Source organism: Delphinus delphis, chromosome 8, assembly GCF_949987515.2.
Source record: "Delphinus delphis chromosome 8, mDelDel1.2, whole genome shotgun sequence".
Lineage (NCBI taxonomy): Eukaryota > Metazoa > Chordata > Mammalia > Artiodactyla > Delphinidae > Delphinus > Delphinus delphis.
The window spans coordinates 100,301,171-100,371,013 of NC_082690.1; the positions used below are offsets into that span (position 1 = coordinate 100,301,171).

Consider the following 69,843-nt stretch of genomic DNA (forward strand, 5'->3'; position numbering starts at 1 on the left):
CTCCTCTGGCCACCGGGCCATCCCGGGTCTTTGGGAACCACCCCACGGATTCATCCATTCATTCAACAAACACTGAGGACCTACTAGGCACCAGTCACATTTCACCGCATCCTTCATCTCCTCCCGCTGCCCCTCCCTCCCTCCCAACCCTCAGCTCCTCCCCCTTCTCCACGTGTCCCCTGTGGCCCCTTTGCCCTGGCAGAGAGGGCAAATCCTGTGGGCGCTGGGGAGTCAGGGAGCCCAGAGGGGCCGAGGCAGCGCTGGACGACTGAGCGGCAGACACACGCAACCCCCGTGGTTACCTGGTGTGGGCCCGGGCAGCGCAGGCAGGCGCCTCTCCCGCGGAGGCCGACGAGGTACTGACACGGCCCTGGGTGGGGTGCTAACCCCCTCCCCACCCCCACCCTTGGCCTCCACCCCGGCCAGGCGGCCTGGAAAACCCAACCCCGGCTCAGCCGACTTCCTCTTGTGTCATGGAAAGTACAGGCGCTGGGGACAGGAAACTCCCGCCAGGGATCTGGGGTCTGAGTGGGAACAGTGGGCCTGGAGGCCTGGGAGGGGTGGAAGGAAGGCTCACCGGTGGTGGTGGTGGGGGCGGCAGGGGGCGGGGCTTGAGGAGGCAGAGGGGGGCGCCAACAGGACAGCGGCTGGGGAGGGAATGGACGCTTTAGGAGTGTCGGGATCCCTTCCACCCGAGGTCCTGAGCTGCTTTCAATTTTCCAAAAACTAACAGAAAAGAGTAAAAACCATACCCTTGTCTGTAACAAAGACTCTGAGATCAAATAAAAAGCCAAATTTTTTGTTTGCTTTCTTTGCTTTTAGTAAGTGAGGTTGGAGGGTAGTGGCAAGGGTTATGGAGTGAGAGACATGTGGGTTCAAATCTTAGTTTTAACCTCCTGAGGCCAAGTACCTTACTTTCTGAGCCTCAGTTTCCTCCTCTGTGAAATGGAAAACTCCACCCACTTCCCATGGTGGTTGGGAAGAGGCCACGCCCCCCAGCTTGGGTAGGTGCTCAATAAAAACCCCTTCTCCTTTCCCGGCTGCAGTTATGCAAACTGAGTGTGGTAACAGGGTCACGAAGGGCCACTTAATACACACCACTGGTGTGACCAATAAAAGCTTCCTAAACACAGGGTCTTTTTCTTTTGGCTATGCCACGCGGTGTGCGGGATCTTAGTTCCCTGACCAGGGATCGAACAGTGAAAGCACAGAGTCCTAACCACTGGACGGCCAGGGAATTCCCAACACCGAGTCTTTAAGAGAAAAATTATCCAGAGGGTCCTCGGAGTGTAAGCAGAGTGGGGACCACGTGTCTCCATCTCTGCATCTCTGGTGCTTAGCATGGGGCAAAGATTTACTGGATGAACAATTGAAGGAAGGAATGAAAAGTCTGGGATTTCCAGTCACAGGATGGGAAGGATGGATGTGAGAGTGGGTGGGTTGGGAGGGTAAGGGGAGTGGGGGGAGTGGGAAGGCGCGGGGCCAGGAAGGGCTGGCTGAAGCCTCCATGTCACCTCTGGGGAGGGGAGGAAGCACCTCCGAATCCTGTATGAGGTGGTGGGTGTGCCTCCCCGATCACACCTATGACAGGGCTTGACCCCAGGCCTTGATCCTTTCCTTAGGGAATGGATTCAAGCACCCCAACACCCTCCCGGCCCCGTATTAGAGGAGACTGGGGAGTGTTGGATGCTGGGAGCTGAGTGGATGCTATTGTGTAGCTGCTGAGACAACTTCACAGGCCCAGGGAGGGAGACCCCCACCCCCCAGCCCTAGAGGGCCTCCAGCTGCTGGCGGAGGGGATGTGGAGATGGGGGGCGTGCAGCTGGGAGGCCTGGCTCGGACCCTTACCCTCCAACTCTTCATATTCGGCCACGGTCACGTCCCTGAGCCACTTCACCCCTGGCATGGCCCGGATTGCGAGAAGCCCCAAGGAGCCTGGGTCTGGGCTCCGTCTACCCTGGAGTGAGGGACCTGAGCCCAGGCCCCAGAGAGGTTGAACCTTTCCCTGGTCAGTCGCTGGCCTACCCCATCCGCTTTGCAAAATGCCCAGCACCCCTCCTCTTCCTCAGCAGCCCGGGGTTTATTTCAGCAACATCGACACAGAGATCACGCCATCCACACTGAGCTCTCACATACACACCCTGATGCAAGCCCAGGGTCCATGGAGGAGCCCTTTCCTGTGTTTGCTCGTAAAATGCCACCTGCGGGGATTCACCTCCAACTCCTACCTCATCCCGGTAGCAGAGATGGAGGGTTTGGTTTGGTTTTTCATCACTGAGTCTCTGCTGCAAGGACGGGGGCGGTGCCCACCACCTCCCACCTCTCACTCATCACCCCAGCACAGCTCAGAGACGTGTCCCCCGTCTCTCCCAACCCCCTCCCCCAGGCCTCCCTCCCCTCGGCCCGGCTCAGGGCTCCCCCAGGCCGCAGCCCTGTCCCAGCATGGCGGGGTCAGGGCACTGGCCCAGGCCTAGGCACCCCGGGCAGGAAGCTGGCAGAGATCAGGGCCGCCATTCGAACTGGGGCAGATGGTTTTACCCAGGAGGAAGTTGACAGTTTCAACTTCAAACACGATGACACAGGCCCCACACTGCCTGCTCCCCTGTCCCACCCCTGCATGAGCCTGCCCGCCCCTCCCCCTTCTCCCGGAGAGGCAGACACAGGGCCAGACACCCTCACCTACAGGGGCCGAGCTTGCTGAGGTGGAGGCAGAGGAGGCCGCGCCCATGGGGTCTCGACATCCGCCGCTGGCCGCCCTGTACCTGCTAGGGTTGCTGGGTGAGTACCCCTTCTGGGGTGTCTTCTGGGGTACCTGGGCTCAGGGTACAGAGGAGAAGATGCCGGAGTCAGATCCCCTCAGTCTGACTCAGGCCCGCATGTCTGGAGCAGCACGGAGGGCTGGGGCCACCAGGATCCCTGTCTTCTCCCCCAGCCCCAGCTCGGCTCTTGGCCCTGCCTGTCCCACCCCCAGGGCCCCACCTCTGCTTCTCTCTTGCACTGTTGGGGACCTTACTGTCCCCTTCGGGGTGGAATCCATGCCAAGATCAGACCCTCAGCCTAGAAATCAAGTTGTCCAGCCCTCATTCAATGCCGGCTTCCCTCTGCTGCTACCCCCCCACCCCATGAGTGTCCAGCCGTTACTTGGATGCCTCCAGGGACAGGAAACTGCCGTCTCCCGGGCAGTTCTGATGATGCTCTGGGCAGAGCGGGCCAGGGCAGGGTGGGGACCGGATCACCGTCGAGCAGATGTCAAAGACGTACACCTTAGTCCCTAGTTACTGGTTTCATCCCAGAGGGGGTCTCAGCCAGGCCTGCCAGCCAGGTGTGGGCCTACTGTCACTCCAGACCCGGAGGAGGGGCTTCTGAACACTTCCCCGGAGGCCACTGTAGAATTGACTTGGGGCCTCTGGAGAAGCTGTCTGGGGATAAGGTTGGGGTGGGTGAGTCTGGGGCCTACTGTTTGCCGGAGGGGAGACGGTGGAAAGGGCAGTCCTCCATCCCTGAGGCCTTGGGACGCTAGTTCAGGACCGGAGCCCTGCTGCTGGGGTGTCACCGACACTGGCCAGTGGGGAGGGTCCTGAGCAAGCGGGAGGGGCGGGGAGGGGAGGGTACTTCGTGACCTGAGCCCTGGGATCCAAGCCTGGCCGGGTATGACCTCAGATAGGTCCGAGCCTCTCGGGGCCTCCATCTCCTTATTTATAAAATGCAGGGGGGGTGAACTGGGTAAGATCTGACCACTTCTCAAGGGTTTGGAAGGTGTGGCAGGGTGAGAGAGGTGACTGACTCGGGACGGGAACAGGTGAGAACAGGCGGCAGCTTGCAGTTTCCCAGTTTGGAGGGAAAGGACTTGGGGACATTGCCTGCCTGGTGGGGGGCCTCAGTCCCTCCTAGAAAACGGGTGTGTAGGTGTGAGTATGTGTGTGTGTGTGTGTGTGTGTGTACGCGTGTGTGTTTTCATGGGTAAAGCATGGCCTCCAATGTAGACTTGCCTTCTCCCAGGCATTTGGCAATGGCACACGTGCACGCGTGTCCTCACGGCGACTCTTCCATGGAGCTGCAGGAGGTACAAAGTACCTTCTGTCCCCAGGGGAGAGGCTGACGGATGGACCCCGCTGCTTACGGGACCCTCCTAGGCCCTGGAGACTCCAAGGACCAGGCCCCTAAGCTCCCCACCGACCCCTCACCTGTGGCCTCTGACCCCAGCAGGGCAGGAGTCTAGCCAAGCCCCCTGGGAGTCGGGGTGGAGTCCTGCTCTGCTGGCCTCCCCCTGAACCCCATCAGGGGCGAGGCTCCTGGTAGGACTAGGCCTAATGGAGCCCAGAGTCAGGAAGCCTTGGAGGCAGTGCCTTCACCAGAGTGTGGGAACCATCTGGAAGCCCAGGAGCACAGGATTCCCAGTGTGTGTGTGTGTGTGTGTGTGTGTGTGTGTGTGTGTGTGTGTGTGTGTGTAACTGGTGGATAAAAAACATTCCCATTGTTCAGCGGGTCACAGCTTAAGAAATACTTTTTTTTTTGCGGTACGCGGGCCTCTCACCGTTGGGGCCTCTCACCGTTGTGGCCTCTCCCATTGCGGAGCACAGGCTCCGGACGCGCAGGCTCAGCGGCCATGGCTCACGGGCCCAGCCGCTCCGCGGCATGTGGGATCCTCCCAGACCAGGGCATGAACCCGTGTCCCCTGCATCGGCAGGCGGACTCTCAACCACTGCGCCACCAGGGAAGCCCAAGAAATACTTTTAAAGCCATTTTCTTCTGAAAGCTTCACAACAGCCTAGGAAGCAGGTGGGCCCATTGTCCCCATTTTACAGTGCGGAAAACTGAGGTCCAGGGGGAGCAGCTAGTGAGCTGCAGAGCCCACCCCAGTGCAGTGCTTCTGCTCTCGTGGGGGCTCCTCTGTACCCCTAGCCAAGAGCAAAGGCACACCAAAGCCACTCCCACGAGTAGGAAAATGGCTGCAGGACACAACCGCCACCAGCAGACAGGCAGCCACCGAGGGCTGGGGACACCGAGGGTCAGGGCTGTGGCTGGGGCAAACAGCACAGGCGCCCTTCAAGACATTCCAAGTAGAGATGCTTCACCGCCAGAGCCCTGGGAACACTGCGGCCTCTTGGCTGGCCATCAAGTTTGTGCCCGTGGCTGGGGGACCTTTGGTACATGAAGATGCTCACAGCCTGCTTCCCTCTGCAGCTGCCCTGAGCTCCAACCTGCCCAGGGCTCACCTGCTGAAGGTGGGGCATGGAGGCAGCCCTGATCACTGCCCGGAGGCTCAGGCCCGGCCACCGGGACTCCGGAAGCTGGCACTAAGGCTTGGGAAAGTCACGGACTTGGTAGTTTGAATTCTGGTCCCCCCTTGCCAGCTGGGTGACCATGGACCCGTTCTGTAAGCTTCAGTTTCCTCTTCTGCAAAATTGGAATAATAATAGGACCTGCCTCATAGCGATTTATAAGGATTAAGTGAATCAATGAATACAGAGCTTTAATAGGAATGTCGGTTTGTGTAAGTGCTCAGTAAGCATTAATAATAATAATAAATTCATTTATTATATAAATTTATTTATTATATAAATTTATTATTATTATTATCAGAGTCAGCAAGAAACAAGGTGTCAGGACCTGGTGGGGAGGCCTCGAGCCTAGCCATCAGTCTTTCTCTCCCCCAGTCCTCCTGCACAGGCTAGTTATTCATTCATTTATTCATCCACATACATTTATTGAGCATCTACTAGGTGTCCAGCTCTGTGTAAAACTCTGGGGATACGGCCGTGATCCACACAGGGGTCCACCCTCATGGAGGGCGCACCCGAAATATTTACAAATTTCTAAATATCGTGATCAGTGCAGCGAAGGAAACCGCAATGTTTGAGACTCATTAACCAAGTTCACGTTCGAAGGGGCTCCCAGTCTGAGGGGCTCCTCTCTGAGGAGGTGATGTCTCGTCTGAGACCCAAATGATGGAAGGAACCGGCCAGGCAGAGAAAAGTGGGAGGAGTGTCCCAGGCAGAGAGGACATCAAGGGTGAAGGCAACGGGCAGGACAGGCCGAGGGGGGCTGGGCATCTACAGTAGAGGAGAGGAGAGGGGACGCCCAGTGTGAGCCCGCCATCCGGCCCGCGGTCCCAGCTGCAGAGCTGAGGCCCTTGCTGGCTCTGGGTGCAAAGAATCAGGCCCCCAGCAACCCCGAGCTCCCCACCCCCAGCGGGTAGCAGAGGGACCTGGGGGCTCAGGGACTGGCACTGTCCCCTCTGGTCACTCTGACCAGCGCCTGCCTACAGTTCAGAGGGGTTTCCCTGCAGTGACCAGGGGACCAGGGAGGGACTTCAACTCCACCCAACAAAATTGATTGAACACCTGTTCTGTGTGCATGCATGTGGGTGCCTATGGGTGCCTGGTGAGCATGTGTGTGTGTGTGCTGTGTGTGTACCTGCTATATGTGTGCCTGTGTTGCGTGCAGACATGTGTGAAGGCCTGTGGGGCTTTGGAGCAACGCAGATCCGGGTTCGATTTCTGCTTGGCCACTCACAAATGACAAGAACACCCCTCTGAGACTCAGCCTTCTCATCTATAAAATGGGGATAACCACTGTGCCCATCTCAAAGGATAACTGCTATCGTTAAATCTGGTTCATTCATTCAGACAGCAAGTATTTACTGAGCACCTACTATGTGCCAGGTACTGTTCTAAGTGCTGGGGACACAGCAATGAACAATCAAAATTCCTGTCCAGGTGCAGCCGACATCGTAGTTGGGGTGTGATGGGGAGACAGACAGACAGAAGCTAAATCAATGATCATACGGATGTTAGGAGGTCACGAAGTGACGTGAGGTTGGGGATTGGGAGCTGGGGGGCCATGCTGTATCCCAGGAAGTTGCAGTGGGTCTCACGAGAAGATAATATTTGAGTAAATACATGTAGGAAATGAGCGATTGCACCATGCTATGTGGACCCGGGGACGACGGCTGCAGGCAGACGTGCCGTCACACACAGGCTGGTGGCGAGGCAGCTGTGGAAGCCTCCATGAGCACAGAGCGTTTTCTCCAATGAACTCAAGGCACCCAGGGGCCAAGCAGAGGAGAAAGGGGGCAGAGTGCCCTGGAGAGAAACTGGAACTCTCGCCTCTCCAGGTCCACAAGCCGTTACCTGGAGCCTCCAGCCAGATGCACTTGGGAACCCAGAATTTTCCAGACTGGGCAACATGCCATAATGAAACACATTCCCACTTCTGCAGTGAAAGCGAATCCGCCACTGAAGGCACAGACGCCTTCCTGCCAAATGCATCAGAAAAGACTCTTGGTTTTAGACTTTGAATTGCAGACAGTGAATCGTGGCCCTGTATCACTTCCTCTATAACTACTACTGTCACCACCCCTGCCCTCATCATTGGTATGTACCCCTGGGGGGGCTTGACCCATACGGCTCCCACAGGGACCCTGCTACTCCCTTGTCCCTGGGGCACAGCTGGGAGAGACGTGGTGGAAACAGGATAGGAGATTGGTGGCAACTGGCAGAGGCAACACGGGTCCCCTGTACTGCCACAGACTCCCTTCCGGAGTGAGCCCCTCCCTCTCCCCGGCCTCAGTTTCCCCTTTCTGTACCATGGGCGAGCGGGCTCTGGGGTCTCCCAGTGGTAGAGTCCCATGGGGCCCTGTCAAGAGATGGTGGCAGCGTTTCTTCACCGACCCTACCAACAGCGAGCTGTGTGACCTTGGGCAAGTCACTGAGCCTCTCTGAACCTCGGTTTCTTGATCTGAAAATAGGGGTGAGCTCGGTCCCTTCTTCACAGGGCTGTGCATGGAAAGGACGAGCCCCTGTGCGGGCTTTGGGATATGTGAAGCTCTGAACAGAAAGGAGGCCTTGTCCTTGTGACAGTGGAGTCACATACGGTGGCGTGAAACTCATGCAGATTCAATCAAACACACGAGGCCACCAGGGAGAGCGTGGAATTGCAATTCAGATACGAAGGCCACCGTGCCCACAAGCTGCGCACCGTTGCTCATCGGCGCAGACCCTGGGTGAGCGAGATTAGAGACCTGAATCCACTGTTCCTTCTGCAGGCTCCAGCCCCCAGGCTCCTCTGGCATAAGCCCAGTGTGATTTTCTACAAGTTTTGCACATAAAAAGGCTCCTGATCAAAAACCAACCACTTCTTCTGGTGCTCAACCCGACAAACAGAATTTCGGCCCTTTGAGATCTTTGTTTCCCTGAAGCCCTGATACAGACTCAGGTTAACACAGCCCCACTGATGAGAGTCGTTTCAGAAAAGCGGAGTTCCTGGCCTTCCGAGTCAGCCTCTCAGCAGAGGAGGAGGGAAGGAAAATCCGGAATGCCCCCAAAAGGCAGTTGACAAATTGTGTTTGCTGTAAATTGATGAGAATGTTATGGACTATTAAAGGGAATCACTGTTAATGGAAGAAATGGAACATCAGACTTCCAAACCGCACTAAATCAGTCTGTCAGTTTCCTTATCCGGAAAACAGAGTGATGACAGCCCCCCCTGATTGAGGCAGTCAGGAAGAAATGGGGTCTCCCGTGAAAAACCCTTGGGGTCTGCACGGGGTCAGAGGTCGCTATGACTATTATTATCATCCGTAAAGTCCCAGCTCCTCCCTGGGATCCCGGGGCCCCCGGGACCCTCGGCAGGCCACACTCTTGTCTCCAGTTCTCAGTGTGTAGGGCTGCAAGCATAGGTGCTCACGGGTCCAGGCAGGCCCATGAGTGGGTCAGAGGTGGCATCAAGTGTACAAGCTCTGAAGCCAGCAGCCTGGGCCAAGTTCTGGCTCTGCTGTAAAGTGGGACTGATAATACAGGTCCACCAACGTTCATTTGCAATTCCAACCCCACCCCAAATTTGCAAATTTCTGGCAAACGTTTACAGTGCAAATCCTGACCTGAATGAATAGGAGACTACTTATAATCTTGACACATCCCACTTACTGTGAAAATTCATATGTTTTGCTGCAGAAGCCATCATGTGTTTGAAGCTGAGGCTCTCCAGATGCAGGGTGACAGTAGGGTGCCCCGAGGGTGCTGGCAAACCAGGACAGAACAGGCTGCCCTGGGGGCTCATGGGGATGCAGCCCCACGTGGCCAAAGCATGTTGCTTTTCAAAAATATCTGGACCTTGGGATTTTTTTTACAAAAAAGAAAAGTAAGGGACTTCCCTGGAGGTCCCGTGGTTAAGACTCTGCGCTTCTACTGCAGGGGGGCTCAGGTTTGATCCCTGGTCGGGGAACTAAGATCCCGCATGCGGCACGGTACTGCCCGAAAAAGAAAAAGAGAAAGAAACCTTTCAAAACAATGGGCTCCAGAAAAAAAATTATAACACTGTGCTGAGCAAATAAAACTCATCTGTGGCCTGACGTGGCCCAGAGTATTGCTGTACAGGGAACCAAAGAGAGAACCATCCAGAATGGGGGGGATGCAAGAGGAGAGGGGAGGAAGGGGGTGAGCTCGTAAATGTCTCAGAGCCTCTTTCAGGAATTCATTTACTCCTCACTGAGACCTCATCAGGGCAGGCAGAGTCAAAATGGTTAAATCTCTGCAAAGGCAGACATGGGAGCGGGGAGGGGAGAGTGAAAAAGCCTTCCTACTGTCTCTCTGGATTTTTGGCCCTGATCGTTCCCTGGCTTGGCCAGTCTAAGCCCTAAATAGTGGGGCCTCCAAGGAAAGGTTGGCAGGGGAGGGAAGGGGCCTGGCCCCAGCTGCTCGGGGTGTGGTGTTGGATGAGAACCTGGGGAATGGCAGGATGCTTCTGTGCCTCCTGTTCCTCTTGGTATCATGGGTCCCCAGGCTTCTGTTTGCAGGTTCTGCAGCAGCAAAGCCTTGGGCCTCGGGCTGCACGCAGGGGCTGGGCTAAGCTGTAGCCAGGGAGGGGGTCAAAGGGACCCCGAGCACAGTCAGCAGGGTTCGATGGAAGGAGGATGTTGGTCTGATCCCTGTGAGAAGCAGCTGAAAGAATGAAAATAAGTTGTGGACAATCAAAACCTGAACGGATCCCTGGACAGACAGGAAGAAGCAGCACCCAGGAAGGCTCCCAGTCAGTCACACATCTCACCTGCCCACGCCTGCCTGCCTGCCTGCCGCTGAGCTACATCAGGAACTGAAGATTATAGATCATGGAAGTTTGAATGGAAAGGAAGGTGAGGGAGGGTGGACTCTAACTTCCTGACTTTACAGACGAGGAGACCAAGCCCAGAGAGGTTGAGTGACTTGCCAAGATCACACAGCAAGTTCATGGAAAGTCTTCCCACAGTATGTTTCACTGACTGAAGGGAATCACAAGTTCACTGTCTTTCATCAGGTTTGCACGCCGGGGACATGCAGGAATTGGTGAAACACAGAGCAGGCCGTGGCAGCCTTCCCTCTGAAGGGAAGGGAGGCAGCTAGGCCCAGCGGTCAAAAGCACAGACTGTGTGCCAGATGGCCTGGCTTGGAGTCCTGGGCCCGCTCTTCATCAGTTGCTTAGCAAGTTAGTTAATCTCTCTGTCCCCTCATCTGTAAAATGGAGATCAAAATAATAGTGCCAACTCCACAGAGCTGTGGTGAGGTCTGAGAGAGTTAATGTATAAAAGTGTCTAGGAGAAAGTACAGCTATAAAAGTGTTGAGGGCTTCCCTGGTGGCGCAGTGGTTGGGAGTCCGCCTGCCGATGCAGGGGACACGGGTTCATGCCCCAGTCCGGGAGGATCCCACATGCCGCGGAACGGCTGGGCCCGTGAGCCATGGCCGCTGAGCCTGTGCATCCGGAGCCTGTGCTCCGCAACGGGAGAGGCCACAACAGTGAGAAGCCCGCATACCGCAAAAAAAAAAAAAAGCGTTGAGGATGGTTGTGGTGATGGTGGTGATGGTGACAGTGATGGTGACAGTACCAGTGTTGGTGATGGTGTTGATGGTGACGGTGAGTGTGTTGATGATGGTGGTGGTGACAGTGACTGTGTTGATGGTGATGATGTGACAGTGATGGTGATGGTGATGATGGTGGTAGTGGTGATGGTGACAGTGACTGTGTTGATGGTTGTGATGGTGATGGTGGTGATGGCGATGGTGGTGGTGACAGTGACGGTGATGGAGGGACAAGACAAGAAATGCTGCTCACCTGAGGCCAGTCAGCCTCCCAGAGGGAGGCGAAGCCCTGGAATGCATAGATGCCTTTTCTCCACAGAGCATTTTCTTTTTTAGAATTTTTCTTGGTTCTCAGGTTGTTCAGTCTTTCCTGAGAATGTTCTCTGGCTGTTCTGTGTGAGATCCGCAGGGATGGTCAGGCCCAGTCCCTGTCCCCAGGGTCTTCAGGGTCTGGGGACTCCAGCACCAGGGTCAGGGTCAAGGTCATGTTCATTTCTGCTCATTTGTTCATTCTCTGAACTTGACACTTTGGAGGCCCAGCTGGATGGCAGAAGGCAGAGAGATGGGTTTGGAAGGCATGCTCGTGGTTCAAATCCAGGTCCTGCCAGTTGCTGGCGGTGTTACCCGGGACAGGGCACTTGCCTCTCCCGACAGCTATATTGTGAACATATTCAACTCAAATCGTGGGACCGTGTGGAAGATGAACGATACCCGTAAGGACCCCTCGCCCAGGGCTGAGTATACAGTAGGTGTTCAATAATTGGTAGCTGCTGTTAACGGACGTTGACTGTGGTGACTTTGGGACTGCGGAGGTCCCAGGTGGGAAAGGGAGGTGGCGAGCCCTGTGAGCTGGCTCTCCAAGCGTCCAGACAAGGACCCCTGCCCCCGGGAAAACTCCCCAGCAGGCCTGCAGTCCCGCCCACCCCTGCCCCGGGCCCAGCCAGCTCCACAACCAGCAACACCAACTCTGGTGTTGAACTGAATGCCAGCCAGGAAGGCATGGGCTGTCTTTTGCATAGATTATTTCATCTCATCCTCACAACATTGCTATGAAGCTGGTCCCTTTCTTGCTCCCATACTGAGCCTCAGACCATGAAACTGAGGCTCACAGGGGCTAAGGAAGTGGCAGAGCTGGTATTCAGACCCAGAGAAAGGCATCAGTGCCAGAAAACCTATCCTGCAACATTCAGCACCAAAGAATGGATCTTTGGGTCCCCTATCCCCATAAGTGCCCTCAGGGTTTAGCCAAAGAAATGAATCCCTAAAGGTGTACAGCCCCATTCATGGTGGGAACTGGGACGGAGGGAGGTAGGAGTGGAAGGTCAGGGGTGAGAGGCGAGGGCTGGACAAAGACCCCCTGCCTCCTCTCTCACCAAGCTAGCCGGGCATCTCCACCATGTCCTCCTGAGGCTGCCCTGCCCATTGCAATAGATCAGATGATGGACAGCTGGCCAGCCCCCTCTCAACCCAAGCCAGAGCTCTGGCCTCTGCTCCGGACCCGACATGCCCTCTGTGTGAGAAATACCTTCCCCTTCCAAGGCCCAGGACTCCCGGGGCAACCATGGCGGGCTCTTGCCAAGATGGAAGAAACTTACCATAGGCCACAACTTAATTACAAGGAGTCTTGGTTGGAGGGAGAGGGCAGGCTGGTGGGGTATGACTCCCCTTAAAATTCTACCACCAGCTTCAGAACACTCAGGCAAAAACGGGACTTTTTACACCCAGCAACAATTTCTCAGAAGAAACTTAAACACAGCCCTTTACTATATAAAGTACTCACCCTGACCGATGCTGTGCCCAGCTCCCAAGTGAGAAGCAAGCCCGGGGCAGATGGAAACCAAACACTTGCTCCACGACTGATAAAGCCGGGCAGCCAACGTGGAGGGTGGGCTCTGAGGCCATACAGGCATGCCACCCGACCCGTCCCCACCCAGATCAAACCTCCGCCCCAGCCACACGCGAGCCGGACACGTGGCCACGGACAACGAGCCACTTTGACACCCCTGCTCCACAGTCAGACGAGGCTCGAGGAGGAGGGACTGCCCAATGGCCCACATTCCTATTGAAGGGGCCCAGGCAGGAGCCAGGACAGAGGGGAGGCCAGTTCCCCCCAGACCCAAGTCCACTGGGCTCCTTCACCAACTGACCATGTGATCTTGGGCAAGCCCCTTTGCCTCTCTGAGCTCTGATTTCCTCCTCTAGAACTGGGAGCTGTTAAAGAGAAATTGCTATCATTCTTATCCTGCCTTGGGAATTCTAGAAAGTAACACATGTTCTGGGTTCCCGTTCCGGCTCAGTTCTCAGCTCTCTAGAACTATGACATTCAAACATTTTTTGACTGAAAGCAACACTCAGGACGTTTTTATATTGCCACCCAACACACACAAAGTGAGCCGTAGCCTCACAAAACACGACGCACTCTGACATTTCTATTCTAGTCCGTTTCAGTTTTTTAAAAATCGATGGTTGTGTTACTACATGATTTTTTAAAAATTGATGGTTGCAATGCTGCATATTACTACAGAGAGACAGCATGAGGAAATTTTGGGGGGTGATGGGACTGTTGTATGGCCTTGATGGTTACGGTTGTATGGCCTTGATGGTTACGGTTGTATGGCCTTGATGGTTACGGTGATTATGCAGATCTGTGTACGTGTTCATATTCATAGAATTGTGCACTAAAAGAAAATGGAACTTACTGCATGTTCTTTTAAAAAGTAAAGTTTTGGGCTTCCCTGGTGGTGCAGTGGTTGAGAGTCCGCCTGCCGATGCAGGGGACAGGGGTTCGTGCCCCGGTCCGGGAAGATCCCATATGCCGCAGAGCAGCTGGGCCCGTGAGCCATGGCTGCTGAGCCTGCGCGTCCGGAGCCTGTGCTCCGCAACGGGAGAGGCCACAACAGTGAGAGGCCCGCGTACCACAAAAAAAATTTTTTTAATTAAAAAATAATAATAAAAAGTAAAGTTTTAAAACAAGAAGGAAAATTGATGGTTGCAACCCGCTAAACTGGTTCCATGACCCACCTAAGGGTTGCCATCTGTAGTATGAGAATCCCTGCCCCTGAAGCCCACGACAGTGGCTGGAGGCAAAAATGCCATTGATCAGGCTGTGACTAGAGGTGAGGCGAAGCAGGAGAGAGACGTCCCTTCCTGACCCTCTTCTCTCCTTTCTGCAGTCACTTCCTGCCTCAGAGGCCTCAGAGGGCTCAACTTAGAGGACCAAGGTAAGGAAGAGCCACGTGGAGAGGGGGGCGGGGAACGATCCCACCAGGCTGTAGGGGGACCTGCCATCCCTCCATCGGAGCGAATCGCACCTTACAGAGAGAGAGAGAGAGAGAGAGAGTGCAGCCCACACCCCCTACACACGCACACATGCGTGCACGCACACGTGAGGCCCATTTGCAGATAGATGCCCTGGATGGCTGTAACGCACCCCACAAATGCTGGGTGTCGTGCTAATTATTATTATGACCCACTCACCAGGCACAGAAAAGATACTGGCCATAACTGCACCTTGCAAAGTCCTTTTCCTGCCCAGTCCTGCCGGATGCTCCCTGGCCAGAGACATTCGCCGCTGGGGCTGCAGAGAGAGGCTGCACCGGATTGTAAACTGTGTGAAATGTCTTGCCTTAGAGGTTGGACTTTAATCCTAGAGGCTAGTGTTTCCCAAACAGGGTTCCACGGAACTCGTTGGACGAAGGGTAGGCAACACTACATCACCCACTGCAGACTCCTGACAGGGGACACTGGCCTAGTAAAGGCTCCGAGAAGTCCTGCAATGAGGAACTCAGTTAAGCATTTTCAGATTCAGCAGTTCCCAGACTCACTTCACCACAGACCTCTCTTTTTCACATTTCCTGAGATAACATCATGCTGAATGTATTTGGTGACAAATGTGGCGAGAGGATCTCATGAAGCTACCTGGCAACCAAAAGGGGCCACAGAGGGCTTGGTAGGCGCTGGGCCGGGACCTGGAAGCCTGCAATGGCATCCTAGCTCCAAACTCGAGCAAGATGGTTCCTGCTGTACAGTCCCACTTATATAACGTTTGAGAACAGGCAGAGCTCATCTCTAGTGACAGAAAGCAGATCACTGGCTGCCTGAGGCTGGATTCAGGGAAATCGACTGTGAAGAGGCATGAGGCAGCTTCCAGGTGATGGGCGTGTTCTCTTCTAGAGCACGGCGGGGGCTATAGGTGTGCATAGATTTGTCAAATTCCATTGAACAAGCGTCCTTAAAATGAGTGCATGTCCCTGTATGTAAATTGTACCTCGATAAAACTGGTTTTAAAAGTTAGAGACAAGGGGCAAAGGGGGAGGGAGAGGGATGGACTGGGAGTTTAGGGTTGGTAGATGCAAACTGTTACATTTAGAATGGATAAAGAACAAGGTCCTACTGTAGAGCACAGGGAACTGTATCCAGTCTCCTGGGATAAGCCATATGGAAAAGAATATTAAATATTAAATAAAGAATGTGTGTGTATAGCTGAGTCACTTTGCTGTACAGCTGAGATTGGCACAGCAATGGTAAGTCAACTAGACTTCAATTAAAAAAATGAACAGAAAAAAAATAGAATAAAAGTTAGAGAGAGAGAAAAAGATCAGGCTCCGGGCCCTATCTGGGGTCTATTGAAACAGAATTTCCAGGAAGGGGCGATTCTGCAGGACGGTGGGCGCTGAGAGCCCCTCGTTCACTGCCCCGAGTTCCCTGGGCTCTGAGGTCTCAAGCCCCGTCCTCCTGGCCTGGTTTCAAGGGGCTGCCCAGATCAGAGGCAGCATCAGCCTGAGTTTCTGGAAAGTCCCTGCAAGGTCCCAGAGGACGACGCTCACAGGAGGAGCAAAGCAGGCAGCCCGTGGGCAACGGGAGCCTTGCTAGGGGTGGGGTCCAGATGGGGAAGGTGCAGGGAGGGGCCCCCATGGAGGGCCCTTTCCAGCCCGACTGCCCCCTCCACCTCTTTGACCCCTAGGGTTCACAGTGAGACTAAGCGGCTCCGGCTCGCGGTGCCAGGGCCATCTGGAGGTCAACTACAAGGACGAGTGGTACACGGTGCACAGCCAGAGCTGGGGCCTGCGCCCGTTCCACCGGGAGGACCCCGGTCAGGCCTGGAAGCTCTGCCAGGAGCTGCGATGCAGGGAGCCCTTGCTCCTCTCCCACTTCCGTCACTTCAAAGGGAAGCGACCCCAGAGCCAGATCACCTGCCACGGACAACTGGGGTCCTTCTCCAACTGCAGCGACAGCAAGGCAAATCAGGGGGACCCTCTGGCCCTGATCTGCTTAGGTGGGTAACTAGCTGGCCCCGTGGGTTCCCTGGGCCTGGGCACCAGCCCCGAGGAGGCTGCCCACGCCTGTGATCTGGGGCTTGAGCAGGCAGGTGGAAGGGGTCCCCGATTTACAACTACCCTCTCAGAAACATACACTGCTGGGGAACTGGAGGAGGAGTACTGAGGGCGTGCTGGCACCTGTCTGGGGAAGGAAAAGGTCGAGAGCTGGTTCTGCCAACAGTTAACTTCATTGTCTCCTCTTAACCTCTGTTTTCCCAACTGTAAAACGGGCCGGTACTGCCTGCCTCGCAGGAGGCCTAGACACAACGTGTGGGTCAAGTGGACTTAATGGGGCCCGTGGTACTTACATCATGAGTTCCAGGTCTTTCTCAACATGGCCGGTTGTTGACCCCAACTCTCCCCACACCCCCTACTCTTCCCTCCTCCCTCCCAGGGTCCCGGCCCCCTCCCTAACCAGAGCATCTCTTTTCAGAGCCACTGAGGACAACACCTCTTCCCACGAGCCCCCCGCCCATAACCACTCCGGAGCCCACAGGTAAAAGGATTCTGAGGGCCCTGGGGGTCGGGTGTCGGATTTAGCAAACAAGAACACAGGATAGTCAGCTACATTTAAATTTCAGATAAGCATGAAAAGTTGTAGCGCATGTTCCATGCAATATTTGGGACCTCACCACCTCCCGGGGCCGTCGGCCAGTCATTCACCCGTCTGTGTGTTAGAACCACAGAGCAAGAGAGGCCCTGCTGCTGGTCGTCAGCACTCAGGTCCCTCCCCACCTCCCAGCTCCTCCCAGGCTGCAGCTGGTGGCGCGACCCGGGGGCCTGCGGTGTGCAGGCCTGGTGGAGTTCTACAGCGGCAGCCTGGGTGGCACCGTCGGCATCGAGTCCCAGGACGGGATCCAGGACCTGGGGAACCTCATCTGTGCAGCCCTCCAGTGTGGCTCTTTCCTGAGGCCTCTGCCAGAGACCGAGGCAGCCAGGAAACTAGAGCCAGGAGAGAGCGGTCCCTTGCCAATCCGGTGGAGGATCCAGAACAGGAGATGTGCCACCCTGGAGCAGTGCTTCAGAAAAGTTCAGCCCCAGGCGGGAGGCCAAGCTCTTGGCCTCATCTGTTCTGGTGAGTGGGACCGGGCCAAGACTCACGGGCGCCCCCATGTGGTCAGTCACCACACGTTCCTGAAAGCCCTCCGTGCAGCACAGGGCACTAGCGCTACGGAGAACACAAGGGACATGGAGGGCTGATCGTTGGCCTCTAAGAGGTAGGGCGGCCGTGGGGTGGGGAGGCCACACTCACACCCAACGCCCCGGGCATCTCTGCAAAGTAACGCAGAACAAGCCCAAATGTACCGCTGGCTCGGCTGCCACACGGGGAAGTGGCAGGACTTACAGGAGGAGGCACGGTCCGCTGGTGAGTTTGGTGGACTGTGGCTTGTGTCAAGGGCCCAAGCAGGATGGAGCGCTTGGAGGGGACCAGGCTTGCAGGAGGGGAGTTTATAAATCCCGGGAACAGATGATGTTGGAGCGATGGTGAGACCTAGGAGGTCCCTGAGGCACAGTAGGTAGAGAAAAACCAGAGCAGGGCCCCAGGGGACTTCCTGCAGAGGCTCCCGAGTCACAGGCCACCAACCAGAAGAGACTGGCGATGCCGGTGTGGTCGAGGCCAGGAGCCCAGAGGCCGGTCTGGGGGATCCCAAAACGAGGATCAATGGGGAAACTGCGGGGAAAGGGACCACAGGTCAAAATAAGGATAATCACAGCATGCCTCGGGACGTAGTGGGCTCCTATCACCAGATGGTCTAGTGAAGCCCAGACTTTAAGAAGTCATACTTCCTGAGTGCTTACATCACGTTGGGGACTAGTCAGGGCATTCCTTCATTTTCACAACAAGCTTAGAAGGCGGGTGCTATTATTATCCCCACCTTGCAGATGAGGAAGCTGAGGCTCAGAGGGGTTAAATTTCTTCCTCAGTATCATGGAGCACTAGCTGGGGTTTCCCCTCAAGCAGCATCACTCCAGAGCCTGTTGTGTAAGCCTTGGCTACTCCAGGTGTGGTCCCAGACCAGCAGCATTGGCTTCACCTGGCTGGTTAGAACTACAGGGTCCCAGGCCCCACCCTCCACCTACCAATCAGGATCTGCCTTTCAGCAAAGTCTCAGGGACCCATGTGCACCCATCTGGGAAGCATCTGCTCTGGACCACTGGGCTATCCTGCAGGCAGGGATGCCCCCAAACCACTGGACACATGGTGTGAATTAGTAAGATGCTGCCCCCTCCAGGCAGAAGCAGCCCCCAAGGATCTCTTGGCCTGATGCAAAAACCTGGCTGGCTCTCAGGCCCACCCACCCCTCTGCTAGGAGCCCTCCTGTAGGCTACAACTTGCAAAACCATACCCAGAAGGCTTGCCTTTGGATTTTTTTTTTCTAAATAGAAGATTTACTAGAGCTTTGAAGATGGATGTTGCTATAGAAACTGGCCAAAGCTGCTGCGATCACAACTCGCTCTAACTCGAGCACATGTGGGCCTCCAGGCCCAACCCTGATAAGCAGAAATGAATCCGTTTCTGCTGGACCAGGCCCTGTTATGAAAGCTGGTCCCTCCAGGCTTGAGGCCTGGGCAGCAGGATTCCTGGATTCCATCCCACCTGCGAATCTCCAGTTCTCAGAGTAGGAGGTATTTCCCATCCCTGGGCCTCAGTTTCCCCTCTCTGAAAAGCCCTCCCAGCTCTCAAGGAGCAGCAAGAGAATGAGAGGACGTTTCAAAGAGGGAAGCGGACCCAGGTGGGGCCTATTTCCCCACTTCTCTTACTGCCACCTGGGTGGGGGACGACTCCCCGCTGGTGGCTGCTGACGGGCACTGCCAGCCTCTTCACCGAACGTGCCTGAGCTGTTGCAGCTGCCCAGAGGCGCCAGGGACAGGGCTTGACGGGGAAAATGCCAGAGAGGATGCCAGAAGAAGGGAAAGGCAGAAAGGAAGGCAGTCCCACGTGGTACCCAGACCCCCAAGCACCGGGCCCTGCCAGGGCCCCCACTCTGCCAGTGTCACGGGGTCCCAGTGACCAGGCATGCAAGCTCGGGGCCCAGGGAGCTCCCGCCGAGCCCGCCACCTCACCTCCCGTTGCTCTTCCCCCAGATTTCCAGCCCAAGGTGCAGAGCCGCCTGGTGGGGGGCAGCGGCACGTGTGAAGGCTCCGTGGAGGTGCGCCAGGGCAAGCAGTGGGACGCCCTGTGCGACAGTTCCTCGGCCAAGGGCATGGCGAGGTGGGAGGACGTGTGCCGGGAGCAGCAGTGCGGCAACGTCAGCTCCTACCAGCTGCTGGACACCGGCGAGAAGACCTCCGGGGGGTTCTTCTGTCCCCCGGGGAAGCTGTCCCAGTGCCACCAGCTTCTGCAGAAAAAATCCCACTGCAAGAGAGTGTTTGTCACCTGTGAGTTGGGCCCAGCCCGTGGTGGGTGGAGGGTAGTTCTGGATTTTCCTTCTAAGACTCAGTCGATGAGCACATTTCTGAAGAACAGGCCCCAGGAACTAAAGAGAGAGCCCTGGGGAAGGATGGAGGGATGACAAACGAGGGGAGAGGGGACAAGAGTGCTCAGGCAGCAGTGAGCACGAACCGTCAATAGGAGACTGGCCGCCATTGTCAGGCAGCTAATGAATGATAGAACTCTCCTTCCGTCTTCTGCTCTTCCAGATGGAAAGCAGAAAAGCAAGGGAGGGGGGTACATATTTGCTGCACTAATGGTAATTGACTCACACAGAAAAGAGAGCGATGAATGGCTGGCTGGCTATTTGTATGTGATGGCAAGGTGATCACTCATAGTAACTGGAAAAGGGTGGAAACTTAAAGAGTTGATCACAGGAGGGGCAAATGATAGCCGATGATCAACTGTTACATAGTAAATGGTGGATAAATGAACGGGTAGCAGAGAATTTCAGAGACGGGTGGAGAGACAGCAGATAGAAAACTGCCTTCCGCACATGCTGGTGAGTTACTGGGGGAAGCCAGCCAGCCAGGAGCTTCCCTCTGAACGGACAGTTTTGATGCCTCCCAGGCTGGGGCTGACCTAACTCTGCCTCCTGCAGGCCAGAACACACGCCCAGCGGGCCTGGGTGCAGGCACAGTGGCAAGCGTCATCCTGGCCCTCGTGCTTGTGGTAATGCTGCTGGTGGTGTGTGGCCCTCTCGCCTACAAGAAGCTGGTGAAGAAATGTAGGTGTAGGTGCCCCGAACCTCCTCCCTTTCAAGCCCCTGCGTGGGGAGACTGGACGGGTTGCCCACGAGCCCCACAGAGGAGGGTTCCCGCCTCCAGAAAGCCGGCCGGGAGCACCTCCGCTTCACCACCCAGCCCTGCCCCTCTCCTGCCCACCGGCCTTTCTCCGCACCAAGTAACAAACAGAAAGTCAGGAAAATCACTGATTCGCCCACATCCAGGGGCCCAGCTGGGACCCACTCCAGCCCAAAGGGAGGGTATGGGCGTTCTTTAGACTGTGGTGGGTCCAGATGGTCTGACCCCAGAAGACACGTGCCCCAGGCCGGCTCCACCACTTAGCAGCTAATCGAACCACTTCCTCCCTGAGCTCTGGTTTCCTCATACCACAAATGGGCGACCCCAGACCTTGTGAAGGTAGGGGGTATCATCCTGGCCTTGCAGAACTCAGGAGGAAATCATTCGGAGACAAGGGTGTGAGATTAGAGAGGCTGCCCACTGCCAGAGGTGGGCAGTGATGGCTGGGTCCCTGCTGCCCTCCCAGGTCTTAATTCTGGTTCTAAGCACCCCGCGGTGGTTTCTCCTGGAGAACCGGCCCCTCAGCATGCACCTGCCACCTCCTCCCTCCTTCCCTGACTCCCGCCCCCCTTGCCCACGCCTGTCTCAACCCCCCTCCCCCCCACCATGTGCCTTTCCTGTCTGTCACTCAGTCCGCCAGAAGAAGCAGCGTCAGTGGATTGGCCCGACGGGATTGAACCAGAACAGTAAGTAGCCCCGGAGGCAGGATCCTCCCTTGGCCCAGGTCAGTAGCCACGAGACTCAGGAAGGAGGCCGTGAAGCAGGGTCACGGGTCACTGCCGACCGTGGACAGAGTCAGTGGCTCCTTGAGGCCTCTGAGCTCCCCTGTGCTCATCTAAGGTGTGACTGTAGCCACAGGTGTTAATGGGTGGTACTCAGAGAAGAGGGCCCCGTGATCAAAGAGACTCGGAAATCAGTGAGTTAAGCAAAGCCAGACACGGTTCTTTACTTCAGGACTTGTCAGAACCTTCGTGGGCATTTTTGCGTGGTTCATCTCCAAAGTGGACGTATGTTAAGAAGGGTTGTCCAAGCTAGATTCATCATGGAACGTCTTTATCGTGGAACAATTTACAAGGCCAGTTTTAAGACATTTGGATGCAGCCGGCCCTGTCCCCACCCCTGGTCTCCATCCTCTCTCCTTCTGGCCACAGCCAGAGCCCCCTTTGTGGGTAGAACCAGAGCCCTCCTCCTGCCTCTACTCTACCTTCTCCCCCACTTTGTGTGTCAAGGGCCAATTCCTTCAAGAAGGCGCTGTGTTGTCAAGTCTTTCTTACAATATAAAGCCCCCCCCCGTTCCAGGAGGGCAGGGACCATATCTGCCCTATCACTCGTGTTCCAGTTCCAGGCTTGATAAATGTTTGATGACTGACTGACTGTCTGACTGATGGCCTGCCCGCCCGTCAGCTTGCCAGCCGACCCAAAGCTGCTCTAAAAGCCTGAGCGCTGCTACAATGAGCCTCCCGGGGAAGAAAGGGAAAAAGGGTTGCACTGAAGGAGCTCAGGGGGCCCTTGCACCACCACCCCCACGTTACACAGTGGGAACAGGAAATTCGAGTTGGGCCCCTGTTGGGGAGGAGGACAGAGCATCATGTCTAATGTTACTATCTCCCACATCCGCTCAGTGTCTTTCCATCGCAACCACACGGTGACTGTCCGGTCCCAGGCTGAGAACCCCACGGCCTCCCACCTGGAGAACGAATACAGTCAGCCTCCCAGGAACTCCCAAATCTCAGCTTTTCCAGGTAAGCACCAGCTGGCGCTCCTAGGAATGACGGCAGGGCCGAGCAGAGGGTCACATGATCGCCTGGAGAAAGAAGGGAGGCCGAGCAGGGGGCAGAAGGATCAAACGGCCCCCCTCTGACAGCCGGTCACGGCAGGGTATGGAAGGGATACAGCTAGAGAGAATGTGCCGGGATGTCATTAACCCCAGCACCGCTGTGACCTGAAGGACCTGTTTCTCAATAAATGAGGCCCCTCGGATCCCTTGGAGGCAGAACAGAGCATCCGTCAGTGGCCCGCAGAGCCCTGTATCGAGTGCTCCCTGACTGGCACTGACAATTAAGCCACGGGGAGCCTGGCGTTCAGCATCGTTAGAGGACACTAGCTGATTTGATCACAACAAGTTTCAGGGCCGTTGAGCCAGCAGCTCAGAAAGTCTCTGTGATCTTCCAGCCCCCGCAGGGCTCTTGGCTCTGAAGGGCTCTCTCTGTGTAGCCTGGAGGGATAACCCTGCTCAAATGGCCTCCTTTCTGTCCACAGCTCTGGAAGGGGCCCTGCGTCGTGTCTCCACCCAGCCCGATAACTCCTCTGACAGTGACTATGATCTGCACGGGGCTCAGAGGCTGTAAAAGGTGAGCCCGGCCCCCGCAGAGCCCTGGGGATAAATAAGAACCAGCCACCTGGTTCCTCACCTCTGCTCGCCCTGCCCGGCCACGACCTGGGTGGGGGGCTGGGGGACGAGCACCTGGACTCCTATAAAGGAAAAGAGTAAGCGTCAGCAATTTCGGTGACGGGAGCCGCTCTGGCCATTTGAGCAGAGGGGTCATGGACCTTAAACTCCATCTCAGGGCTTCCCTGGTGGCGCCGTGGTTGAGAGTCCGCCTGCCGATGCGGGGGACGCGGGTTCGTGCCCTGGTCCGGGAGGATCCCACATGCCGCGGAGCGGCTGGGCCCGTGAGCCATGGCCGCTGGGCCTGCACGTCCGGAGCCCATGCTCCGCAACGGGAGGGGCCACAGCGGTGAGAGGCCCGCGTACCGCAAAAAAAAAACAAAAAAAAAACCCTCCATCTCAGAAGACTACATAAAAGAGCCCCTAAGGGTAGGGGAAGTTTAAGAGGTACAAACTACTATGTATAAAAGAAATAAGCTAGGAGGATGTATTGTACAGCACAGGGAAGATAGCCAGTATTTTATAATAACTATAAATGGAGTATAATCTATAAACATTTTGAATCACTATGTTGTACACCTGAAACTAACATAATATTGTAAATCAACTATACCTCGACTTTTTTTAAGAAACCACCCCTGAGAGTATCCTGATGGACTTACACCAGCAGGAAAGAGAAGCTGCTATCCCTGACGTTGGGCTGGGGGCTTTGGGCCTGTCCCCCACCTCCCTGAACCATCTCCAGAGTATGAGGCTTCCTCCGCCGACACACTTCCTTCTCACCACACAGAACCGGGACCCAGGAACAAACATCAAGAGAAAGACCTTCTGTCCTGAGAATACTCTGCAGTCACTGCTTGGAAAACAGTGTCCAGGACCTTGCCCGGCAGGACCATGGACGTGACTTTCCAACATGTCCTACTGCCCAGCAGAGGCAGGCCAGCTCAGACATCTCTCCACATCTTCACCAGCCCAGGCAAAGACCCCAACGCAGCTCAGCTGGCCCCCCTCCAGGTGTGGCAGCTGCGAAAGGGCAGAGCCTGGAAGCAGGCATCCCTCCCAAGCAGAGACACACGGGGTCCAGACCCGGGCAGCTCCCTCTCCCGTCTGGGGGACTCAGTTCTCTTCTCCAGCTCTGACCCATGAGGCTCCACAGGGATGCTCACACCTTGCGGGTGGTGGGAGGCAAGGGCTGATTTCTCTCGTGCATTTTTAATACGTTCTTTGTAAATAATGATTTTTCTGCTTCCTGAGAACCAGAGTGCCCGGCCTCCTCAATCCAGAGTCCACCCCTGTGGATCCCTCTGGGGGTGCCAGTGGGAAGGGGCACCTACCAGGGGGCGAGGGCTCTGCAGCCTCATGGTCAGAGGGTGCAACACTGACACAGGACCTAACACAGCACAGCAGCCACCAGCCAGCACATGTGGCTGCCTGACCCAGAGCCTCATCACCGGCCCTCGACCTGTGCCCCCTCCCCTCGCAGCCCCTCACTTGACCGAGAGCAGGGACCACTGGCTGTAAAGTCCAAAGGGCACCAGTGCCACCTCAGGGCCCTGCACAAAGTGGGTACCTAGTAAATCCTAGCCGATTTGGGATTTGGGTTCACACAGCTGTTGAAAGTCCGAAGTTCAAGTCATTTCAGCCAATCAGTTAACCTTCTAACCTGAGAGTGAGAGACCAGGACTGAACATTCCTGTGGGTTAAGTAATTCCCTTAACTGAAATAGTCCCCTCGACTCCCGAGCAAGCCTAGACACATACCTAGTCCTGCAGTGCCTGGGTTTCCTGAACGACGAGCCAGAGGAGGGCATCTGACTCGGAACTTAAGGGTCTAGTGAAGGGAGAGGACTGGCCGGGCCTCGCTGGGCCCTGAGAAGACATCTCGGGGCTGGGGCCTTGCTCCACTCGATTTGGCCCCATATCCACCAGGAGATATCAATGGTCCAAGCCACAGAAGCAACTCTGGAAGAGCAAAAGGAAGTTCCTAGAAGGATATGGTGGGGATGAGGGGGGCTGCTCACAGAATCGGGGAGCTGGAGTGGCACAAGCATGCCAGAAGAGCCTGGCCAGCCCTCTGGCCCCACTGACACCCTCCAACCGAACTCTCACCCACCCTCCGCTCAGGACTCTGTCCCGAGAGAGCCCAGGGTGTGGCTCTGCCCCTGACCACGCAGGGAATCCGGAAACAGGGACACCTAGTCACCTGGGTGCCAGGAGTCACCTGGCAGAGATTCCTATACTGAAGGGGCTCCTCAAAAGGGAACTGGGAGGCGGCTCTCAGGGAGGCGCAAAGGGCCCGAGGCACCAAATGTCTCTCACCAGCCCCTTTCCGGATGAAAGCTCTTTAATCTCTAGTCGGGCCACCATTCAGTGGCCTCACAGCCACCATGACCTACTTAAAAACACACCACCCCAAAAAAAGAGCTGCGTTGAGCAGAAATTCTCTCTACAAAACTGTTTTGTAAGTGGTGGTGGGCTTGGGTGATGCATTTCCAAAAAGATGTTTGGTTAAGCAACTGAATAGGAACTACCTCAGCCTCGGAAGCACCTTTGCCAAGTTCCAGCCTCGGTGGGCAGACACAGCCCACAGGCCACTGGTCGGCGCCGCTCCTCTGATGAGCAACTGCCCGGTCTCGCTCAGCCGCAGAGGATGCCCTACTGTGGCCTGGGCTCACCCGGGGGGCCACGTGCCAGCCTGCGGCCCCCAACCCCTCCACCCCCAGCCCAGAGCAGAGCTGAGGATACACCCTCTACCTCAGCCAGAGAGGGCAGCACTCATCTGCCCCGGCCCACTCCCCTAAATCGTTGCCTACCTGACCCTCACGGGCAACCTGATTCTAGCACGTTCTCCGCATGTTAAGGAAACTGGGGACCCCAAAAGGAAAGCTCACTCGCACTACCAAGGACCGGGTCTAGCTTCAAACCTGTCACGCCGCTAGGGTCTGGGAGTACCGAGTGGCATTGAAAGGGCATTTCAAACGGCCTCGCCGCAGCTAAGTGCCCTTCTCACCGCGCTAGGAATCTCTGTGAGGCTCTGAACTTGACACTTAGGGTCTGTCCCCGTGCAGCCCCCACGGCAGCAAGAAGCCCACCGCGGGGGCTTCCCTGGTGGCGCAGTGGTTGATGGTCCGCCTGCCGATGCAGGGGACGCGGGTTCGTGCTCCGGTCCGGGAAGATCCCACATGCCGCGGAGCAGCTGGACCCGTGAGCCATGGCCGCTGAGCCTGTGCGTCCGGAGCCTGTGCTCCGCGGCGGGAGAGGCCACGGCGGTGAGAGGTCCGCGTACCGCAAAAAAAAAAAAAAAAAAGTAGCCCACGGCGATCTGGCAGAGGACGCCCAGTGATTTCATGTGGCGGGTGCAGGACAGGGAGGAAGGGGTGGGGAGGGCCTGGGGAGAGAGAGGCGAGAGCAGCAGGGGTGGCACGCCCTGAGTGACCAGCTAGAGCAGCTCTCCACCGAGCTGCTTAGAAGGTGCTGCTTCCTCTCTTCGGCCCCTGGTACCCCCGGCCACCACTCTGGGACCAACGCAAAGCACCGACTTGATTGTGCCCCCTCCCCCAGCCCTGAGATTTTCAGCTTCTTCCTACAAAGCCCAGGGGTCTCCTAGCTGTCCCTGGTGTCCTGCGTTCTCAGTCCCTGATACGCTTGCAAGGCAAGGTCAGAGTTCAGGAGGGGGCAAAGGGCAGTAACCCTTTGACCGGAGTCCAGGGGGATTCGCAGCACAGATTACCCAAGCTTTTCTCAGGACTGTGGCCTCCTGAAGCCTGGTGATTTCTGGTACCACAGTGGCATCTCAGAGGATCCCCTGCAGCCAGATCACAGCAGGTGCGAGGGTTGTCCCCCCCTCCCCAGGCTGAGTGACCCGCTGAACTACCCACCTGCAGTCTCCTCCCCTTGTTTAAACTTGGGGGTTGAAGGGCTGCTGAGAGGATGCACATCGAAGGTTAATACAAAGTGCAGCCCCGCTGAGTATTCAACGCTGGAGATTCTCAGCATCTCTGGGCATCCTCCACAGGCAGCCTGCCCTCGTCACCTTGCTGGGAAGGAAACAGAAGGGCTGACTCACGGGTCCATTAGAAACCTGGTCTCCTGACTCCCCTGAAGCTGCCCTTCCTGCTGAAAGAACAAGACGCCCTCCCAGGCCTCACGATGAGCAGCTGAGCTCAGGGGGAGCTGGAGAGGGAGGCAGGCTGGGTAAGGCAGAAAACCGCTTGCACAGCCAGTTTAGCAGCCTGCTGCCCCTCCATCCGCCTTTAGAAACCGGATGCGAAGATTCGAACCCAAGCTGGGGGTCCTTCGTGGACAAGCTGACAGTCCCGGTCAGCCCAGCAGGTGGCAAGAATGGGGCCCCATCTGTGCTCCGCTGAGGCTCGCATGCCCGCTAGTGGAGCGCTGTGGCCTCTCACCGCCCAAGCTCTCCACCCAGGACAGGGCAAATGTGCAGGCTCCAGCGCGAAAATGCCTCAGGTGGAAAAAAAAACGGGGCAAAAGTGGAAAGGGAAATGCTGTAAGAGCCACGCCCTGGGGGTGAAGGGGCAGGGGAGGGCAGCAGCTCCAGAAACAATATTCAGAAAGATGGGGCTCTGTGAACATGAACCAAAGAAGCCTGAAGGCTACAGAAGAAATCGCAAAACAAACAACGTTGCCCACCATCCAGTTCTACAAGGATTAAGTCATTAGCCAGTGCAGTCGCTGACCGACAGTGCACCCTGAAATGCAGTCAGGATGAAAAAACAAAAAGGCACTTGTGCTTTGGAAAAACAAGCTCCTGAGATAGAGATACCTCCGGAAAAAAGTTTAATGCACCCAGATTCTTGCACCTTCCCATGCATACACAGAAAAGCACTAAAATCATTAACTGAGATGTCTGATCCTCGCGACTAGCAGAGTCATTTTTAACAAAGATGTGTGCCTGACTGCATACACTCCCCAGCCAAAATCATATCTATGCTGGCTTCTCAGAGCTGCTGAGTGGCTGTTTCCTGGGCAATAGTCCATATATAGTAAGGCCCCTCAATAAAACTGAAACCCACAGCTCTTGCACTGTGCGTTTTTCTTTCAGTTGACAGTTTTGGTGACCACAGAGGGACCCAGAGCAGACTTCTCTCCACCTGAACTCTCCAATCCTCTGGAGCCCTGGTACCAACGAAGGCCCCTTGTGCCTTCTGCCTCCTCAGTGAGTCCGGACGACTGGGTGAGTCCCTCCTGAGTCTCAGAGCTCCCATCTTGGTTGGCAATCCTGAGCTCCATTCGGTAGTAGATAAAAAAGGTACCTGACTTCTCAGTTGAAAGATACAGAGAAAGTGCTCGGTTGAAAGACACTCAGAATAACTATCCGGTTGAAAGACACCGGGAAGGCTCTGACTGGGTGATTAGGTAGGAGGCCAGCCTGACGTCTTTCATCAAATTGGCAATTTAACAGGGTTTGTCAGGACCAAAGCGAAGATACCAGATGAGAGCTTTCGGCTCCAAAAACGGACACGGCTCTTACCGGCCAGTTACGACTTTCTCAGGCAACTGAGAAATTTACGGAAGCGATGAAAGCGAATCCTCATACCATGCAGCAGTCCCATAGGGAAACCCACTCATTAATTTTAAAAACTAGCTCATCCAGGGACCCACACATAGGGATTGGCCATCCAGGGCTCTCTCTGTGTGCCCACAGTGGTTTTAGACTGCCAGAGGGAGAAACGGGGACACATAGAAGAGCTGAAACGACTCTAGGGTGACACCTAGAGGTGCCGGATTGCACCTATTCCTTAGCCGAAATCATGTATGTACTGGCTTCTCCCCCTAACTCCTTGGAGCAGTTTCTCAGAGCTACCGAGAGGTTGTTCCCCAGGCGGTAGTCTGCAGTAAGGTCTCCAAATAAAACTGAAATCCACGAGTCTTACGTTGTGCATTTTTCTTTCAGTTGACAAAATCAATGCCCCCCGCTGGCAGCCACGTCTTCACTTCTCAAATTCACTGGAACCACAACACTTTTAACTCATCAAAGTTTATTATGGCAACTAATTATATAATACAAACATACCAGCGATCGTTCATCCAGTTCAGAAGCACTCGAACCAACAGAGTCCCTTAGTGATTTCTCTGTATAAATAACTTAAGAGAAGCAAGCACAGCTGGTCAGGGACCGACAGGGCTAATCGAGCATCTCGTCACACGCACCCACTGATGGCACGCAGGCCGGGGAGGGGGGCAGGCACCAGAAGGTCGAGTTTCCTCGTTGGCCCCCAGCATCCCAGGCCCACCAGATGCTGGGTACTTGAGTAGTGGACAAGTCAAGGCACATATGACTTCCTAACAGATAGCAGCTCCAGAGTCCGCCCTTGAGACCTGGTTCACGTCTGCAGCAACCAAGGTAATGCTTTGCTCATCACACCCCCCTTTGGTCTACTGTCGTTTTTATTACTCAATGCACTGAAAATCCCCAACGTGCTGGGGGCTGCATGTGGCTCAGAGTCACAATCCCTGCCCTATACGTTCTGAAGACGAGGGAGATGCAAAAAAACGACTCTGATGCAGTGATGGAGTTTTACAAAGCACCACGTGGGAAGAAACTGTTAGGGTATCTTTTGATGTCTCTCTCAGGAGGGCTTTTGGGGGTGGGGAAGAGTTACATCAGGCAGCCAAAGGAAGGGGATGAAGTGAGGGCTGCTGTGAACGAGACTCAAGGCACTAAGGGAGCAGACGGACGGGGTGGGCCTCAGAAGTCAACCGGAAGCAGGGGACGCCAAACAAGAGAGGTGGCCGGGGAGGTGACTCGGCCCTCCACTCCTAAATGAGCTCCCGAAGTGGCTGCAGTCTCCTGGGCCTCCTCCAGCCAGACGGTCCGAGGCAGCCCCCGGATCCTCCAACCAGGGAGAGCAAGGGCTGGGGTCCGCCTCCACAATCCCCGGCCCGCTCACTGCACTGGCTCTGCTGCTGTCATTCAAACCAGCACACAGGACAGGCTCAACTGACATCAGCCTGTCGGAGTTCAGTTATGGTTTTGCGTGACTTAGAAATCATTAAGTGTTTTTCCTAACTCTGTTCTCTCTCCCTGATCCAACCCTGCCATGGTGCGTGGGGCAGGCCATCCTTGAATGGACCCAAGACGCACAGAGAGCTGCATCCCTTAGCGTGGGTACCTCGGTCGAACATGCCAAATCCCAGAGGAGAGGGAGGGGGTGAGCAGCCCACAGAGAGGACCAAACGCCCTGCCTGGTGAGAACCAGGAAAGCCAAAGGCAGCCACCGAAAGCAGGCGCGCCCTTCCCCCAGGAGGCCAGCAAGCACTGGGGCCGTCCGGCACAGCCAAGCCAGTCACACTGCCCGGGGCCTTGCCAGGCCTGTGTGCTCCCAGCCAAGTCCCTCCAGGCCCCCACGCATGACACAAGTCCACGGGGAGCCAACTCCACTTCCAGTTGACCCTCGAATCTCGGCGGGGGGCGGCCAAAGGTTGTGGTACAGGTGGAAGTAGGGAAGGGCCAAGGGCCAGGACCGCGCCTAATACCCAGGCCAGGCAGGACCCTGAGGCAGTGGAAACCCATAGGGAGGGGCAGGCCCAGGGGGATAGGGCGACTGAAGGGGGCCTGAGGGCTGGGGCTGCGTGGGGTACGGAGGTTTTCCTCCTGTTGAGAGGTAGGGGGGCTGTTGAGGATAACCAGGACCGGGGACCCGGCCCCCCGCCACGGGGTACCCAGGGCCGGAGGCACAAGTGGGGGCCACGGGATAGGCCGGCCGGGGCGGCGTGCTCCTCTGTGGGGACCAGGAGTAGCCCGCGGCAGCCCTGGGTCCTGGCTGGGCTGATGGGTACGGGGGACCCAAAGGCCCGCTGTAGGAAAAAGAGGGCTGGGACACCACAGGGAACGGGGCCGGCGGGAGCGCCCCTTGGGCGGTGGGGCCCACGGGCAAGCCTGGAGAGGGGCTGTAGGGCAACGGGTAGGGAGGGGCCTCCGGAGCCTGCTGATCTTCAGCGACAGGGGGCGTCGCCTGGGGGCCCGGGAGAGACGGGGGAGGTGGGCGGGGAGGAGGGGCGTCCCCAGCCAGCTCCAGGGAGGCCCTGGGCTTCCTCATCACATCCTGGAGCTTCTCCACGCGAACCCGGCGCAGATGGGACAGCATCCTCATGGAGGAGAAGTCCTCCAGAAACGTGTCCAAGGGCACCTCGCCCTCCAGGAACTTCTCAGCCATGGCCTGGAAGACATAAGCTCCAGTGGCAACAGGGGTCTGCCGGGATCGAGGCCACCTGAATACCCCCGGGTCAGAGGTCAGCTGCGACCCTCCCACCCCAGCCAGGCTCAGGAGCTGCCTGTCTTCTCTGGCCCGCCCCCCGCTTTGGGAATTTCTCTCTATGGCCCTTCTCACTGCTGATATATTATACAAGCGTGTGTTTATTTATTCTGTCTCCCTCACCATCAGCCCCCAGAGGGCGGGGACCACCTGTCATGGCCACCGCCGTCCCCACCCCGGCATCGTGCCAGGCTCACAGCAGCTGCTACACGGTGTCGACTGGCCACATGGACACTGGCCCCCTGGTCACTAGCACAGCCCAGCCCAGGGGCTGTGGGACCGGGGAGCATCTTCCACCCAGAGCATGGACATGTGGAGAGAGCCAGTCTGCCCACAGAGAGTGAAGAGAGGCCCAGAGGGAAGCAGAGGAGAGAGACCCGGCAGCCCCAGGAGTGGGGAGGGGCTGGGGGCCTGGCTTCAGCCCTGGAGGGCTCCTACTGCACTGCCCTCCCACCCAGGCCTGCCAGCTGCCCCGCGGCTGTGCTGTCTGTCGCCCATTTCTGCTTCAGCCAGTGATGTTGGGTTCCTGTTCTCTGCACCCAAAAGGGCCTCCACTGGGACTCCGGTGGAGGGGCCATGCACCGCTGCCGTGACTAAAGCCCTGGCCCCACGCCCTGCGGACACTGGTGCTCAGGACGAGGGCTCCTGCTGCAGGGGCAACTGTTCAAGGAAGAGGGGGTGTCAACGGCCAGCTCACCTCAGACTCTTCTTCAATCTTCATGCTTTCTACCTGCAGAAGGTCCAGCAAGGCCCCTAGCTGCAGTGCTGAAGAAAATTTCTCTGGAAGGAAGGGCAGAAAGGTTGACATTTCAAAAGTGCCTCTGGATTCCGTGGTGGCGGCCAAGGTTTCTGCAAGGCTCTCTGAGGGTCCTGTGTGCTGGGGGCCCAGCCAACGCCCTGGGGTCCGCAGCAGAGCCACTTTTGGTCGGTTCCCTTCCTGAGCAGAGAGGAGCTCAGCTGAGCCCCTCCACGCCAGCCCAGGAAGCAAGAGACCTCAGGCTTTGGAGCCCACCCTCCCCACCCCCCAATCCTGTTCTTCCTCTCAGGGAGTTACTTCATCTGCCTGAGCGTGAAGTCCCCCACCTTCAGGACCAGGACAGCCCCTCACCTTCACAGACGGCAGGTTGGGACACAGAGAGCCCGGACCAGCTCCACAAATCACCAGAGCGGGGCTGGCTGAGTGGCCAGCAGCAGCCCAGGACGCATGCTCTCTGGATTCAAATCCCAACTCCGCCTCTACGTAGCTGTGGAGCCCTAGCCACGTTCCTGCATCTCCCTGAGCCTCACTCCTCTCATCTATGACACGAGAATGATGACAGCACCTACCCTCAGATGGCTGCTAAAGCACTTAGCCAGGGCTGGGGACATGGTGACCCACAGTGACTGCTGGCCCCTTCCTGTCCTGGGGAGGGAGAGGGACTCTGTCCTTCCACGTGACTCCAGCAGCTGCCCCAGCCCCACCAGGAACGGGGACCCTGAGTGGACAGAGGCGCCCCCGGTGCACACCCCCGGGGCCGGTCGCTCACCCAGCTTTGCCCTCTGCTCCTGGCACCGCTCCACCAGCTTCCGGAGCTCCTGGTACTTGTCCGAGAGGTTCGAGCGGCTGATCTCCAGCGGACCCTGGAACTCCAGGTTCTGCTCGGCCAGGCTCCGGTTGGTGGCCAGTGCCATTTCCCGCTCCAGCTGCAGGTCCTGGACCTACAGAGCAGGACACTTGACCGTGAGACCCACCACACCACCACTCAGCTCGCAGGGGGCTGGACCCGTCACTCACCATGGCGGGGCCGGGCAACACTCAGCCCCCAACTAGAGTCAGACAGACCCAGGTTCCGACTCTGAGCAAAGCACTCCAAACCAGACACCTCACCGAATCCTTAACCCCACAGCCTACGTGGTGGATGCATGCGAAGGGCCACAAGACGAGCGGGAGGAGACTCCCCCGTAGGCTGTGCAGAGCTCCAGGGAGGGGGGCGGAGAAAGTCAGAGCCTTCCTAGGAGGGAAGGACCAAGTCCCAACCACCTGCCCCCGGGATTCAGAGTCAAGAGACCTCCTCTGAGGTGCACTGATGTGGCCCAGACCTGACCACAGGCCAGACACGCAACGAAGCCCCCAAATAAAGTTAGTGTGAGGAGTGAGAACGCCAGGGCCAGCCCGTGACACCGACTCCAGAGGGACCTGTCCCTGCCTCCTCCACAGGTGTGTCCTACAGAGAAGCTGCTCAGATGAGCTAACACAGAGGCCCCCAAGAACCGCAGGGGAGTCCCCAGGACCAGCTGAGGACTCCCACCGGCACAGGTGACCCGTGGCCCCCGAGGCTCTGATGCCAACCTTTGCACCTGGATGTGCCCCACTGAAAGCACGCCCCCAAGCTGAGCAGCACTCTCTCCTCGTCCAGGTCTTTGCTGTCACCAGCCGGTGAGGCGGCAGCCTCGGGAACCCTTCCCAGACCTGCTCTCACCTGAAGCCCTGTCCATTTGTCAGGGGGTCCTCTTTACTGACAGGAGGGCAGAGAGTCAGACCCACACCCCTGAGGGAACGGGGACGCCAGCAGCACCAGTGGCACCAGCACCCACAGCAGGGCTCAGAGCACAGCTTGGCAAGACCAGCTTCCACGCGGGAGCCACTGGGCAGCTTCTCCACCACGGTGGGCACATGGCGAGCCAAGCCTGACTGGCTCGTCCCCAGTCAGACGCAGGAAGGCCATGGGCGTCCTGGAGGAGGGGGCTTCCGGGGGCTGCCATCCTGCTGGTCCCCAGCCACAGGGCCTCGAGCGCTGCGCTCTGTGGTGGGCCTGGAGCCTGCTCCCCTGCTCCGGACTGGAAAGAGAGACGCCACGGCTACCAGAAGTCATGGGGCCTGGCCACGGCCTCTCAGGTCTGCCCCACTCCTGGGCTGTCTGCCTTGCTGCCACCAATACCCTCTGGAACCACTGAGCAAGCACCCTGACTCAGGGACGCCCGCACTGCGGAGTTCCAGTCTCACTTTCATCAGCCGGGAGAGCTTTTCTTTTCTTATGTGTCTGACACAGAGCGGGGGGCCTGAAGCCCTCTGCTCAGCTGCCCCTTACGGGGCCCCAGATCCTCAGTGGACATGTCCTCTGTATACCTCCACTGCCTTTTCCCTGGATCTTAACCAGTAAATCTATGCCGTGTCATCTTCCCCTAAACCTGGTCCTACCCGTTTCTGCCCCCTTTCCCCAGAGCCTCCCCCAAATCTTTCTCCATTAGGGGTTCCCTAGGAAGCCCCTGATCGGTCAATAAGACAGTTCAAGCACCCCATCAGAAGACCCCGATATTCACACTCTTCCACATGGAGAGAGGTCCCCTACTCTTTTCTCTCAGCAAAGTCCACATCCCAAACTCAAAGAGCTCCCATCTCCCCTCACAATCCCATGGTGACTCAATTACCATCTTATAGCCCGTGCTAGGAACCTGGTCCAAGGGGTTTTGAAAGTCTAGGGAGCTTGCCCTCCTTCATTTTTCCCTTGTCATCAGCAAAAATGGAAACACATTCCAAAGGCCAACCAACGAGCTTGGCATTATTTGTGTCCGTGTCTCCCAAGCATCGGGGGCGGAGGCGGCAGCGTGCAGAGCCGCGGACAGGCTGGACCGTGGGCACGTCCAGCTCTGTGGCCACATCTGGTCACCTGACCTTTCCGACCTCGCAGGGGAGTCACGGGGTCAAGGCGCCGGAAAAGGCGGGGAGAGCCCTTTATAAAGTGTAAACCTCTGCACGTTCAGAAGGGTTGTTTTATTCCCGTGAGGACCACGATTAGGAAGTGAGACGGTTTGGTGTCTGTTATGATAGGGAAGGGATTAAACAGGAGATGAGCCTAATCCCAGCCCCAGAACGGCTCCCCTGCAGACGCAGGGCCAGGCCAGGCGGTTGGGGAAAGGCGGTTACGAAACGGCACCAGTGCTTTTAGAACCACCTCCAAATCCAGGCTGGAGCCACAGTGTGGGGGCTCCTGGGGCATGCGGGTCCCGGAAGGCACCAGGTGCCAGAGTTGGCGCGGGGGCCCTGGACTTCCTGGCACTGCACCCCCGCAACTCCCAGAGGGCCCAGGAACTAGACTGAGACCCCAGGGGCTCCTCAGCCTGGCCAGGGTGAAGGCCACAGAACAGGCAGATAAACTTGGCCCAAACCCCCAACAAGCCAGTGTCCTTAAGAAGGGCCTCAGGGCTGGGACGAATTGGGAGACTGGGACTGACGTATACACACCACTATGTATAAAATAGATAACTAGGGGCTTTCCTGGTGGCGCAGTGGTTGAGAGTCCGCCTGCCGATGCAGGGGACATGGGTTCGTGCCCCGGTCCGGGAAGATCCCACATGCCGTGGAGCGGCTGGGCCCGTGAGCCATGGCCGCTGAGCCTGCGCGTCCGGAGCCTGTGCTCCGCAACGGGAGAGGCTGCAACGGTGAGAGGCCCTCGTACCGCAAAAAAAAAAAAAAGATAACTAATGAGAACCTACTGTATATCACAGGGAATTCTACTCAATGCTTTGTGGTGACCTAAACGGGAAGGAAATCCAAAAAAGATGGGATATATGTCTATGTATAGCTGATTCACTTTGCTGTATAGCAGAAACTAACACAACATTGTAAAGCATTGTAAAAACTATACTCCAATAAAAATTAATAAAATTAAATTAAAAAAGAAGGGCCTCAGTCCCATCTGCTATCCTTGGCCCCGTGACAGCCCTCCTCTACCTCAGGGAAGTCTTGGGCCAGCCGCTCGATGGCCGCCGGGTCATTCTGCATCTCCTCCAGCTCCTCCAGGGTCTTGTCTTTCAGGGTCTCCATCTTTCCCTGGGAGCACAGAACGACACTGAAGTGAGGAAGGGACTGCTCAGGGGGAAGGGACTCCCAAGCCCATATTCATCGTCTGTCAAAGGACCAACTGGAGTTTCCCAACGATGCCTCCAGTCCACAGGGAGGACCAAGGAGGGTCAGAGTCCGGCCCCCCAACCACCCCCGTCCCCAGGGAGACCGAGAAGCTGCTCCTCCACCCAGACCACGAACAGCAGGCTACACGGAGGCACTGGACGGTCAGAGGCAAAACCATGATTCCCGGCAGAGCCAGATGAAGCTCCCCAAGGAGCAGACAGGAGAGGCAGGAGGAGGGAGGCTGACAGCCAGGGGCAGAGACTAAACTCGGCCCAAGGCCGCCTGTGAGCCCTGAGGCCAGCACACACTCTGGGAGGTGTCCACTCCTGCCTGAACCCTAAATACACCCACCCTCCACATGGGGGCTTTGCTGGCTTTAACACCACAGGCTCAGGAGCCTCCCTGCCGGTTATGTTTAGCGTGCACCAACCACCTTGGGTTTCCCTCAAGCATTCTCTGCAACAGCCATCCACTCCACGTGCCACAAAACAGACTGTCAGAACTTCCCTGGTGGCGCAGTGGTTAAGAATCCGCCTGCCAACGCAGGGGACACGGGTTCGAACCCTGGTCCGGGAAGATCCCACATGCCACAGAGCAACTAAGCCCGCGCGCCACAACTACTGAGCCTGCGCACCTAGAGCCCGTGCTCCGTGACAAGAGAAGCCACGGCAATGAGAAGCCCGTGCACCGCAACAAAGAGTAGCCCTCGCTCGCCACAACTAGAGAAAGGCCCGTGCGCAGCAATGAAGACCCGATGCAGCCAAAAATAAATAAATAAATTTATTTTTAAAAAACCAGACTGTCACATGCGTGCCCTTGTCAGCGAAGGACAAAAAAATCACCACCAAGTTGGCCCTACAGCCACCAGAAGGAAAAGAAATCGACCGACCTGAATGGGACGCCTGCTTTGACAGAAGACCTGGTTTCAGCAGTCCTCTCCCTGTCGCTCTGCCCAGAGGAACATCGATTGATGTCTGTGTGACACAGGGGTCACAAGCAGGCCCCAGGATGGAGCCCCAGCGAGAAGAGGAAGCACCAGGACTCGCTTCCCTTCTACTGACAGGATCTTCTCCTTTCATGCTTTTATCTTTTCTAGATGTGTGTCTTATAGTCCTCATTTCTCATCACAGAGGCTCTGTCAATCTTCCGAAGATGCCAACACTACAGAAACCCGGAGCCCCCACCCCTGGCGCCAGGGCTCAGCGGGAGTGACGACTGGGCCGAGGGGCCACCGTGGAATCGAGGCCCAGGGTTATGACTGTGCAGCCAGAGGTGAGCTCCAGGCCTGCTTCCTCGTCTGGACTAGTAAGGGAAGGCATCTCCCAGGGCGGCAGAAAGATAAAGGAGAAACCAATAAACAGAGACCACACGACCCCATTTGTCAGGAGGGTCCGGGTTTACCCCTCATGTCCCGGTGTAGCTATAAAAGGTGCCCCTTTTCACGCTCAAAAGTGTCCCAGGACTTCCCTGGTGGTCCAGTGGTTAAGACTCCTCGCTTCCACTGCTGGGGGTGTGAGTTCAATCTCTGGTTGGGGAACAAAGATCCCACCTACCGCACGGCATGGCCAAAAAAAATAAAATAAAAAGTGTCCCGGTTTAGACAACAAATTCCATGGTCACCCTACTGATAAAGAGCTACCCAAACAGGGTCACCCCCACTTTCTTTTACCTACTGAGGGCTGAATGTCACCCCCCAACCTCCAAGACAAGGAATGCCAAGCTTCGATGGGCACCTAAACCTGGGGGGACACTTGCTGAGAATGCAGGTGCCCCAGCCCCACCCTCAGAGCCCTGTGTCGTAGGCCAGAGTCGGGCCCAGAAATCCAGAAGCTCTCCCAGAGACGCCGATGCAGCTGATCCGGGGCCAGATTCTGAGAAAGACGACAGCTCGCTGCTAGTCATGTGAAACGGAGGCCACTGGTTACTGAGCATCGCAGCGTGAGTTTTACACGTGCTGTCTCTCCTACTCCTGCGAGGGGGCAGCACCGTCCCACTGGCAGGTGGGGATCAGAAAGGTTACAAATGGCAGAGTCAAAATTCTGCACTCTGTCTACACCTCACTCTGCTGCTCCCAAAACCCTTGGGCTAAAGGTTGGGTCAGAGGCACGGCAGACTGCAGGGGCCCGGGGAAGGAGCAGAAATGGGGAGGCCCACCCTATTACACTGCAAACCCAGTGAGTCCACCACAAGTTGGACACACAGGAGGAACGGAGAAACATGCTGAAGACCTGGAACATCAGGGGCCTGGACTCGATCAGACTCACCTCATCTGAGTCCTGGGCCCTGCCACTTGCCATTGTGGGGCCCTGCACGGTGGACCCACCCTGAGCCTCAGCCTCCTCATCTGTAAAATGGGTTCGTGCCACAGTCGACACAGGCAAAGCTCTGGCCAGCGTGAGGCCTGGCCTAGAACAATGCTGGCAAAAGGATCCAACACCACAGAAGTCACTGATTTGTTACTGAGGCCTCCAACACAGCCCAAACTTGCTGGGCCTCAACGGCACCCATCCTGGCTCCACCCAGAGCGGGATCTGCCACAGAAGGGTGTCTGCTCCTTCCCACAGTCAGGGCTGAGCACAGAGACACCCCTGGACTGAGGATGGAAGCTCCAGGGTGGGCAGCTGGCTGGCCGCACACAAACGGCACCGTCAGCAGTGCCATCCGCGAGGGCCCCAGGAGGTCCAGACGTGCCCACCACACACCCAGTGGGAGAGCCCCACATAGAGCCGCAGTTCCCCAGGACGGGCCCCAACTCTCCCCAACCATTTACCACATCCATGCTGGATGAGACCACCTTTAAGGCAGCACAACCTCGAGAGCCAAAGGCACACCTTTTGGTCTTAGGACACCTGTCATTCCTAACATTACGGAGGACCCCAAAGAGTTTTCATTTCTGTGGATTTTAGCTATTGATATATGTATCGAAATTAAAAGTGAGAGATTTTTAAAACACAGTATGAAAGCACACACACCAGCCATCAGAAGGATGTCGTGTCGTGAACCCTCTGAAAACTCCCCTTGTACTCATTTGAGAAAGAGAGTAAAAAGGAAAATAACGTCTTAGGTTGTGGAAACTGTTCTGACCTCATAGGTGGCCAGACAGGGTCTCAGAGATACACCCCCAGGGGTCCCTGGAACACACTTTGAGAACCACTGGCCTAGATGTTAGGAGAATGGACTCTGGAGCCAGACTGCCTGGATTTGAAGCCTGGTTCTGCCACTTACTAGGTGTGTTATTTAATCTGTTTGTGCCTCAGTTTCTCCACCTGTAAAACGGCAGTACCTGGAACGCAGTGAGCACTACGTAGGTCTTTGCCATTACCAGGACCCTCAAACCCACGTTACACAGTGAGTCTCGCTATTATCCAACCTCACAGACGAGGCCCTGAGAGGTGCCCAAGGTCACCAGGCCAGGAATTGGCAGTGCCTTAACTAGTCCAGGAAGCTTCTCAGCTTCCTTCCTTCCTTCCTTCCTTTCCAGTTTTATTGAGATATAATTGACACACGGCACTGTATGAGTTTAAGGTGTACAGCATAATGATTTGACTTGCATACATCATGAAACGATGACCATCCATCACCTCCTACAGATATAAAATTTTAAAAATAGGAAAAAAATTTGTGTGTGTGATGAGAACTCTTAGGATTTTCTCTTAACAACTTTCATATATAACATACAGTGCTAATTATACTTATGTTGCCTCTATTATAAATTACATTTTTATAAGTGAAAATCTATAAAATTGTTATAAATTATATTTATCATGATCTATTTATCATCCCTAGTACTTACTTATCTTACAATGGGAAGTCTGTGCTTTGTGTCTGCCTTCATTCAATTCCCCCTCCCCCACCCCCTGCCTCTAGTAACCACGAATCTCTTTTTCTATGAGTTTATTTGTATGTTTGTTTGTTTTTGAATATAACTGACCTACAACACTGTTAGTCCTATTACACAACACAGTAATTCATTTCCGTGCATTTCAAAAAGATCAACAGGGTAAGTCTAGTTACACTCAGTCACCATACAAAGATATTACTTAGTTATTGACTATATTTCCCACACTGTACATCTGATACTCGTTGACTCATTTATTTTGCAACGGCAAGTCTGTACCTCTTAGTCTCCCTCACCTATTTCTCTCCTCCCCGCAACACACCCCCGCCTCTGGTAACCACCTGTTTGTTCTCCGTATCTATGTCTCTGTTTCTGTTTTGCTATGCCTCTTCATTTGTTTTTTAGATTCCACACGTAAGTGAAATCATACAGTACTTGTCTTTCTCTGCCTGACTTATTTCACTTCGCATAATAATTTAACTAATTTAACTTTTAATGAAGTTTTCCTTTTTACTGAGCTACCTGTGTCCAGCTAGCTTAGCATCTGTCGTCCTCTTGCCCCTTCCTCTCTGAGGGCACTCAGGCGGGTGTAGCCTCATCTGACAGAGGAAAAGCAGAGACCCCGGAGAGGAAGGGATTTGTCAACGAGTCCCTGCGAGGCAGGATGAGAATCGGGGGCTCAGTCCCCCTGTGCCGTTTCTACCAAGTCTCCGCCAGGACCCCACACGCACTACCGTTCAGATGTCTATGGCCTGACATTGAGCGCCACCACGTGAGGCCACCACAGTGTCCAGACTGACCAGCAGAACGTGGGGGCTACGGTCTGGAGAGGACAGCCCAAGCTCTGCCCCCTGCACAGGGAGATCCACACGACGAGCACACCCGCCACGTCAGGCTCCGAGCAGACCAGGAGAGCCGCGCTGCACGCCGGCCGTGGCAGGGAGAGGCCGAGGCAGGGAGAGGCCGAGGGGGCCTACGCTGGGCCTCTCAGCCCAGAAGGCCCAGGGAGCTCATCTGACTGCACAGGAGGTGCTGATGTAGGACCCACCCTGCAGCCCCGAGGGGCCTGGCTTCCAGACGGGCTTGCCTTCACTAGCCACTTCCCCCCCGCCCCCGCAAAAGGGAAATGTTCTGATTAAAGTCACCAAAAAAAAATCTTCATAAAACTTTCAAGTATTTTACAACACACTGAATTGTTGTACTAATGGGGCTGACCAAAGGGTAGTACTGATGCCTCTATGTGTCCCTTGTGCACGTCCATCCTTCTTGAACTTGTAGTGCATGTGGGCGTCCGCAGGTGAGTCTGTGAAGACAAAGCCGCCCAGCCTTCCCCCTGGGCCTGAGAGTCCCAGGTCACACAAAGTCCCTGATGTTGCTGAAACCTGTGTGAGGCTGCTGCTTCCACAAGGACAGGAGCAGAGGCAAGGATGTAACTCATCAAAGTCTGGTACTAAGTCACTGTAGATATTTAGCAAGAAAGGAGACTTCCCTGTGTTCAATAAAGAATGGTGGCCAATCAAGAAATAAATAAGCAAGGGTGATTCCAGGGTGTCCTGAAGTGTGTGACCCCCTGTACCACTACACACGGCCCCCTGAGATGCCTTCCCCTCCAACCACCGGCCCAAATGATAACGTTCCTCTGCCAGCCGAAGCCCCACACCTGGTTCTGTTTGATGGCTTTAAACTTCTCGTGGTGGGACTTCCCTGGTGGTCCAGTGGTTAAGAATCGGTCTTGCAATGCAGGGGATGACAGTTTGATCCCTGGTCCAGAAACTAAGATCCCACATGCTGCGGGGCAACTAAGCCCGTGCACCACAATGAAAGATCCCACGAGCCGCAACGAAGACCCGACACAGCCAATAAATAAATAAATACATAAATATTTTTTTTAAAAAAAGAAAGAAAAGAAACAAACTGTTGCTTAGAAAAAAATAAACTCCTCGCGGCAAAAATCCCTGAAACATCTATCTACCTGGTGATCTGGACAATCATGTGTCTTTTAGACAGCAAGAACTCACCCCAAAAGGGCAAGGAATGAAACCCACAGCTCCCCTAATTAGACCACGATCTCCCTGGATCAGGCCCCCTGGCCAGGGAAGAGGATTCCATTCTGCTGGTATGCGCCAAAGCCTTGAACCTGGCATTCCTCACCCTTCGGGGATGACTATCTCCGCCATTCCCTGATTGGGAAAGAGCGCTGCTCTCAAATACAGAAAGAAGAAAGACCATCTCAGCCCTGTGGTCATAAAAAGCGTCTCTCCTGTGTCAATTCCCTTTCATTGCAGACTTCAAAGCAGGCCACGCATGTTTGAAATGCCTCAAGAACTTCAGGTATGAAATACCTTCATTTCATGCAGGTCATTAGAATGAACTCTCGAGGTCAGCCTGCATATTCCGAAGTCCTCGATACTACTGGAAGCGGACCTCTTTCCACATAGCGAGTTTTCAGGTGAAATGTACTCGGCCATGGTGGGCTGTGGGCTGTAGTGCTTTTCTTCTTATTCCACCTTTTCTGGTTTCTAACTCAACATCCCTCTCAATTCTACGATGCCCATTTCACAGTTGGTGAAATTAAGGTAGAGTGGCATGTAACTTGCCTATGGAGACAAGAGAGGGAACACCAGAGCTAGGAGCCCTGACCCGGCCACTGCTCCTTCCACCAGGCTCTGCCCACCCAGCCACCTCCACTCACACCGCTCCACGAGAGGCTGCTGGCATGTGGAAGAGCCACCCGTCCCCATTTCTTCTGGAATAGGTGTGCTCAGGATCCCGCACCCAAATGGGCCCCACTCAATTTTCCTTACTTGTCAAATGGGACCCTGATGGTCCCACAGCTCAAAGCCCTCTTTGCAAACTCTCCCATTAATTTATATAATCAGCCTAGTAAGTAAAGTGAACACAGGGCATAATCACCCCTACTTCAGCGATGAAATGAAAGCCAGAGAGAAACAGTAAGGGTATTGCCCAAGGTCCTATAAACGGCTGTATTGCCCAAGGTCCTACACACTGCTGGGGTCGAACGACCGGAGGCCAGCGTCCCTTCCCATCTCCGGTATTTTGATCTCACAAATGACACAGGGGAGCGATAAGGGTAGAATTTAGTTATAAGGTCATCCAAGATGCAGAGATTACAAACCCGTGCAAGTCACGGATCGCCTGGGCCCTCCTCGGTGCCTGCCTCCCGGGTGGAGGTGGCTCACATCTGTGCCCGCTGACAACATCTCAGGCCCGAGGAGCGGGCAAGTTCCATCTTACAAGATTTATCACAGCACTGTCCACCACTGGACGTTACCGGTGCCTTTCTTTCAGAAGTTCACAGACATCACCTGATCCTGCGTCACCCAAGGATGAGGACCGAGGCTGAGAGCAACAAGCACTTCTCCTAATTTGAAAAACAGGTTGGGGGGCTGGGGGCGGTGAGAACAGGACAATATTCTGCCCAAGGCCCATAAAGGAGGTGCCCCCCAAGTCTGGGCATCTGTTGCCGTCAGTGTTCTGCTTCTGGATCATCCAAGGTGGCAGAAAAAATCCAAACCAGAGCTTCTAAAAGTGGCCACGACCACCAGGGATGCCACCAAGTATAGAGAACTGGGGGGTTACTGCGAAGCTATTTAGGGACGCAGAGTCCATACACTTTTGTTTCTGGAGGCCTGACAAGTCCAACGACCTCAGCCCTGGGCACTCAGGCCCTGAGCTAGATCCCCTCCCAGTTACCACGGTGCCCAGGAGGATGATGGGTACTTCTCGGGTGGTACCCGAGGTCTGCCCCAGGGGAGAAGAGTTGAAGTGAGGAGAGGCAAGCCCCTTGAAGGCAAGGAGAATTCTCGTTCACCTTTGTATTTCCAGGGCCCAGCAGAGGCCGGCACATAGACAGCGCAGGGTAATGCTTGCAGAAAAACAGCCAGAGGCAGGGAGAGAACGAGGCAGTCAGCTGGTGGGCAAGACACAGGGACTTGAGGACGGGGCTGCTTCTACTGTTTCAGCCTTCATTCATTTCTTCCTGCTTCACTGAATAAACATTTAATGAGCAATTACTATATACCAAGAACAGGACAAGGCCCCAGATAAAGGGAGGAAGGATAAATAGGAGCAGAGGGATGGAAATAAACATTTACTGACTCCTGACTATGTGCCAGACACAGCCTTATGTAAAAACTGAAGCTAGCTCTCTAGGAACTCAGTTTGGTTTCAAAAAATGAAACACTTCACAACAAATCATGGTGAATCCAGGTGAGAGCAGAGTGAGAAGTGGGGAGGGGGTCAGCTCGGAGGGCTGGGGGCGTGAGAAGCCCACAGGTCCTCATCGCTGGAGCCATTCGTGCTGGGGCAGGAATCAGAAGGTCGGGGGCAGGTGACAGCCGGGCCGTCGTGGGAGCTACTGCAGATGCTCAAGGCCGGAGACGGGGTGAGGACAGCTGAGAAGAGGAGGCAGCTGCACGGCATGCACAGGTATAGCGACGACAGCTCTTTGCGGGGCGACACCACCCACTCTAAGGAGATGAGACCGGGACGAGATGGGAAACGAGCAGGTGTTAATCTGCGTTCCCTCCACCAAGAAGAGAAAATGCATCACCGTTTCCTAACAACCCCTGGGAAAAAAACTTGCTTTTCTTTTTATTTTATTTATTAATTTTTACTGGCGTATAGTTGCTTTACAATGTTGTTAGTTTCTTGCTGTACAGCAAAGCGAATCAGTTATACGTAGACACATATCCCCTCTTTTTGAGATTTCCTTCCCATTTCTTTTTATTTTCCTTTCCTTCTTTCTTTCCTTCTTTCTCTTCTTCTTTCTTTTCTTCCTTCCTTCCTTCCTACCTTTCTTTTGTCTCCTCTGCAGCTTTCACCTCCACAGAGGTCACAAACCCAGATGCCCACACAGGCCAGGCAGGCATGTCAGACACCGTGTCTCTTGAAAGCACGGGCACCTCCTGCAGGTAGGAGGGGGGGTCCAGCGTTGCCAGACCTGCCGGGTCTCCAAGGGAGGCTAGAAATCCAGATCACTGCGACATCGCCCCACTTTTAAATTTCAGTCACCAATTCAAAGTTGTAACAAACACAGGGTGGGCTGTGGTTTGTCACCTGAAATCAACACCATACCCTCCATGAGAGACACATGCGAGGAGGAGAGATTCTACAGGAGGGGTGGGGGGAGGGGAGGGGGGAGGTGACAGACATTTCTCAGGTGTCCTGGAGCCCACCTTCTGTCACAGAGCACTGTGCGGGGCCTGACATAGCTAGAGCAGCGCCAGCCAGAACCAAGGAGGCAGCTTCCAGGTGCAGCCCCTGGGCCTTGGGAAGCCACACGCCGCTGGGAGGGGATGCGAAGTCTCCAGCCACCGGCCCCTGCTGCTTCCGTCTCTTGGCCTCGACTTCTTTCCACTACCCTATCTTGACGAAATCGAGCTCCACATACCTCGGACACGGCGAACACGATCTAGTGGAAGATAGTGAGGCCCAGAGGCGACTACACTACCCCTAGTGGATCCAGGCCAGAGCCGTGCCATTCCTCACCACTCCCCGAGGGGGAGGCTGCACAATGTCCCAGTGGGGAGAGGATGCTGGCGAGCGCTCACCTCAGGACAGCCCCCCAGATCTGACCTCAACAGGTGGAAAAGAAAGCAAGGTACTGACGGCTCTTGCTCAACAGGGATCTCTCCCGGGACGGTTCAGCTCAACAACAAATAGTTTCAACTGATATCAGATCCTATGCAAGGATAAACTCAGAAAAAAAAAAAAAGAAAGTAAAGACTGAAAGCAAAACGCAGCATTTTCTAAGTGTGAGGGTGCTCAGATCAGAGTTAAGGTGTGCCAGTCCTAGAGATGCCTTGCAGTGCCCCTTGTCCCTTGCTTCTGCCTAAACAATTAGTGCCAGCTCTCTCCTGGCTGGGTGCAGAGTAGAAACGCACAGAATTTGAGGACTGACGCCCTGGGTTTGCGTTTTGGCTCCTCAGTTTTTTAGCTGTGTGACCTTGATCAAGTCCCTTAACTTCAGTTTCCTCATCGGGAAAATGGGCACCATGATGATAATCCCACCTTGGGGATCGCGTGTGTGCCTGGGACGAGCAAACGGCCCTGAGAGAGCTTTGCAAGCTCCTGCGCCCTAAACAAGTATTAATTATTCTGCCTCCTGGAGGGGGGGGCAATCCGATGATTAGAGGCGACTCCTGACACCCCCGGGGCTCAATATTGAGTCAAGCAAAATGACCGCTACCTCTGAACCATGACACAGAACTGTGACTGAGCCAGGCGCTTCCATTTTCCTGACTCCACCAGGAGCTAAAAGCACTGGCTCCAATTACTCCCTTCCTCTCAGTTACCAGCCAACCTTTCCTTGCCGGCTACTTCAAGCCTGAAATCACACTGCAAGAAGAGTTGCAAAGGCCTTTGGTTTCTTGTAAGTTTCCCACGTCTCCCTATGGTAGCATAAGAAGCTGTTACCATAGCAACCTGCACAGTTCAATCTGCACATGTTATAGGGAACTGGCCCCATCCCACCCCTCTCGTCAGAAACACCTGTGGTTGCCTCAGAAACCTTTCTAAGCCTGCTGCGTAATGAGGAAATACGTGTTGACCTGATCTATTTTTCTTTTCCCAGGATGATTCCAGCCACGCGATCAAGTAACCAGGCCTTCAGTCACCTAACTTCCCACAGGAGTTGATAAAAGCAAACCAACCATCTTGCGCTTCTCACCTGGCCCAAAGCACCGTCGAATTAACCTGCCGCAACAATCTGAAAAGTTGGTGTGTATGCTCCAGGAGGGAGACTTCTTTAGTTTTCATTCTTTCTAAGGAATTTCTGGGGTTGGGAGTCAGAGCGCCCTCCATAGCCCCCAATGCTGAACGGTTAAGACAGTGTGAAAAGCAGTGGAAAGAGTTCAGGGCTTGAGAGTCCAATATTCTGGATTCAAACCCCAGCTTGACCTTTTACTAGCTACGTGACCTTGGGCAAGTTATTCAGCCTCCTAATTCTGCTTCTGATTGGTAGAATGGGACTATCTCTACCAACCTCATGGGCTGGTTATGAGGACTTAACAAGAAATAAACATGAAACCTTCTGGAGGTGCTAGGAAAACCACCAAGCAAGCGCTAGGTAGCATCGATTCATACATTCTCACACCTTTACAAAACTTACTGTTGTAAAATGCTGCCTGACAACCCTGCCAGGCACCCAGTTAGGCTCGTGGGGGAGGACTCTGAAAGAACAGGTCCCAGAGGGAAGCAGAGGGTGTGGCTTTCTGAAACGGGCTCCACACCAATCTGAACGAAGGTCCACGAATATAAAGGGGGCCCATCTACAGGAGGGATGTACAATCTCTCAGGACAAGGTTTTTGGAAGGAAAGTATCATCTTTACATTGATATTTACATGAGCGAATCCTCCTTGCGTTCACTGAATAACTCCATCTGACACCTCTTTTCCCAGAGGCAGGCCCCCAAGTGAGAAGACCCAGGAATGATGAGCTGTTTACTGGGCCAAGTGCAGGGGGCACTTTTTTCTCCTCAAACTAGACTCCCCTCCCAACCTCCACTTCCATCAGCATCCTCCAGCTTCTCACCCTAACTTCTAACTCTCCAGGCCGTCTTCCTCACCTCTGACGTCCACCACCAGGTTTTATCTAGTCGCTGTTCCAATGTCTTTTAGGTGCCTCCATCCCGGCCCTTCCACAAACTCCAAGTGGGTCTCCCCACCTCTAATATGCCAGGCACCTCTGGATTCATTGTTTTTAAAACACTGCTTCCACCTCCCTCCAACCTTCCCTGAAGCTAGCCATCTCTTCCCTCCTTCCCTCCCTCCCTCTTCTGCTTATCTCCCCCCACCCTGACCCTCCAGCTGGGAGCCATCTAAGCACAGCCTGCCATGCTGTCAGGATGTGCCGCCGCCATCCTCTTTTCCCACTTGCCTGGTGTGCCCACTCCTGTTGCTTTCCGAAACTTTTTCAAACCCCCAGCGCACGGAACAGATCACAGAGACCATGCTCTGGGCGAAGGGGCAGGGGGAGAGCCCTACTCTCCCAGCTCAGTCTTCCCCTTGACCTCAAGGGGGCCCCCGAGGCAACTTGCCAGAAGGCAGCTGGAAAATCACTGCCCTAACCCCTCACCCCTGCTAATCCCAACACTCCCCGCCCCACACCCTGCCCAAGCCCCCCTCCTCCAGCAGTGATGCCTCACCAGCAGGGCGAAGGGGGAGGGAAGGAGGGCTCTGCGTAGTAACTGCTACGTGGACTCACAGAGCACAGGGCAGGACGAGTCTTTGGGAGACAAGCAAGAAAGGGCAAAGGCAGCTTACTTAATCTCTCCATACGTCGGTCTCGTCAGTAACAGAGGACTTTTATAAGGATGAAATGAGTTAGTGCCCAGGAAGTCTAATGCCCAGCTCTCAGGCTGGGCTCAATAAAGGGTCATGATTCTCATCACCATGGCTAAGCTCACACACTCAGCCCATTCCTACCTCTGCAACTCAAGCCCCTCCCACGTGGACACTAAGGACAGAAAACTTAAGATTCCTCCAGAGACCACATCAGTCAACAGAGCGACGGAACTCAGATGGCTGGATGTAACTCTGATCAACAGCATTCAGCTTCAATCAAGACGATGGCCAAGAAACAGGTCATCTAACAAGCAGCCTGTTCCTGAAACTTCCTGACAGTAAAGCACAACCCGGCCACTCAGAGAAGCGTCCTCGTTGTCTGGTCCCTGGCTCTGACTTGAGAAGAAAACCATCCTCAGCTTCTTCCCACTGAACTTCCATCTGTTTCTCCTCCATCCCAACTGTTGAGGTGACTCAGAAGGGATCTCACACTGCAGCTGTCAGTCCTCCACCCCACCCCACGCTTTCTAATCTGCAGATCAAGCTGACCACATAGGTTCAACCATCCTTAAGGAAGGATCAAGATTAAGGTCAAGCCAAAGACACACTCAGGACAAATAACAGGAGTCTGTACGGGGTCACTCAAGCGTGTCTGTTCAAAGTCCGAGATGATGAGACTCTGTTTTCTTGCTGATCTGGGGCCATCCTAGGCTAGTATAAAGTGGGGCAGCTCCGGACCCTACCCCTGCCAGCGATGCCTGACCCTACGAACTTCTGGCTCCAGCAGAGGCAGGCAGGTGTGTTGGGGGCAACAGTGTAGCCACAGAAAAAGAGAAACCAGGCCTGAGCCTCCTCAGGTCTACTCTGGACTCAGGCAGGAATCTATACAAAGGCTATCGTCAAACAGGCTAGAGGTGGCAATGCCATACCAGCGGCCGCACTCAGCTCTGGACTCGTTTCCATCCTGGTGCAGAACGTCCACCACAAGCCAGCCTCCCCAGCAGCTGCCTGCCTGGTTCTAGCAGACTCAGCCCTCTCCAGCCCTCTTCCACATCCCCCAGTAACCTCCAGAGAACGCAGTCGATCAGAGCTCTTGCACCCTGCTGAAAACTTTTTTTAAAAAAAACCCAGTGTTTGGGACTTCACTGGCGGTCCAGTGGTTAAGAATCCACCTTCCAATGCAGGGGACACGGGTCCAATTCCTGGTCAGGGAACTAAGATCCCACATGCCACTGGGCAACCAAGCCCACGCACCGCAACTGAGCTCACATGCCTCAACTACAGAGCCTATGTGCTCTGGAGCCCACGCACCACAACCAAAGAGGAGCCCGCGCGCCCCAACGAAGAGCCCATGCCGCAATGAAAGATCCCGCGTGCTGCAACTAAGACCTGGTGAAGCCAAAAAACAAACAAACCAAAAAAAACCAGTGTTTAGGATCATGTTCAAAATCTTGTGCTCCTTGGCTTGGCCTACAAGGCCCTGCATCAGCAGACCCCGAGCCTCTCCTTCCAGCTAGACCTCCCTCCTCTCTCCCACAGGCTGCAGACTTCATCCTGACTCTCTGTTCTACCTATTCCCAGAACGAACAACATGCTTCCAATCACCTGACAAGTATTCCACATCTATAAAGATCAATACAACAAGGATCCTGCCCTCTGGGAGTTCCCAGCTCTGCTGCCCTGCCTTTGCTCTTACAATTCCCTCTGCCTAAAATTTCTTTCCTACACCTTCTCTAATTTGAAAATGCCTGCTGATCCTTCACCATCAGCTCTCTGGGAAGCATTCCTTGCTCCTTCTCCCAAAGACTTCGTCCTGCCCTCCCATTGTGCCCTGTAAGTACCACACAGCAATTACTACCTAGGAATCAGCATGTTTCTCCAGCAAGACTGGGAGCTCCCCAAGGGCCCAGTGCACGTCTCATTCATGTCTGCATCCCAGCACCGAGGTCAATGCCTAGCGAGGTGCTCAGCAAGTGCTGACTGCACGGGAACCTCCACTTTTTGGCAAACTTAGAGCAACAGGGACCAGATTTACTCTCCTGCCTCAAACAACTACAAACGAGAAAAGATAAATGAAACAACAGTTTTCAGACATTGGATATCTAGCAGCAGAGGATGGATTCCTGGGTGGGAGCGGGGGACGGGAGCAGGGAGCAAATGAGGTGAGCTCTACAATTGACCCAACTTACTGTCTAGAGAGAGCTTTCAGGCCATGGCACAAGGAGGGGGTACCCAAGGCAGAGCCTGACAGTCTCCCCAAGTTGGGAAGAGAGAGTTGGGAATCTAGGGAGGCCAAGGTAGCCAGAGTTCACAGGGTCAAATACCAGAGAGGAGAGAGCTACACCGTGAACTCTGGAAATCTGCAGGGAGTCCCCCTCCAGTTTTCTTCTGAGTGTTTACAGTACTGGTCAGGATTAGAGGGAACAATCCTTGGGCCTCAAACTGAGCCAAGACTAATCTGTGTCCCCACTCACCAGAGTGGAAATACTTCCTAACTCACAGGACATCAGTAGAGCACTGAAAAGGGTAGTGCCTTGGTAGTGGGTAAAATTAACCCTGGTCTAAAGGCTGGTCTGGTCCCAGCTAACAAAGCTTAACAGTGAGGCATCAAAGGATCAAACTGTTTCCAAGTAACTTAACAGTGTCCCAAAACAATGCCAAGAATATTTATAAAAAGGCAAAAATATTCAGCACCCAACAGGGTAAAATTCGCAACATCTGACATCCAATCAAAAATTACCAGACATACGAAGAAGCAAGAAAATATGATCCATAATGAGGAAAAAAATCAATCAGTAAAACAAACTCAAAAATACAGATAAGAAAATTAGCAGACAAGGACACTAAAATGGTTACTACAACCATATTCCATATATTCAAGATGCTAAAGAAGATTGAGAATGTTAAGTTGAGACATAGAAAATATAAAAAAGACCCAAATCAAACTTCTAGAAATGGAAACTACAAATGTCTGAGATAAAAAGTATACCAGATGGAAATAACCACAGATTAGACACTAAAGAAGAAAAGATCACTGAACTTAAATACAGAGCAATAGAAACTACGCAAAACAAACCACAAATTTAAAAAAAAAAAAAAAAAGATGGGGGAAAAAATAAATTGAGAATCAGAGAGCTGTGGAGCAACTTTAAGCATCCTAAAATGCATGTAACTGGAGTCCCCATAGAAGAGAGAGAGGAGAATAGAGAAAATACCTGACAAATTACTAGCTGAAAAGTTTTCAAATCTGATGAAAGTTTTAAACCCACAGATCCAAAAACTCAATTAACCCAAGCACAAGAAATATGAAAACTACACCAGGGCACATCATAATTAAATTGTTTAAAACCAGTAATAAAAGAAAAGTAGCCATAAGGAAAAAAGACACATAAGAATAGAAGAAAAAAAAAATAAGAACAACAGCAGATTACTCATAGAACAATGTAAGACAGAAGACACTGGAACCACATCTTAGAATGCTGAAAGAAAAATAACTGACTTAGAATTCTATATTCAGGAAAAATATCTTTCAAAAACAAAGACAAAATAAAGACTTTCTCAGACATCCAAAAGCTAAAAGAATTCATTACCAACAGACCAGCAGAATAAGAAATGTTTTTTAAAAGTCCTCAATTCAGAAGGAATGTAAAACGAAGTGGAAATCTGGATCTACAGAGAGGAATAAAGAGCACTGGAAATGATAAACTGTAATATATATTAAAAAGTAAATATAAAAGAGCTTTTCCTTTCTTTTTAATCTCTTTACAAAATAATTCACTGTTTAAAGCAAAAACAGTAATAATGTATTACAGGATTTATAACACACATAGAAGTGAAACATGTGACAACAACAGCATAAAGGCCAGGAGGGAGGAAATGAGAGTATACTATTGTTAGTGTAAAGTGCTGTACAAGATCACTTGAGGATAGACTGTGACAGGTTAAAGATGCATACTATGTGGGAGGGAGATGCAAGAGGGAAGAGATATGGGGATATATGTACACATATAGCAGATTCACTTTGTTATACAGCAGAAACTAACACACCATTGTAAAGCAATTATACTCCAATAAAGACGTTAAAAGAAAAAGAATTCCTCTCCTGCCTGAAGTGATCAAGAATAGCGGCCGATATTATATAACAAATAGATAATTTTAATTAAAAATGCTTTATTGCTAAAAAAATGCTAACCATCATCTGAGCCTTCAGTGAGTCATAATCTTTTGCAGTAGTAACATCAAAAATCACTGACCACAGATCACCATGACAAATATAATAAAAATGGAAAACTTTGAAATATTGCGAGAACTACCGAAATGTGACACAGAGACATGAAATGAGTGAGCAAATGCTGTTGGAAAAGTGGTGCCAACAGATTTGTTTGATGTGGGATTGCCACAGACCTCTAATTTATGGGAAAAAAAAACAACAACACAGTATCTGCAAAGCGCAATAAAGTGAAGCGCAATAAAGCGAAGGAAAAAAAAGATGTGCACTACAAATCTTAAAGCAACCACTCTTTTTCTTTTTCTTTTCTTTTTATTTATTTATTTTTTTGGCTGCACCACACAGCTTGCCAGATCTTAGTTCCCCGTCCAGGGATTGAACCCGAGTCACAGCAGTGAAAGTGCCGAGTCCTAACCACTGGACCGCCAGGGAATTCCCAAGCAACCACTTAAAAAAAAAAAACAGTTACAGTTACAGCTAATAAACTAACAAAGGAAATAAAATGGAATCATAAAAACAGCTCAGTCCCAGGGAGGTCAGGAAAAAAGGGACATGGGAAGAAAGAACATGGAACAGATTGAAAACAAGCAGCAAGATGATAAAGTTAAACCCAGCTAGAGTCGTTAACCCTTCAGATGCAAACCTGGGTAGGAGACGTAACCTGGGCCCCGGATGCAAGCAGATCCCCCATACACTGCGCTCTAGAGCAGAGATGGAGCCCACCAGGGCCCAGCGCCCAGCATCCCATGTGTCTCAGATTCAAGGCCTGCCCCTCAGGCACAGCACCCCACCGAGGAACCTCTGACAGGATGTCTACCCAACAAGTAGACTCAGAGCACAGCTGTCAGAGGGAATTGCAAAGGAAACAGCCCAAGTGACACGCTCATGTTAAATTAAAACATATTACCTGGAGCAAGACGGTGGAGTAGAAGGACCTTGAGAGTTAAACCCAACTACACTAATAATCACATTAAATGTAAATGGTCTAAACATCCCAATTAAAAGGCAGAATTTTTAAGACTGGATTTCACAAAATGCAAAACTCATCTATATGCTGCCTACAAGAAACCCACTTTAAAAATAAAGACACAGGGGCTTCCCTGGTGGCGCAGTGGTTGAGAGTCCGCCTGCCGATGCAGGGGACGCGGGTTCGTGCCCCAGTCCGGGAGGATCCCACATGCCGCGGAGCGGCTGGGTCCGTGAGCCATGGCCGCTGGGCTTGTGGGTCTGGAGCCTGTGCTCCGCAACGGGAGAGGCCACAACAGTGAGAGGCCCGTGTACCGCAAAAAAAAAAAAAAAAAGAAAAAAAAGAAAAAAAAAATAAAGACACAAATAGTCCAAAAGTAAATAGATGTAAAGAGATACACCGCACTAATTTTTTTAAATCCCTATCAATTTAATTGTGGTAAAACATACATAAAATTTACCATTTTAAACATTTTAAGTGTACAGTTTTGTGACATTAAATACTTTCACGCTGTTGTACAACCATCACCACCATCCACCTCCAGAACTTTTTCATTATCCCAGACTGAAACTTTGTACCCATTAAACATTAACTTCCGTTCCTCCCTTCCCCCAGCCTTGGGCAACCATCACTCTTCCTGTCTCTATAAATTTAACTACTCTAGGAACCTTATATAAGAGGAATCATGCAATATTTATGCTTTTGTGACTGACTTGTTTCACTTAGCATTATTTCTTCAATTTTCATCCATGTTGTCAAAAATTTCCTTCCTTTTTAAAGCTGAATAATATTCTATTGTATGCATGTATCACATTTTGTTTATCCATTCATCTGTCAGTGGACCCTTGGGTTGCTTCTACCTTTTGGTTATCGTGAATAATGCTGCCAGAAACATTGGTGCACAAATATATGTTTGAGTCTCTGCTTATACTTCTTTAGGGTATATACCCAGAACTGGAATTGCTAGATCATACGGTAATTCTATCTTTAATTTTTTGAGGAATTGCCATACTGTTTTCCACAGCAGCTGCACACTTTACATTCCCACCAGTAATATAAATAAGGGTTCCAATTTCTCCACATCTTTGCCAATACCTCTGGTGTTTTTTGGGTTTTTTTAACAAGAGTTATTCTAATGGGTGTGAAGTGGTATTTCATTGTCATTTTGGCTCACATTTCCCTAATGACTAGTGATGTTGAGTACCTTCATGTGCTTACTGGCCATCTGTATACCTTCTTTGGAGAAATGTCTATTCAAGTCCTTTGCCCACTTTAATCAGGTTGTTTGTATTTTCACTGTTGTAGGAATTCTTCAAATATTCTGGATATCAATCCATTAGCACTAAATTTTTTTTAAGTTGGATTGGCTATATTAAAACAAGACAAAGTAGATTTCAGAGCAAAGAACACTATCAGGGATTAAAAGGGTCATTTCATGATAAAGGAGGCCAATTCATCAAAAGAACATAACACCCCAAAATGTTTATATATGGAACAGTAAATTAAAACGGTTCAAAGCATACAAAGTACCTCCTCTGTTTACAAAGAAATTAAATTAGAAATCAGTGTTCACTGGACAGAGGAAGAATAAAGTAACAGCATAATGCTGACTTTGCCTCTTTCACTACTTCTAATTCTGCCCAGGAGGGAGCAGATAAATTAGCAGTACTTAACATGTCTTCAAGGCTAGGCATAACTGACCTGGGTTATCCGTTTGACTTCCATGGTTCAGTGTCCCCTCTCCTCCCCTGTCTGGCCCATCCTAAGCCCCAGGGACTCCACTTGTCAGCCCCAGCTAAATCACAATAAACAAAGCTGTTTGGTATTTGCTCAAGCCTTTGACATAAACCAGTGAAGGGGAGAGAAATGCAGTGGAGGAAACACCTGCTAAATAAACATGCCTTTAAAGCTCCCAAAAGCTCACAGACCTTTGCCTTTACAGAGATCTCTCTGTCAAGGGGCAACTATCCAGGAATGAACTGGAACCTTCTGAAAACTCCAGACTCTGAGGAGAAACTAAAAGAATTTCCGAACAGAGATCCAATCGGATTAAAACAAGGTCTTTGCTGATCTGATTAGGTCAGTCTGGAAAAACCCTACTAGGACTGGCCAACAGTGTTCAAGAGATGATTCATACAGCTAGCTACCCCAATGCCCTTTTAACGGCAGATTAGCAAATTACACAGCAATAAGCAAAAAAATAACAAGAAGCCTTAGAAATAATTTCACTTCCAAGCTCAGCAAATCTACAAACTCCTTAAGGCAGTGCTTCCCAAACTTGCCTTACAGTAAGAATCACCCAGTGCAAGTGTTAAAAATACAAACTCCTGGGCTTCCCTGGTGGCGCAATGGTTGGGAGTCCGCCTGCCGATGCAGGGGACGCGGGTTCGTGCCCCGGTCCGGGAGGATCTCACGTGCCGCGGAGCAGCTGGGCCCGTGGGCCATGGCCGCTGGGCCTGTGCGTCCGAAGCCTGTGCTCCGCGGCGGGAGAGGCCACAGCGGTGAGAAGCCCGCGTACCGAAAAAAAAAAACAAACAAAAAAAACACACAAACTCCTGGGTCTCTCTCCAGAATCTAAGCAAGAATATCCAGAGGTGAGGCTCTGTATCTCTAACAAGCATCACAGATGATTCTTAACATCCAGCAAATACATTAGCTTGGAAATAAGACTGATGGGTTAAATCCCAACTTGGCCATTTACTGGCTGTAGCACCCTACCTAACATCTCTACTATCCACTTACTTCATCTGCAAAATGGGCTCATCACCTACCTTGAGTGTTCCCAGAATCCAGTATGTTCACAAAGCCCCCAGAACACTGCCAATAGCACATGGCAGCCAAGCAAGAAATCAGAGCTTTTGCTACCTTAAAAACAAACAAACAAACAAACAACAACAAAACACAGCCATCAGAAGCTGCCCAGATGAAATCTACAAAGAAAAATTTCTACCTAACGGAAACTACAAAGGCACCAAGCCAGATTTCTCAGATATCTAGGAAAAAAGCTTTTCTGGACATTATGACTGCCAAGAACTCTCACTTCAGGGTCCAGTATTTCACTCCAAGTCCTCACTCCCATCCAGAACCAGAGTTCAGGCCTGCCCAGGGTCGCAGCTTTGGACAATAGCCAAAGAAAGTCTTTCCTTTCCAAATCCCTTGGTCACCACCACTTCCAGCTCTAGGGCTGCCAGTCACAGCCTGACAGTCAGGTGGCAGCATCTTGGGTACAGCAGTAGGAAATGGGACTCCTGGGTAAGAGGCAGGGAGCCAATGAAGAGGGTGGAAAAGGCCTGAGTCAGCAACAGTACTACTGGGATGTTGCTGAAGTGAAGGGAAGTGAGTTTTTGAAGTCTCCAGAGCTAAGAGTGGACATTCCCACAGGGTTTCAGGACTGAAACCCTGAGGTGTGGAGTCAACTCTGCCAGTAAAATTCAGGAGGAACCAGGCACACACTGGAGATTCACAAACACCAATGACCTTTGTACCCAGCAGGCCCATAAATAGGGAGTGGTCAGTGATGCTGGGCAGCCCAAGTCCGGGTCCGGAATAAAGGATAAGAACAGAATCAAGACTGAAAAGCCACAACCTCACTGCCCTGGAGAAAGGGCATAGCCCTGAGAGCGTCCCTCACACCCCGTTCTGCCGCTGGACTCCCTCTGGCAAGTCAAACCCCATTCTTAGGCTTCTTTTCCCCGCCTATACAATGGGCAAACTGGCTCTAACGTCACCAAATGTGTGACCAGCAGGACGCTCAAGTAGGGGGTGGAGGGTGAAAGGTGGCGGTGAGGGGGTGGGGTGCTGGAGGCGCGACCTGCGCAGGGAGCTCGGGCGATGCCTCCCTCCTTCCCGCCCTCCCACTGCGAGGGGCAGGGGCGCCGGCCCTCCGCCGGAGTCACGCGCCCCTCGCGCCCAATCACCAGCCTCTGCCAAGGTGAGGCGGGCAGGCGGAGGCGCGCCGGGAGCAACTGCCAGCGCCGCCCCCATCCCCGTCCTTGCCCCTCCCCGGGCCCCTCTCACCTACCCCTGCCGCCGCAGTCGCCGCCACAGCTGTCGCGGGTTAAATCGGAGCCGGAGCCCACACTTCCGGGGTCCACGAGGCCCGCCCCCTCCCGCCGGATGTGACCCCCCCTTTCAACGTCCGGGCGCTGGGAGCTGGGGCCCACGCCACTCGTCCCGCAGCACGTTGTGCGCGCCGGAGGCCTCTGATTCACCCCGACACCGTCCTCCCGTCCCCGCCACACACACTCTAGCTGCCACCCGGGACCACACCCACGGGAAGGCCCACGAGATCCCTCTAGCGCTTGGTGGACGCCTGCCCCCCGCAGGCCATTGCCCCGCCCCCAGAAGGGACACCGCCCATTGGGCGGAACCCAAGCCGTCCTGTGCGAGTGCGCCTGCGCAAGCGTCTGCTGATCCTCTGGAAGGCGGGAGAGGGTCACCTTTCTTAACAGAGCTCGGCCTTGTGGGGGTCTGCTCAAAGTGACCCAAAGGATATCCGAAAGGAAACAAATGGAATCTCAGCACCGAGGGACTCCCTACATGGTCTGAGCTCAGACTGTGGAACCCCCACGCCGGGACTGGAGTGATCACAGTCCTAAGTGTCCCCTGGCAAACAGCAGTGGCTGTCAGTCTGGAACTGACTGGCGGGCTCCTCAAAACAACACTTGAGTAGCTTCCCGAAAAGTAAGCCGTTTCCCGAGGCCCTAGGTTACATTTAGTCCATTCTGTACGGGTAGTGCCTTAAAAATAACAGATGGCCTTAAACATCCTCACTTGCGCAGAATCATGAGGGTGGCGCCTTGAAGCAAGGCCCTGATGCTAGCGCTCTCTTCTCTAGGCAGTTTGTACTGGACAACCAGGCCTAGAGATGAAGCCCATTCCCTGTTTGCCTCTCAGCAGCGTCCATAAATTGCAGCTTTGTAAAAATGGGACTCCAGAACGAGAGCTTCTTAGACCAAGGAAACCGTGCCACCCAAATTCAAAACCTTATTTGGATGTTGAATTAAGACCATCGTCTCTAGTAACAGAAACCCAACTCAAACAGCTTCTGCAAAATGAAAATTATTGGGTCACATAACAATAAAATCCACGGGTGGTGATAGTGCCAGGAACAGCAATATTCTAGGTCTCATTCTTCTTACTTGACTCTGTTCTTTATTCTTTGTGTTAACACTCTTTCAGTAGTCTCAAATTTCTATTTCAAATTCTAGAGAGAGTGGATCTGATTGGCTAAGATAATCACCGTTGCCCCTATTGGGCAGAGTTTACTCTTTCTTGCCTCTTCATAGGCTGCCAGGCCTGCTAAGAATTAACGGCCATTGGGTCAGGTGATCACGCTTCTCCAACGAGAGGTCACCTGTTAGACCACGGAAGGGATCAGTGGGGAAAGCAGTCTCAAGGTACTAACCCTTCTGAGACACCAATAACTCTTTTGAGGGATGCCATGGCTGGTTTTACAAACATTTCACTTTGAACATAATGTCAGAGTGGCTCCCATTGAGAGCAGCTGCCAGAAAGCTGGGCTGAAACTGTTTCTAGAGGATGGGGAGGGCCAGGGCAGATGACCTTAACCTTTTGTTATAAACCCTTTTGTGCTATATAATTTTTAATCCTGTATTTGTATTACTTTGTGGGTAAAAAATTAGAAGACCCTGCTGATGGATTAGCTTGAGTTTATATTCAGCAGTCCTTTCACTTACTGGTACTATGTTGGACCATGGAATGTGGGTGCAATGGCTGGAGCTAGAGTAGTCATCTTGAACCATGAGGCAACCATGAGACGAGAGGCCATACCTGACCACACAACAAAATAGAAGGAGCTTGAGTCCTGACACCATGGAACCCCATGCCCCATGACACTGCTGGATGCCCACCTCTGGATTTGTATAGGAAAGGGAAATAAACCACCTTTGTAAGCCACTGTTGTTTTAGGTTTCCTATCACTCACATCCTTTAGGTCTTAGACTTCACTTTTGGAAAGCCTCTCTTGTACCCCCGAGACTGGGTAAGTGTCCGCCCTTGTATGTTCTTCAAACACCCAACATTTTTTTCCTTTCTTAGTATTTACTACATTTTTCTGTAATTGAACATTCACTCCCTCTAGACAGCAACTTCTATAAGGACAGGCAAAGACTATTTTATACACCTCTTTATGCAGATCCTAGAAACTCCTAAAACAATGACAATAATAACTTCTGAATGTGATAGACACAGTGATTCCACTGAGGGTGTTGAGAGGAAATGACAAACTGCTCTCTGAATCAACTGGGTCACTGCCAAGTCATCTTAGGGTGGGGCAGGGGGAGGGTGATGCTGGCCCTTCTGAATAACTAAAGATAGAGAATTAGGGCAAAGGAGGGGGATGGGGGGAATGTGCCAGGAGATTCAAGTCATCTGAGGCAGGTGGCATTAGAAAAAGTTGCTTTTCCTACCTTGTTTCTTCCTATTTTCCACTTCTGGCTCTTTTCAGCTTCCCATGGCTCTAGCCCCACCCCCTTTGATCCTGGTCCCCTATCACTTGCACCTATGTCCCCATATACCATGCCTCGATTATACCCAATATCATTCATAATTCAGAGTGGCCCTCATACATGCAATAAACGAGAGAGAGAGAAAGAGAAGGCAGCTCCTTACTCTCTTCTCTTGTTCATTCATTCCACAGACATTCACTGAATACCTGTACTGCTAAGACCTGTGGATACAAAAGTAAACACACCATCTCCAGCATCAAGGAAGTTACATTCTTGGTTGGGATTTTAGAGGAAACAAGGGATCTCACTATTCCAAGACATCTCAGTCCTTCAGATGACCTTGATCAGGAACAAAAAATGTTAAAGTAGAAATGGTCATTGTGTTTCTACCCACTTCTAAAAAGTGTTTGTTTAGCTCCACAGTACTGGATTTTGTTATGCTGGTGGACTGGATGGAGAAGTGATGTGAACAAAAGTAAGGATGGCAGACAGGTAGGTCAGAATGTGAGGTAACAAAAACAAGATATTTAAGAAGCTAAGATATTGAGAGAGATTTGGGAACTGAGTTGGAAAAGCAGTTTTCGAAAGAAGTTTGGCCATGTGGTATGTATAACCCCCAATTCAGTCTTCAGGAGATCTCCAGTGAAGACTTTTTTTTTTTTTTTTTTTGACTCACAAGTCAGATCCATCTGGCTGGTTTCTCACTCCTACTCCTTCCTCCTGGCTCCCACACTATGCCCAGTAGTTTGGCCTGATCAATCCAGAAAGGTTTTGTGTCTCTGAGGCAGAGGCTGGTAGCTGCTTACAGAATTAGCCATTTTTTGGTTTTCCTCAAGAGTCGAATGTATTTTGTTATATAGCAATGTGTCCAGTAGCTTAAAGACTGCACTTCCCAATCTCCTTTGCTCTTAGTCATGACTAGTGACTTTGTGATATTAGCAGATGTATAAGAGGGATTTCTTGGAAGGCTGCTTTAAAGATTCAGCTGGGAGATGAGTCTCTTTGACTTCCCCGCCTTCTTCTTAAACAGCTGTCTGGATTTCAGATGCGATGGCTGGAACCCCTGCAGTTGTGTTGGACCATGAAGTGACCTTGGAGGTGGAAACCAGTCAAGTTCTGGATGGCCCACCTCCAGATTTGTTTAAGTGGGAGAAAAAAAAAATCAAGTTTTATCTTGTTAAAGTTATGGTTCTTTTAGGTTTTTTGTAATGTGCATCCAAACTTAAACCCGATACTACTATGTGGTTACTCTGGTACAGTTTTATTATTATTATTTTGTTGGGTTTGATAAATGAATTTATATTTTAAATTTTTCTTTCCTTTATTATTTTATTAAATTTATGCATAAACCACACATACACCTAATCTTGTATAAATGGAGAATTGTGATTACAAACATGCTTTCTTATAGTTTTTGGACTTTTTTTTTTCTTTCTTTCTTGGCTTGGTTTTCCCACTAATTAACAGCCTAGTATATGTCCTCTCATATAATCTCATCCAAATCCGTATCTACAGACCAAAAGAGGCTGAGGAGCAGGGTGGGGAGAAGCAAAGAAGAACAAAATATAGGCACAAGAATGAAGGGTGGTGGCCATTGTTACTTATCATAAATATCCTGATCACACTGCCCCTGCCCTTCTATGTACCCACCACCCCCAGCTTTACCATGACCATGGAATTTACTTTGGCCAATGGAATGTGAGTAGAGGTGATATGTCACTTCCAAGTGGAAGCCTTTAAGAACCAGAGTCCAATTTGCCACACACTCCCTTCCCCTGCATCCAGAGGGAGCCTCCTTCTGCTTTCCTCCCCAAGAGACTGCGATGAGCAGGGTTCTCTGCCCACCCACCCGAGATGTGAGTGAGAAACAAACCTTAGTTATGTTGAGCCATTGAGATTTGGGGGTTTTATGTCTTCATAGTGTAACTCAGCTTATCTTCACTGAAACGGGAGGGTATAACAGGCACTCCTAATTGTCTCCTTCTTCATTTGGTAATTAAACCTCTAGTCTAGGGCCACCCAGCTAAAAAGTCCATTTACTAGCCTCTCTTTCACCTAAAAGTGCCACTGTGACTTCATTGTAGCCAATGACAAATGAGTGGAAGTAATTTTATAACCTCTGGTTATGCCGTTTAAGGAAAGGGGCACATCCTGCTTCCCCTTCTCTGTCCTGCTAGCTGGAATGCAGATGTAATGACAGGAGTCGGAGCAGCCATATTAGACCAGAGGTGAACATCACATGTTGAAGATGGCAAAGCAACAGGAAAGAACCGGGTCCCCATCACTGTGGAGCTACCTGTACTATTATTACGTGAAGGAGAAATGAAATTATATTTAAGACAGTGTTATTTAGACTTTGATTACAGCAGTTGAACCTGTAACCTAACACCCATAACCTAATAACTAACCTGTGTGTTAGCCTTGTTTTGACAATTGGAGTCTGGTGGATAGAGACAAGATCTACTTACATGGACTTACAAGTGAGTCAAGTGAGATTCCTGCCCTCTGAAACACGTGGTCCAGTGTGGGTTTCAGAAAATCAAGCAAGGGCAAAGCCACATGGTAGGGACAGCTTCAAGATGCTCTAGGAACAGTTGGGCGGGGAACCTATATCAGTCAGGGTCTCAGTGGGTTGCCTGAAGAAGGGACCATCTTAGGTCAGCCTCCCCAGGAGTAGCACATGATGCGAGGTTTCACGTACAAGTGATTTATTTCAAAGTTGCTCCCAGAGAAACCAGTGAGGGCGCAGAGGAGGCAAGAATAGGAAAAGGGATGAAACCAAGCCTGGCTATGATTTCATGCAAGTCTTGGAGAGGGAAGCTCCAGCCTGCTCCCCCAGCAAACTCTAGAACGTAAGTTGTGCCTTCAAAATGCCCTAACCCAAGGCTCTCCCACTCCCACAGGCCCCTACCTCTCAGCCTTCAACTAATGGCCACGCAGTGTCTAGCGGCCCTTGTATTAGATCCTCCAAAGACAAGTCAAAGGGGCCACTAGAAGCAAAAGCACACCAAAGCTGGGGAAAACGCAATCTCAGATAACGTCAAGGTGTTCTGCACCCGCTCTGCCCTCTCCAGCATCACATCAGGAATCCCTCGAGGGGAAAGAGCCCCTTCTGGTCTCTAGAGGAAATCTTTACTTTTTTATTTCTTTAATTAATTAATTAATTTTATTTATTTTTGGCTGCGTTGGGTCTTCGTTGCTGTGCGCAGGCTTTCTCTAGTTGCAGTGAGTGGGGGCTACTCTTCATTGCAATGCGTGGGCTTCTCATTGCGGTGGCTTCTCTTGTTGTAGAGCACGGGCTCTAGGGCGCGCGGGCTTCAGTAGTTGTGGCACGTGGGCTCAGTAGTTGTGGCTCGTGGGCTCCAGAGCGCAGGCTCAGTAGTTGTGGCACACGGGGTTAGTTGCTCCGCGGCATGTGGGATCTTCCCAGACCAGGGCTTGAACCCGTGTCCCCTGCATTGGCAGGCGGATTCTTTTTTTTGTTTGGTTTTTTTTTTTTGGCAGGCGGATTCTTAACCACTGCGCCACCAGGGAAGCCTTTTCTTTTTCTTAAATTGAATTTTTATTTTATATTGGAGTATAGTTGAGTTACAATATTGTGTTAGTTTCAGATGTACAGCAAAGTGATTCAGTTATACATATACATGTACCCATTCTTTTTTAGATTCTTTTCCTGTATAGGTTATTACAGAATATTGAGTAGAGTACTCTGTGCTATACAGTAGGTCATTGTTGATTATCTATTTTATATATAGTAGTGTGTATATGTTAATCCCAAACTCTCAATTTATCCCCCCACCCCCCCGCCACCACCTTTCCTCTTTGGTAACCATAAATTTGTTTTCGAAGACTGTGAATCTGTTTCTGTTTCGAGGAAACCATTTCTGATGAACCAGGGTGAGCCACCAGCTGGAGCAGTGGTGCATTTCACCCCAGTGGAGAGCATCTCACCGTGGCATTTAAATCCCTGCCCACCCCATCCCATCCCAACACACACACACGCGCACAAGGTTTTTAAGAGCGAGATGCAGGAACTGGTGTGATCGTTGATAAAGCGCTGAGTCGAGACAGGCCAGGCTCCATCTCTAGTTTGGGTCCCCTTTCGTGCCACACCACAGCTGCCCCCCACTTTCATCCCCACTGACCTTGGCATCAGCTGTGATAAGCCTCCAGGAGGACAGACAAAGCTCCCCAACCCCTCAGGCCAGCTAGACGTCAGAAGGAAAAAACGGCCTTTCCTCCAAGCAGCCTCCAGACCAGATGGAGGTCAGACAGCCTCCGCCAGCTCCCACTCAGGCCTGGAGGCCCACAGAGCAGCCCATTCATCCCATAGCTGGACCGCCCCGCACAGCGATCCCACAGCCGGCAAGAGGCTGACTCACGACTCCAACTTGCCTGAGTTCCAGTCCCCGTTTTGTCACTACATTCCTTGGCCTAGAGTGACTTTGGCCAAGTTCCTTCTGCTCTCTAGGCCTTGATTCCTCATCTGCAAAGCCAGAGATGGAACCAGATGTTCCAAATCATTACATGAAATCATTACATGACACTGAGGCAGCTGCTAACTCCCGGACAAGCTCCCCACATAAAGCAGGTGTAACAGGTACGAATTTGAGTCCAAAATACATGCTTACCTTTGCCAACTAAAGACTGTCACTCGCCATCTGGCACTACAAGGATGGCGTCACTAGCCACTGAAGTCGCTGACCTTCAACACACCCTGAAAGGAGTTCAGGGTGGAGCTCAGGAATGAGGCACTCTGTGCTCTGGGAAAATTGACAGAACAAGCCTTCAGATAAATATTTTTCGGGAAAGATTTTATGAGCCCTATTTCTTGCATCTTCTCATGTCTAGAAAAGCACTAAAATCATTCACGGAGACACCTGCTCCTCGTGACAAGCAGCAAGTCTCTGCCAAAATGTGTGCTTGACTGCACGTCCCCCCTTCACCAAAATCACGTATATGCTGACCTCCTCCCCCCACACGCCTCTTCGGCAAAATTCCTCAGAGCTCTCTGAGAGGCTGTCTCCCAGGCTGTAGCCCTCACTTCGCCCCCAATAAAACTTAACTCACAGCTCTCACATCGTGCTTTTTTTCTTCAGTCGACAACTTTATATAAAACTCATATAGCACTTACCATGAACCGAAGCACCCTACACATATTAACTCATTTGGTTCTGTTATTATCCCCTATTTAAATATGGGGAAAGTAAGGCACAGACAGAGTAAGTAACTTGTCAAGATCACACAGCTAGTAGATGGCCAAGCTGGGGCTTAAACCCAGGCCATCGGGCTCCAGCACTGCGTTCTTAAGTGCTGTGTTCTGCTCATTTTCATTCTGTAAGCCATGTCATATACCTTTATCTTTAACTCAAGTTCAATTTTCTCTCCCCTCCAGGCCAGAGAGAACTTATATCCCACTCTTTTCACTCCTCCATAGAATCCTTTGAGATTTCCAGACTATTGTGGTGTCAGAAGAAAAAATGAAGGGTGTGTGTGTTTGTGCGGGCACTGTGGTGTCACCATCAGATCCCCCAGCCGCAAGATGACACACCAGTGCCCTCTGTCTCTGGGCAGGCCACAGAGGTGCCCCTCCCAAGGCCTGGGCCGGAGCAAGGACCAGTCCTAGGGGATCACACCAGCTCCTCTGAAGGCCACATGTTCAGTGATCAGACTACAGTACCCACCGACCTCTGGTCAGAAGTTCTGCCCCATCCTGCAGACGTGACAGGAGGAGAACGAGCCTCAGGGTGGACCACCCCTCTTTCCCCAGAGAGAGCTTCCTCCTCCCTTCCATCCTGCTACTTACTCTTTCTGCCTATCTCCCCTTTTAACTTCATTTAACTTCGCCTTCCAAACACCAGCAGGGGTGGGAGCTTCCTTCAGTGTAGTTCTAGAACACCACAAAGCTTTTAACCAGCACCCTCCTCCTGGCCTAGAGTATTACCTTTCCATTCCTTCTTTCCTGCCCTGTGAGAACAGGAAGGAAATTAACATTTCCAAACATCACACACACACACACACACACACACACACACACACACACACACACACACACACACACACGCCTATCTCTGCAAGGTGCTTGGCAAACCGTTGGAATAACAATGGTAACTTAAAGACAGAAGTTGTTATCAAATTAAAGTTAAATCTGCCTTCTTCCCATTTAACCTTTGTCCTTGTTCTTTTCTGAAAGTTCACCATAGAGTGAGTCTAGTCCTTTGTTTTCATGAAAAACTAAAGAGTCTTGAGGTGGTTCCTTATGCCCCCGCCAAAGTCTTGACTCTCCAGCACAAACAACCCTCCGAAGTATCTGTCTACACCCCTTCTTCCCACCAAAATGGAGGGTTGGAAGCCAGCAGCCGTGACCTTCACTCAGTGTCCAAATGCTCCCCCTACCCCATTTCTACAGCTTCTGGGGTTTTTTTTTTAATGTACTTCCTTTCTCTTAACGTCTTTCATCTCTTGTATCCTTCTGATGTTTTAGCCTCTCTTTCCTTTTTTCTCCTCCATTCTCCGCAGTCTAACATTTCACCCACCTACTCAAAGATCCCCGTCCTCCACAGGATAAATCCCATGCCCTCGCCAATGGTATCCAAGCCCCCACCCGACCCTGGGACCTGCTCTTTGTTCTCCTTTTCTGGGCATTATTAGTGCATTATTAGTGCCGGTGTCCAGATTTCCAAGTCTTTGTCCTAAACTCATGCTGGATTACACTTCCATACTCCCTCAAAATTCAGTGTGGCCATGTGGCTTGTTCACACCGGTGAAATGTAGGTAGCAGTGACACAGGTCACTCCTGGCAAATGCTTTGCTTATGTCAACTGAAAAAAAAAAAAAGCACAGCCTAAAAGTTGAGAATTCTGTTTTATTTGGCAGACTTTCTGAGGACTTCACACCCAGGAGGCAGCCTCTCAGATGGCTCAGGGGGACCACTCTGGAGAGGTACAGGAGGAGCCAGGACATACAGGACTTTTTGCAACAAAAGCCAGGTAGTTGGAACATCAAAGGATTACTGTTAATGAAAGGAAGCCAAACATCTCAAGTTAAGGAATTTTGTGCTTTTTGATGTCCGGGAAGATGCAAGAGTCTGGACTCATTGAATTCATTCCTTTGATCTGCGTCTTAGCTATCTAGGGCAAGTATGCTGTTTTTTCACCTCCTGAGTCCCCTCTAGGTGCACCACTGGGGGCTGGCTGCAGTAGCTGAGGGCTCTATGGTGGCAACCTATTTCCATCCAGAGTTCCCTCAAGACTCACCACTGGGGGCAGCTGGAATGTGATGGCTGGATGGCTGCAGCATCCTTTGTTTACTGATACGGCAGGCAACACTTTTCATTCGTGATAGTCAGCACATGAATTGGCACACGCCCTTCCTCCTGCCACAGCAAACAGTGACCTGGCAGACGGTGACGTCTCCATCGGTCTGCATCCCCGAGAGAAGATGTCTCCAATCAGAGCCCCAGACAACTTATGATGGACAGACAGAGAGAGTAAGAGAAAAAAAGTTATTATTTTTAAATTGGGCATTGCTTGTTACTGCCCATATTGCCCAGACTAATATAATGTATCCCATAGGGCTAAGCTTGCCAGGTGACTGACAATCCCTGGAGTCCAGTACAATGCAAGTGCCGCCCTCTTTGATGGGCATTCCCTCCTCCCCACACCCACTCAGCAAAGTCCTTTTATCCATCGAGACACAGCTCAGTTGCCACCTCCACCAGGAAGCCTTCCTAACTTTCCACCCAAGGCAACATTAGGCATCCGCTTCCCAGGACGCCAGGAGCATGTCTCCGTTACAGCCTGGTCACATTTCTTTTCTGAAGTTTTGTTTCCTAAACCACAAGGCCCCTGCGAGCCCATTCAGAAAAAGCTGGCCCTCCAGATGGACAAGCTCCCAAGGGGACTGGCTCGTGGCAAAAGATCACGAACTAGGCTTCAGGCTACCTTCCCCCTGGGCCCAGCATCTGTGTTCTCGGCACAGTCCACACGCTGTCCCTGCCCTCCAGGCTGCACCTACACAGCGAGGATTTTCTGGATTTGGCTCAGAGCACTGTGAAGAAGGGTTCACTGAAAGAATGAATATTTCCCAATAGATGAGATCCTTTCCCAGTTACCCCCTCCATCCCCAACACTCTCATCTCCTCTGCATCGCTTCCTGGTCCCCCAAGCCCAGGACTAAAGAGCGGCTGGAATTTGCAGTCAGACAGACCTGGATTCAAATCTTGGCTCTACCCCTCACAGGCCCTGTGTGCCCCAGGGAGATGCTTAACCGCTCTCAACCTCAGTTTCCTCATCTGTAAATTGGGGACACTATCAAGCTCTCAGGTGCCCACGTAAAGCACACGGGAAATGCAGTCAGTGTCTATGGGCTCCTCGAACGGATCAGGCTCTGTGCCTGGGAGAATGGAGTGGCCAGGGAAGGCCTCTCTGCGGGAGGGGGTGGTGGGGGGACATATGAAATGACACTAGATGTTGAGAAGGAGCCAGCCATGAAAAGAGCTGGGAGAAGAACATTCCAGATGGGGGAAATAGTCACTGCAAAGGCCCAAGGTAACCAAGCTCAATTAATGGTTACTTTTCCACCTTCAATCTTCCTTCACGGTTGGACCTAGGCCACAGGTCACCTAACATGACCTCATCACACACTTCACTTGTGAGTTACCAGCAGCAAGCCTTCTCCCTCCTCTCCAGAAGGGAAACCCCAGAGCTGTCGTGGGGCTGAGTCAGCTCTGGGGCTGGGGGCTGTGTAGACGAGATGGTTATCACCAGGGGCATCAGATGCCAGGGGTACCAGCAGTGACTCTGACCCCCTCCGTTTGCTCGTCCTCCTTGGTGGAATCCCCAGGGCACTGAGAGAGCCAAGAGGCAAGTAAACGCTCTTGTCTAACCTTCCCCTGTGTGATCACGGTGTCCCCAGACCACACTGCTCTCTGGGCAAAATCTGTTTCCTCCATTCCTTCTCGAGAGGTGGCCACAGGGACCAGAATCAGCACCTGACCCTGAAGCCTGGTGGCTGGAACTCAACTCACAGTCAGTTGGTACCCAGGGATGCCTAGCCTTGCCCCGTGCATCTGTCCTTTTTCTCCAACCAGATCCATATAGCAAAGTCCGCATAGAACAGGAGTGGTTTCATCCCCTGTCAAGGCCTTCGAAGCTCCAAGGTCTTTCTGAGCAGCAAAGAGGGAACAAATCCCTTGAATCCGAGCTTGCCTGAGCACGCCCAGCCTCGCTCAGCCAGGTGTTCCCTGAAGAAAGAGTAAGACATTGCATCTAAGTTGCCAAAGGGCTGAGCAGAAAATGCTCCTCGCTGTGAACGCAGTTCAATGTTATCCAATCTCACGAGGGTCTGTGTTGTGTGAACGAGAAGCGGGAGCCCGAGGGCCGCTGAGCGGGGCGTGAGTTGGGCGTTATTTGTACGACTGCCTGCCGGTGCCACTCCAGCTGGGAGCGCCCCCACTCTGCCTGGCACCCAGCAGAGCCAGCTCCCAGCATTGCTGTCCTCCTGCTACAATGGCAGGTCTGGTGATAGAAGCGGAGCCAGACTTGAGGAAGCAGGGGAAAGGGCTTCCTCTCTGGCACCTGCAGACTTCTGAGAGCTTCCCAGCAGTGGGTTGCAGCTGAGCTGTCTCTGATCTTTCCCTGCTCGGAGCTCTCCCAGCCTGAGAACCAGAGGCCCTGGGTCCCAGCGATTCACTAACTTGCCTGCAGCCTTTGGGTAAGTCATACACCCCTGGCTTCAGTTTCCTCCTCTCTGGGATTGGGGAGACTGGACTTGCTCTAGAGCAGCTGTCCCAGACTGAAGGTCAATGCCAAGTAGTGGACGAGTGACTGAGAGGTGCCCATTGCCGAGGATGCTGAGGCCACAGCTGGTAGTCAGGGTTCCGTGATTGCCTGACGATGTCCGGCAATGCTGGACTCAGAACGGGGAGTGGCAGACCAGTTGGCACACAGCTGCTGTGAGCTGGAGGACCTTAGGGGCCAGGCCCACTGGAACATTCTGCCACTCAGGTTCTGTGGGATGAGAAGGTTGTAGACTTCAGTAGAAACCCAAGTTAGGCTGGTGAATCACCTCTCCTAAAGGAACTCTGGGTACAA

General features: G+C 52.8%; 2 protein-coding genes across 6 annotated transcripts; one reads left to right on the forward strand and one right to left on the reverse strand.

The window, feature by feature from the left end:
• The first annotated feature begins 2,674 nt into the window (after positions 1 to 2,674).
• Positions 2,675 to 24,026, forward strand: CD5 (CD5 molecule). The gene is made up of 11 exons (XM_060017447.1): positions 2,675 to 2,778; positions 14,007 to 14,054; positions 15,797 to 16,108; positions 16,585 to 16,647; positions 16,894 to 17,226; positions 19,239 to 19,532; positions 20,186 to 20,311; positions 21,020 to 21,073; positions 22,010 to 22,129; positions 22,647 to 22,738; positions 23,406 to 24,026. The coding sequence occupies exons 1-10, from the start codon at positions 2,727 to 2,729 to the stop codon at positions 22,733 to 22,735; spliced, it is 1,491 nt and encodes a 496-aa protein (XP_059873430.1). The 5' UTR covers positions 2,675 to 2,726; the 3' UTR covers positions 22,736 to 22,738; positions 23,406 to 24,026.
• A 5,715-nt stretch (positions 24,027 to 29,741) lies between these two features.
• VPS37C (VPS37C subunit of ESCRT-I) lies at positions 29,742 to 57,375 on the reverse strand. 5 transcript variants are annotated; one of them, XM_060018985.2, is made up of 6 exons: positions 57,297 to 57,375; positions 56,051 to 56,140; positions 35,763 to 35,861; positions 32,578 to 32,749; positions 31,749 to 31,831; positions 29,742 to 30,955 (listed from the first exon to the last, which is right to left on the reverse strand). In XM_060018985.2, exons 3-6 carry the CDS (start codon positions 35,853 to 35,855, stop codon positions 30,266 to 30,268), a joined length of 1,038 nt encoding a protein of 345 aa, XP_059874968.1. In that variant the 5' UTR covers positions 35,856 to 35,861; positions 56,051 to 56,140; positions 57,297 to 57,375; the 3' UTR covers positions 29,742 to 30,265. The 5 variants fall into 5 exon arrangements, with proteins under 5 accessions (XP_059874968.1, XP_059874971.1, XP_059874967.1 ...); XM_060018988.2 differs by lacking the exon at positions 35,763 to 35,861; XM_060018984.2 differs by lacking the exon at positions 56,051 to 56,140 and having other exon boundaries at positions 57,301 to 57,356.
• Between the last annotated feature and the right edge of the window lie 12,468 nt (positions 57,376 to 69,843).

Excerpts from the sequence above, each read along its gene's own strand:
- CD5 (XM_060017447.1), top strand. The coding sequence starts at position 2,727 with ATGGGGTCTCGACATCCGCCGCTGGCCGCCCTGTACCTGCTAGGGTTG. Across the intron at positions 17,227-19,238 it reads TCTTGGCCTCATCTGTTCTG|ATTTCCAGCCCAAGGTGCAG; the intron begins GTGAGTGGGACC and ends CTCTTCCCCCAG. Across the intron at positions 22,130-22,646 it reads CCAAATCTCAGCTTTTCCAG|CTCTGGAAGGGGCCCTGCGT; the intron begins GTAAGCACCAGC and ends TTCTGTCCACAG.
- VPS37C (XM_060018985.2), bottom strand. The coding sequence starts at position 35,855 with ATGGAGACCCTGAAAGACAAGACCCTGGAGGAGCTGGAGGAGATGCAG. Across the intron at positions 32,750-35,762 it reads TGGCCCAAGACTTCCCTGAG|GTCCAGGACCTGCAGCTGGA; the intron begins GTAGAGGAGGGC and ends CCTGCTCTGTAG. Across the intron at positions 31,832-32,577 it reads GGAGCAGAGGGCAAAGCTGG|AGAAATTTTCTTCAGCACTG; the intron begins GTGAGCGACCGG and ends CCTTCCTTCCAG.